This window comes from Xenopus laevis, chromosome 4S (assembly GCF_017654675.1).
Source record: "Xenopus laevis strain J_2021 chromosome 4S, Xenopus_laevis_v10.1, whole genome shotgun sequence".
Lineage (NCBI taxonomy): Eukaryota > Metazoa > Chordata > Amphibia > Anura > Pipidae > Xenopus > Xenopus laevis.
The window spans coordinates 132,635,254-132,707,342 of NC_054378.1; the positions used below are offsets into that span (position 1 = coordinate 132,635,254).

The following is a 72,089-nucleotide window of genomic DNA, read 5'->3' on the forward strand; positions in this document are numbered from 1 at the left end:
ATGTGACTTGCCCCACTCCCATCATGCATCTGAGCTAGGAACATGCGCTGCAGCCCAAGATGGCGGTTGAGGTGCCAATATGCGCTGCTCACGGATCAGCAAGTTGGGTGATGGGAAGAGAAGGTGCACAGGGGGTGGCACCAACACTGCTGGGCGGATGCTGTGGGGGGTCAGTCACATATTGGGGGGGGCAAGGGAAAGTATAACATTTATTTAAATAAACTCAAAATGCCGATATTGCCTCATTCATTAGTGGAAACCAGCAAAATAATGGCGGGTAATTCAGTGTCTTTCCAAAGTGATTCAATTGAAGGAAATTCCCAGGGGAAATGGGAAGAACGAGGGCATTAAGGGCAGTTACACACGGCGGTTTCTCCTGTATTTGACTCACGTTAAACGCCAGTTTGAGCACGAAAAATAAAACGCATTTGCGAATTAATTCCATTATCTTGTGCCAGGCTGCGCCCGTGAGCAATTTCACTTGCCTTTTACTCCGCTTGTTTGGACGCAGCCGGCTGCATTTTCTTGCGCTTGACGCACATTCAGCTTCGATAGGAGGTTTCGTTTGGAACAGGAATAAAACGCGCTTGGCTGGTGGGTCACAAAAGTATTAAACACAATATATTCTGGTTTTTGTGCTCAGCGAGTGTTTGAAAAAATCATAAGCAAACGGCCGGAGTAAGAGCCACAAGATCAGGCTCATTTGGTGACAACGTGAAACCCTTTCTGAGCAGATGAATTTGGGGAGATTTGTTTCCTCTCCATCGTCTGCTTTCTATTGTTTCTCCCCAGATGAAGAGAAAGCTCTAGATTTGGCTCTAGAGAGAACAATGGTGTTGTACAGAGCAGACTCAGCTTTTACTTTGGGCTCAGAATCAAATCAAGAACAAAGTCCCAGGCCTCTGGCAGCGAGAAATAGAAGTGGAATTCGAGGAACAGAGGAACGTGCGGGGGAGGAACGTGTCGCTTTGTCGTGTTTGTGCCACATTGTGCGTCTGCGCTAATACTTGTGTCTTGTAAAGGGCAAATAAATGAGACTGTGAAGCTTTTGGTGCTAGTGTATTCGGCCGTGGTGATGAGTGGGGATTATATAGTGAATAAAGTAGCCCCTCTTGTAAATTATAAGGATATTATAAGTTACCGAGGAGTTTCATGACCATATAAAACACAAGGCCGAGTGTATTTATACAGGTCATGGAACGCCGAGGTAACTTCTAATATCCTCATATTTTACAACTGGGGGTACTTTATTTATTATAATACTCAAGTTTCAGTGAGTCATGTGACAGAAATGACATCAGAACTCACCGTTTATAACTGATGACATCAGAACTCACCGTTTATAAGGATATAATTTACAGGATATTCATGGCTTTTGTGTATTATATTTATATTACACTAATATTATAGACAAATAAAAGAGATCCTCTGCACTCACCCCATTGGGGCAAATTTACTTACCTTCACCGCACTTCGCCAGTCGTAGATTCGCCAGGAAAATTCGCGAAGATGTTACGATCAGCGGTTCGAAGTTACGCTAGTGATCAGAAATTAGCATACGGCGAGCAGTTACAGTACAACGGGCGTATACACAGCAGAAAACACATTACACTACACAGGCCAGGGAACCCTAATAAATATATTCTCATGCCCTAATCATGTGCCCTCAGTATAGTTCAGAAACGTAGGGGGGAAGGAGGGTACCCTAAAAATGTTTCCCTCTTTTTCAGCCTATCACCCTTAAAAAAGTAAAAGACGCCAGCATTTTTTTTAGCTTTCTTTGGAGCAATCCGTATCTATTGCACTTTGCCTGAGGTGGTGAAGTAAAGTTTGGCGCAAGAGGTAACGTTCAGTAAAATCCGCATCTTACTGAATTAGCGTAGTTACGTCCCTTCGCCATAGAGCAACTTCGCCTGGCGTAAGGGTGCGACGTAGCGCTAGAGTCGGTCCAAATGATGTCACACTGGTGAAATTTCGCTAGCGTTAACCACTTCGCCCTTTAGTAAATTTGCCCCATTATCATTGAGACATTTTGTGCCTTAAACTACTAAATATGCCTTCCCCTTTAAACAACACAGGGATTGTTTGTCCATATATTACAATATATTTAATAATAAAGTCATCCCATATCTGGCCAGTCCTACACTCAATTTCATCTGATTCATTAAGAATTCTATTGCTTCATTATACATTTTACAAAGGGACTAAGTTTTACCTGCAACTTACTTGCTGCTTTCAAAGTAAAACTCCCAAACTTGGCTGCCCTTTTATTAGACACCAGTGGGATCACCTGACTATAGCTGGGAGGGGTGGAGCTACAACATGGAGCTGGTCACTGCTCTTGTAGAACTATAACAAACAAGGGAAAGTTGTGCTCACCACTAATTATAAAACCATTAGGCGGGGGTGCAATGAGGGTGTGACCACAAAATACATATAGACAAATACAAGATTCCTCTGCACTCAACCCATTATCAATATATTTAGGCCACTAAACAAATGAAATTGTTATAGTTATACAGGAGCAGTGGCTCCATGTTGCACCTCCCACCCTCTCCAGATACAGTCAGGTGATTGGAGGAAGTTCTATTTGTGGATATAAACCTGCAGCCAATCACAACGCTGGAATAAATACAGATCTGTATATAATGGGCTGAGTGCAGGGGATCTTCTATTTATCTATTAGTATTTCCATTCAGGAGCCTGGGGGCTCCTTGTGCACTGAATAAACACAATTTGTATCAGGTCTGACACTTTATTTCCTCTGTTTTATTTCTGAGCTCAGAGTGTGACAGTCGCACAAATGGATCATCATTCAGGGAACTCTCAGCAGCCACAGGAGGGTCGGTGACCCCGAGTGACTTACAGACGGTTCCATCAGTGTTAAAGCCACGCCTTTTCTCCGCCCAAATATCCAACACAGCCCAGCGATTGGCCGAGCGAGTGACCGAAGAAATGAGGGCGGAAGGCGCAGGGAACATGGCGGAAGTTCCTGGTGGAATATGACGTCACACGGTGTGTGGGCGGGGAGAATGTGGCTTTTAGGACGTTTTTGGGAGGAGTCGCAGGTTGGGGGCGTGGCGTAGAAGGAAAATACCCTGGAAGGGAGGTTGGGAAAGGGGCGGTCCGGAGATTTTGAGGGCGTTTGTCTTCCTCGTGACAGGAGGCGGGGCCTGGCCTGGAGTTGACTGGACTCATGTTGGGCCGGAGCAGCGGGGCCCGTGGGATGGAGGAGAGAGAGGGACCCCGGGACATCCGGGTTGTGGGCTCCGAACTGGTGGAAACCTACACGGTCTGTCACCTCTCCCTCCTCCCCCTATTGTCTGTCCTTTATTGTCTGTGTCTCATTGTCTGTCCGACTGTGTCTGTTACACTCGCCTCATCCTCATCCCTGTGTCACTGACACTGCAGTAAAGCAACTCCTTTCTTTTGGGCATTGCACTTCCTGTCTCCCCGTCTCCCTGACACCCAGTCACCCAATCTCCCTGTCTCACTGGCACCCAATCACCCTGTTTTACTGGCACCCAATCACCCTGTTTTACTGGCACCCAATCACCCTGTTTTACTGGCACCCAATCACCCTGTTTTACTGGCACCCAATCACCCTGTTTTACTGGCACCCAATCTCCCTGTTTTACTGGCACCCAATCACCCTGTTTTACTGGCACCCAATCTCTCCGTCTCACTGGCACCCAATCTCCCTGTTTTACTGGCACCTAATCACCCTGTTTTACTGGCACCCAATCACCCTGTTTTACTGGCACCCAATCACCCTGTTTTACTGGCACCCAATCTCCCTGTTTTACTGGCACCCAATCACCCTGTTTTACTGGCACCCAATCTCTCCGTCTCACTGGCACCCAATCTCCCTGTTTTACTGGCACCTAATCACCCTGTTTTACTGGCACCCAATCACCCTGTTTTACTGGCACCCAATCACCCTGTTTTACTGGCACCCAATCACCCTGTTTTACTGGCACCCAATCACCCTGTTTTACTGGCACCCAATCTCCCTGTTTTACTGGCACCCAATCACCCTGTTTTACTGGCACCCAATCACCCTGTTTTACTGGCACCCAATCACCCTGTTTTACTGGCACCCAATCACCCTGTTTTACTGGCACCTAATCACCCTGTTTTACTGGCACCCAATCACCCTGTTTTACTGGCACCTAATCACCCTGTTTTACTGGCACCCAATCTCCCTGTTTTACTGGCACCCAATCACCCTGTTTTACTGGCACCCAATCTCCCCGTCTCACTGGCACCCAATCACCCTGTTTTACTGGCACCTAATCACCCTGTTTTACTGGCACCCAATCACCCTGTTTTACTGGCACCCAATCACCCTGTTTTACTGGCACCCAATCACCCTGTTTTACTGGCACCCAATCTCCCCGTCTCGCTGGCACCCAATCTCCCTGTTTTACTGGCACCCAATCACCCTGTTTTACTGGCACCCAATCTTCCCGTCTCACTGGCACCCAAACACCCTGTTTTATTGGCACCCAATCACCCTGTTTTACTGGCACCCAATCTCCCCGTCTCGCTGGCACCCAATCTCCCTGTTTTACTGGCACCCAATCTCCCTGTTTTACTGGCACCCAATCTCCCCGTCTCGCTGGCACCCAATCTCCCTGTTTTACTGGCACCCAATCTCCCTGTTTTACTGGCTCCCAATCACCCTGTTTTACTGGCACCCAATCACCCTGTTTTACTGGCACCCAATCTCCCCGTCTCACTGGCACCAAATCACCTTGTTTTACTGCCACCCAATCTTCCCGTCTCACTGGCACCCAAACACCCTGTTTTATTGGCACCCAATCACCCTGTTTTACTGGCACCCAATCTCCCCGTCTCGCTGGCACCCAATCTCCCCGTCTCGCTGGCACCCAATCTCCCTGTTTTACTGGCACCCAATCTCCCTGTTTTACTGGCACCCAATCTCCCTGTTTTACTGGCACCCAATCTCCCTGTTTTACTGGCACCCAATCTCCCTGTTTTACTGGCACCCAATCACCCTGTTTTACTGGCACCCAATCTCCCCGTCTCGCTGGCACCCAATCTCCCTGTTTTACTGGCACCCAATCTCCCTGTTTTACTGGCACCCAATCTCCCTGTTTTACTGGCACCCAATCTCCCCATCTCGCTGGCACCCAATCTTCCCGTCTCACTGGCACCCAATCACCCTGTTTTACTGGCACCCAATCACCTTGTTTTACTGGCACCCAATCTCTCCGTCTCACTGACACCCAATCACCCTGTTTTACTGGCACCCAATCACCTTGTTTTACTGGCACCCAATCTCCCCATCTCGCTGGCACCCAATCTTCCCGTCTCACTGGCACCCAATCACCCTGTTTTACTGGCACCCAATCACCTTGTTTTATTGGCACCCAATCTCTCCGTCTCACTGACACCCAATCACCCTGTTTTACTGGCACCCAATCACCTTGTTTTACTGGCACCCAATCTCTCCGTCTCACTGGCACCCAATCACCCTGTTTTACTGGCACCCAATCTCCTGTCTTACTGGCACCCAATCTCCCTGTCTTACTGGCACCCAATCTCCCTGTTTTACTGGCACCCAATCTCCCTGTTTTACTGGCACCCAATCTCCCCATCTCGCTGGCACCCAATCTCCCCGTCTCACTGGCACCCAATCTCTCCGTCTCGCTGGCACCCAATCTCCCCATCTCGCTGGCACCCAATCTCCCCGTCTCGCTGGCACCCAATCTCCCCGTCTCACTGGCACCCAGTCTCGCTGGCACCCAATCTTCCCGTCTCACTGGCACCCAATCTCCCCGTCTCCCTGACACCCAGTCTCGCTGGCACCCACTCTCCCCGTCTCGCTGGCCCCCAATCGCCCCGTCTCACTGTCACCCAATCTCCTTGTCTCACTGACACCCTATTTTTTTTGCTTTGCAGGTTTATATCATTGAGGTTTATGTCGGCAGTTTCCAGTGGAAAGTGAAACATCGTTACAGCGATTTCTTTGATCTTCATGAGAAGGTGAGTTTAAGTGGCACCCGGGGGTCAAGATGACACTTTGGGGCAAATTCACTAACATTCGTAGTTTCGCCAGGCGCAACTTCGACGTGCTTTGCCGCACTTCGCCAGGCGTAGTTTCGCCAGCGCTCCACAAATTCACTAAAATCCGAAGTTGCGCTCAGGGGTAGCGTAAGGTTGCGAAGTTGCGCTAGCGTTGATTCGCTATGTAAAGCGAAGTTACGCTAGCGAAGGCTAATTTGCATACGGCGCCAAATTCAAATTTCAATGGAGGAATACGTATCTGCACTACAAATGGCTAGAAAACCTTCAAATCATCAAATAAAATGTTTATTTTGCCCTACACATGTGCCCACTGTATAGGTAAGTTGCCATGACATGTAGGGGGGAAGGAGGGGAGCCCCAAAAATTTTTTCGATCTTTTTCAGCCTATCACCCATAATGTAGAAAACACGCCAGCGTTTTTTGGGACTTAGAAAAAATTTTGACTTTTTTTCAAACAATCCCTATCTACTCTATTGCGCTTCGCCAGGTCTGAGGTGGCGAAGGAAGTCTAGCGTAAAAGGTAGCGTTCAGTACACTGCGCAAGTTAGTGAATTTGCGCAGTAAAGAAAATGCCAAACACTAGCGAATTAACGCTAGCGTTCGGCGCTTAGTGAATTTGCCCCTTTGGCTCCTGTTACCTACAGCCCCTCCCATAGCAACACAGGGATCTGCAACAGTGATTGTCTTCAATCTGATTGTATGGAATGTGGGGACTGGGGAGATCTGGGAGAGCAGTGTTATAGTTGCACAATGTTATAGTAATAATAAGTAATATAATAATAAGTAATAATGTTATAGTAATAATGTTCTAGTTGCACAATGTTCTTGCTGCTTTCCTTCTTACAAAGGGGCTGCTCGAGTACACCATTGGCTATTAGCAGCTTTCCATTTGGTCTTTTCTTTTTTCTTTTTTGATAGTTTTCATTTTCATAATTTTTTCCCATTTTTAGCAATAGATAAGGTATTAGAGCAGAGAAAAGCACAGGGACTTTACATGAGATTCTGAACAATATTCCCTGTGTGGCACTTTATTTGGTCGTCAGGCTCACTGACCCCGGCAACCAAACAGATGTTGCTATTTCTCTTCAGTCTGTCTTCTTTTCATCTTCCGCTCTATTGTTTGAACTGTTTCCTGGTTGCCAGGCTATAAAGGACCTTAGCAACCACATAGCTGCCACAATAGCAAACGAGAAAGCTGCTAAACTAAAAGATGAGAAGTTAAAAAGAAATGAACACAAGGAAAGTGACAATATACACTTAGGTCCATAAATCTTTGGACAGAGATAACTTTTTTGGATAAGTTAAAAAACTAAAAACTAAATGTTCATGTCTAATAGTTGGTAGAAAAGCCTTTGCTGCAATGACAGACTGAAGTGTTGAACTCATGGACATCAGCAGATTGTGGGTTTGCTCCTGTTTAATACTCAGGCCTTTACTGCAGCCGCTTCTTTCACTTGCTCTTTGTTTGTGGCCTTTCTGTCCCAAGTTTAGTCTTCAACAAGTGAAATGCAGCTCAATTGGCTTCACATCAGCTCAATATTCCACTTCTTTGCTTTAATAAACTCCTGGGTTGCTTTGGCTCTATGTTTTGGCTCATTATGAGACGCCTCCCAATCAATGTGAGTGCATTTAGCTGGATTTGAGCAGACAGTGTCTCTGAAGAGCTCACAATTCATTCTTGTGCTTCTGTGTCACATGATGGATAAACACTAGTGTCCCACTGGCAGCCATGCACCCCAAGCCATCACACTGCCCCCCAAATGTTTTATACACAACTGTGCTATGCTTTGGATCATCAGCTCTTCCCAAGCCTTCTCCACACTTTTTTACTCTTGTCATCATTCTGCTAGAGCTTCATCTTGGTTTCATCTGTCCAAACAATGGTTTTCCACAACTGTGCGGCTTTTTTAGATGTTTTTTATCAAAGTCCAATGTAGCCTTTGTATTGTTGATGCTTATGAGTGGCTTGTACCTTGCAGTGCCCCCTCTGTATTTACTTCATACAGTCTTCTCTTTATGGTAGACTTGGATATGGAGACTCTACCTCCTGGAGACTGTTCTTCACTTGTTTGGCTCTTGTGAAGGGCTTTCTCTTCCCCATGGAAATGATTCTGAGATCATCCACCACTGTTGTCTTCCGTGGACGTCCAGGTCTTTTTGTGTTGCTGAGTTCACCAGTGATTTCTTTCTTTCTCACCATGTACCAAACTGGAGATTTTGCCTCTCCTTATATTGTAGCAAATTCTCAGATGGGCTTTTTCTATTGTTGCAGCTTAAGGAGGACTTGTTTCACCTGCATGGAGATCTCCTTTGTCCTCATGTTGTCTGTTCCACATACCCCCCCCCCCCCCCTCAAATCAACTCCAGGGTTTTATCTGCTTCATTGATAATGACATAACCAAGGAATTGCCCCACCTGCCCATGAAATAGACTTTGACTCAATTGTACAATTACTTGTGAGCCCCTGAAATGAAGAGATTGTGTTAATAAAAGGCTTTAGTTCCTCACATTTTTATACAATCTTTTTGTTCAACCCACTGAATTAAAGCTGAAAGTCTGCAGTTCAACTGCATCTGAGTTGTTTCATTTAAACTTCATTGTGGTCATGTACAGAACCAAAATTAGACAAAACTTCTCTGTCCAAAGATTTATGGACCTAACTGTAAAAGTCTGTATAATACTAAAGGCTAATTGTAAGGTGACCCACCCCTTTAACCCTTTGCCAGCCAAGCACTTGTATTGTACTATGTACCTTCCCAGGCACATGAGTCTTTCCGCATAGAGAGAGGAGCAGTGACAGCCCCATGGGCAAAGAAGCTGGGTGGCTGTCAGTCCTGCAACACAAATAAAAACTGTTTATTTTGGCAGTGTGTCAGATCATATATTTTGGCCACTGATTACACTGTTGGACCAGTTATTTTTTTATTTCATTGATTTGCACAATTTTTGTTGTTTTATTGCAATTTTATGTGCATTATTGTTCCTTATGTATTTTTAACATAACTTTGCAGTTTCGTGTTGACTTCGTTAGTATGCGTGCTTTCCGAAAATATGTGGTTTTCTGGGGGTCTTTGTAGAGTTATGGCACAGAATATGCAGTCAGGGGGCTTTGTTTGCAGCAGCTGAGTTGGCAGGAGACAATACATTTTCATTTTCAGTTGGGGTCACATACTTTGCTATGTCTATGCTTATTGGGCATCAAACTGTTCAGGAGACCTCTGGACTTATTTGGGGTGATTTGCCTTTTTATGTGAAATGTTGTGTGAGATAAATGTGGCAAATTGCAACATTTTGAGTTGATTTTTAGAAATGTCATAAAAATTGAATTGAAAGCATTGCAGTTTATAGTAGAAATATGTATTTACCCATTTTGGATTCATCAGAATGTGTTTTTTTCAAAAATATATGGCTTTCAGAGGTCGCTGTACTTTTTTGGAGCTTTAACCCCATGTAAATCTACCAGTGTGTTTATGAAGTAGTGGAGATATGATCCATCAAATTCTTATGCACAAAGTACATTTTGGGGTCTCTTAATGTCACATACTTGGGTAAGCCCAGGGGTTCATATTTAGGCTGATTTATCTTGGTATGTAATGATATGTATGATCATATGTGGGACATTCAAACATGTAAAAATGTTTTATAAAACCCAGTAACTTTAGGAAAGTGTTGTGATTGGGTAGTTTGGAATAGAAAGACAAATTTACTTATTTAGGATTGGTCAGAATCTGTTCTTTGAGAAAATGTGCAGTTTGTTAGGGGTAAACCTCCTATTAGTGGAATGTTTGGCCTTGAAATTCTAAGTAGGCCGTTTTGTGGAGTGGAAAATTTGGAAATTTGGTAGTGAACTGCTGGGAGTATTTGAGCAATGCAAGTTAGAAGTCTCCATACAACTATATATATATATATATTTGGTATTGGTGCTTTCAGTTGAGACATGGGTCTCATGCATAAAATAAATTCTCTTTCTACTATATATGTTCATATTAAGGAACGTGTGGCTTTGTTACATTTAGAAGCCTATATCTCATTATAGAAGTAGAATTCTATTATCATTTGAAACCTTACCCTATCCTGAAACAAAACAATATAAGTCCCCCCAGGAAAAGCCCAAAACTGAAAAAGCACAAAATGTTCCAAAACTGTCTGGCAATAAAAGTTCACACGTGACCCAATCAGTTGGCAGTGAAAGGGTTAATCGTCACACTGTACACTGCCTTGCAAATGTTTTCACCCTGAAAATTGGCATGTGCATATGTATTCACCCCCTTTGCCATGAAGCTCCCAAAAATCCTGGTTCAACTAATTAACTTCAAAAGTCACATAATTTAGTGAAATGAAATCCACCTGTGTGCAATGTAAAGCTGCCATAGATGCAAAGATCCGATCATTCAAATCATCGTACAATCGGACTTTCCCATCTCCAGACCTGCCACTAAACATTCAGATCAAATAAAGTAGTAAAAGACTTTCATCACTTTCTCCACAACTCTCCCTGTAGCCAATTGTCAGTAAGTGCGTCCGAGAGGGGAGTGTTTATAGATCACAATCAATGACAGGGGGTTTCGGAATTCTTCCTATTATTCCACATGACACGTTCCAGAGCAAATAATAAACAATATTGTGTCTGTGCCGGTGTAAAAGCAGTTTGAAGGCAGAAGATGCAGCTGTACATTGGGAATGTGCTCCATGCTCAGTGTCCTGGGGATCTCGTTCATCTTGAGCCTAAAGCTGCTCATAGTCCCAAAGAGAAAGTCGGATGAATTGTTCACTGTGTGATGATTGTCCCGACCGTTGGGATCAGTCGTTTAGTAGTCGATGGGACAGGTTAGTCGGTTTCTGTCAGCTGATGATTGTCTCATGAGACTGTCACTTCTTTCTGTCACATAGAACTTTCCTACCGTCGCTGTCACGGGCTGAACATCACCTGATTTGTTATTCTGCCTCCAATTACTGAGATAATGACCTCCCTTCTGGGTCTGAGGACAATCATTGCAGATAGTCACAAAGCTGCTTTACTTCAGCTGGATGGACACATGTAACAGTGGATGTACAACTGCTGCAGGTCATAAAGAATATTCCATTCCTAAACTCTGAGCTGTAGCTCCTCCCTCATGGAAGGCAGGAACACAAGAGGATGATGGGAGGAAGTGACATCACACATGAAGGAAGAGGAGGAGGGTTTACAAACAAGGAAATACAGAGCTTGCCGTATAGCTTTGGTCACTAGGTGGCAGCATAATAATGGTTAAAGGGATCCTGTCATGGGAAAACATGTTTTTTTCAAAACACATCAGTTAATAGTGCTGCTCCAGCAGAATTCTGCACTGAAATCCATTTCTCAAAAGAGCAAACAGATTTTTTTATATTTAATTTTGAAATCTGACATGGGGCTAGACATATTGTCAGTTTCCCAGCTGCCCTCAGTTATGAAAGCAACACATATAGTGGAACATATGGCGGCACTCATTATTTTTTAAGTGACAAATAATTGTTCTTGATTTACAACACTTTGTTTATTTTCCTATTTCTACAAGGGGAAGTTGTGCTCATCACTAAAACCATTAGGTGGGTGGAAAGAGACTGTGACCGCATTGAGAATGTGGCAGGAGGTCTCATTCAGAGACTGCTCAGTGCCGCCATGCTGCTGCTGTTCTTAGCTGAGCGATGGAATCTTATGGTGATACAGTGCGGTTACAACAGGTCCTTGTGCCGTTGCTGCTGAAGTCCTGTTAGATGGCTTTGACGTAGTTGTTTAAATATATTGCAATTTATGGACAAACAATCCCTGTTTTGTTTTAAGGGGAAGGCAATTTCAGTAGCTTAAGGCACAAAATGTCCTAAATATATTGATAATGGGTTGAGTGCAGAGGATCTTGTATTTGTCTATGTGAATGTCGTGGTCACAGCTTCATTTATAAATTAGTGGTGAGCACAAGTTTCCCTTGTTTCAAGTCCTGTTGGAGACTGACTTGCCCTTTAAGACTCATTAACTAACAATCATTTTGTTGCAGAGGTTCCATCATTTGAGCATTTTGTTGCAGAGTCCTTTACCTAACCCTAGTTTATAAATGAAAGCGTAAGAAAACTCCGAAATTGGCATCACATTGAGCACAGAGCAGCTGCTTTCAGTTGTCCAGTGTAGAGACTTTGAGCAGTAAGAATTAGTGTGTATCCCAAATGTGCTCTTGGCTTTGTGCATCACAACTTCTTGTTTCTCTTGCTCAATGCCGGGTGTGAGGCTCATCCGCTTGTGTATTTCAGTTGACGTTGGAGAATAAAGTCGATAAGAATCTCTTGCCACCAAAGAAGATGATTGGGAAGAATTCTAAGAGTTTGGTGGAGAAGCGGCAAAAGGAGCTGGAGATGTATCTGCAGACTCTACTGGGCCTTTTCCCACTCGCTGTTCCCCGAGCAATGTCCTCCTTCCTACACTTCCACCTCTATGTAAGTTCTCATTTACACCATGGCAGCTGCCAACTGGCACAATCCTGGCAAAGGACACGCTGAATGTGCCCAGTAGCACCCAATGCCTTTGTTGCCACCTGGGTTACACAGTGGGGGGGGGGGGCAGAGAGCTAAAGGTTACCTGCCACAGGTAAATATAAAGAATCACAGATTCCTTCCAAATAAACCTCATTGTGAGTGGGATTCTAGTGGACCACTAAACCTGTTGCTTATTTGCTCCTCAATTACTGATTTCTAGGGACCAGAAGTGATGCTAAAATGTCTGCTTTTGTCCTGCAGGAAATTCATGGAATTGCCGCAGTCCTGGCCGAGGAGCTTTTCCATAAAGGTAATTTCTCTTCTCCTAATATTGTTGCCGCGGCCGCCACCCCGTGCCAATAAGGGAGACCGACACTGGGGGTTGGCACTAGAGAGCTGCCCATTGGCTGATATAACATAGAGGATTGGGCCCCGCCTGGATTAACTCTAACCTGACTGTATGAAAGTTCCAAGTCTTTGAGTGCTTCCTGGGATTTATATTCTATTCCCTTTGCTTCTTTGGAACAGGAGAACAATTACTGTTGGCCGGAGAAGTATTTAACATGAACCCTCTACAGCTTTATGCCGTCACACAGTTACTCCGACATGCCAAGCCCACTTGTATTACCGGCGATGCCAGGAACGATTTGGGCCACATCATGGATTTTGCCTGTAGACTCAAATATCTCAAGGTACTGGCTTTCCCCACTGTTCATCTTCACATGAGAGCTTTGTACTATCAGCATCCCAGCAACCCCCATTTGCCAATGGCACTGGGATCCCCTATCACTGGGACCCCCTATCACTGGGACCCCCTATCACTGGGACCCCCTATGACTGGGATCCCCTATCCACACTGGCACATCTCCCCAGAAGTCCTATGGCTATATTGTTGGCATGCAGGTTCCACGTGCCCTAGGGGTACAGAGTAAGTTGTTGGCTATGTAAGGGATTATTTTGGCTACAGGTAAGGATCACATTCCCTGGGCTGTTTCGCTGTCTCCCTTGTACTGGCGCTGATATTTGACAACATTTTTCATTGTCAGTATTTGTATTTCAGATCAGTGGTACAAACGGCCCCATTGGGACAAGTAATATCCATGAACAATCCCTTCCGTGTGACCTGTCCATCTTTAAATCTCTCCGGCAGATTGAGGTAAGAAGAGCCCACTGTGTGTCCAGTCTCCTGGGTGCCATTGGGTGCCAGACATGAGCCCGGTTGTATCTTGCCCTTCATCAGGAGTTAATATCTAATAACATGCAGTGTCTGTGTAGAATGAGATTTTGAAGGTTTTCTTTTCACATATGAAATCATTGTACCTACGTTCCATTACTGGAATATCTATATAATTTCTATATAATATCTCTATATCTACATAATATAATATCTATATAATATCTATATAATTTCTATATAATTTCTATATAATATCTATATAATTTCTATATAATTTCTATATAATATCTCTATATCTATATAATATCTATATAATATCTATAATTTCTATATAATATCTATTTAATATCTATTTAATATCTATATAATATCTATATAATATCTATATAATATCTATATAATTTCTATATAATTTCTATATAATTTCTATATAATATCTATATAATTTCTATATAATTTCTATATAATATCTCTATATCTATATAATATCTATATAATATCTCCTCATGGTTTCCTAGTCTGCTCTCAGGATAAGCTGTGTACTTAGTGATATTTGTTGCTGCTCAGTAATAAGAATTATGTGTACGCTTTCCACTTTAAAGGAGTCATGCACATTTAGGGGCATATTTATCAAGGGTCGAATTTCGAATAGAAAAAACTTCGAAATTCAAATTCAAAAAGACCAACCAAAATTAATTTGAAGTTTTTTTTTTTTGGTCGAATAAGTCCGTATATGGCTGAATTAGAATCCTTCAAATCAAGGAATTCGACTCCAAATTGACTCCAAATAGGTTCTAGCAGTTCTCCCATAGGCCAAAATGGCAATTCAGCAAGTTTTAGAAGGAGAATCAGCAAAGTCAAATTTTTAAAGAGACAGTATATGATAAATTTCGAAATTTTTAATTTTTTTTCAAATTCGAGTGGAGTTTGGACTAGTCCCCAGTCGAAGTACACAAAAATAGCTTGAAATTCAAATTTTTTTCATTTGAAAATTCACCTCGACCTTTGATAAATGTGCCCCTCAGTATTGCTATAGAGTGTCCAACTATTGGCAACGTTTCATTTGGTCTTCATTTTTCTATAATTTGATGCCTTCATTTGACTCTTTCAAATGACCCCAGAAACAATTTCTCTGTGTGGCTACAATTTTATTGTTACTTTTTATTACTTATCTTTGTATTGAGACCCTTGTGTTCAGATCTCTGTGGCTGCCGGATATGGGCCCCACTTTACATTGTGCACTTACCTCTGACCCCCACACAAAGGGTCCCCTCAGTCCTTATTGGCTCCGTATTGACAATCTATGTTGCTAAGTGTCTCCATGAACAGGAACCTTGTGATGAGCATGTGAATAGCACTGACTCTAGTTCTCAGGCAAATATCACGTGTAGCCTCTTTGGTCCGGCAGGGAAAACATTGGGCGACAGAATCAGACGGGTGCTGAGTAGGTGAAATTTATATTGGAAAGTTGCTTCCAAGTTCTTTCATTATGTGAAAACCATTTTTAATTCAAAGCTGTCGGGGGGGGGGGGCACAACTGCTCCAGGAATGAGCAACAACAGTGTCATTGTGGTCACACAATCATTTACATTTGCTCCTCACACAACAATTAGTTTCATGATGTCACTGCTGTGTACAATGTGTATGCGACAGTCTGATTCTCTTCCAGCCATTGATGCATCTCCTTTTCATATAATCACTGGCAGCTTAATCCCCCAGCATTCCCTTGTGTCAGCGGGGGGACTTTAGTCATCAGAAGAGGTAGAAGGGGAGAACTTGCGCCAGATTCACCAGAAGAGGTAGAAGGGGAGCACTGGCAGTGGCTGCTGGTTGCACAGGAGAATATTAGGACTATTATTTATATATTTTTGGTGTTTTCTTACCAGATCAGCCATTGCAACGCCAAACTCTTCAGCGGTCTGACCTGCTGCAAAAACACGTTGGCGACTATGAGCATCAAGTTTTCTGCACCCACAATGCAGGTGAGAAACTTTATGGACAATACATTTACTTCCTTATAAGCTGCAAAATGATGTGTCCCAGCTCTCCCTGTAACAACCCTTTCCCTCCTCTAATCTCATTGGCTCCCTCCTGTCTGCTGGGAGGAGCTACTGGTGAATAAAGCATCCGACCCTTCCTTGTACCTATCTAATGTATCAGCCTGTACCCCTGATTCACTTCCCAGCTCTCCCTGTAACACCCCTTTCCCTCCTCTAATCTCATTGGCTCCCTCCTGTCTGCTGGGAGGAGCTACTGCTGAATAAAGCATCCGACCCTTCCTTGTACCTATCTAATGTATCAGCCTGTACCCCTGATTCACTTCCCAGCTCTCCCTGTAACACCCCTTTCCCTCCTCTAATCTCATTGGCTCCCTCCTGTCTGCTGGGAGGAGCTACTGGTGAATAAAGCATCCGACCCTTCCTTGTACCTATCTAATGTATCAGCCTGTACCCCTGATTCAGTTAGACAATTCCACATCTTCACAGCTCTCCCTGTAACAAACCCCTTCCCAATATTTAGCTGGAACCTCTTTTCTTCTAATCGGAATGGGTGACCTTGTCAGCTGGAAAGACCTACTGATAAATAAATCATTAGAGAGATTATTATATGATCCCCTTATATATTTATACATAGTTATCATATCACCCCTTAAGCGCCTCTTCTCCAGCGTGAACATCCCCAATTTGGCCAGTCTTTCCTCATAGCTAAGATTTCCCCTTTACCAGCTTAGTTGCCCTTCTCTGTCCCCTCTCTAATACAATAATGTCCTGTTTGAGTGATGGAGACAAAACTGTAGGGCATATTCTAGATGGGGCCTTACCAGTGCTCTATACAGTGGGACCCCCTCCTCCCGTGACTCTCTGCCCCATTTAATACAAGTCAAGACCTTATTTGCCCTTGATGATGCTGACTGGCATTGCTTGCTACAGACAAGTTTATTATCTACAAGGACTCCAAGCTCCGTCTCCATTATGGATTTGCCTAGTGCAGTCCCATTAAGGGTATAAGTGGATATTGTTACATCCCAGGTGCAGGACTTTACATTTATCAACATTGAATCTCATTTGCCACTTAGCTGCCCAGATTGCCAGTTAGTCAAGATCCTGTTGCAAGTGCCACATCCTGGATGGAATTAATTGGGCTGATAGTTTTGTCTCATCTGCAAACACTGATACATTACTTACAACACCCTCCCCTAAGTCATTAATGAACAAGTTAAATAAAAGTGGCCCCAATACTGAGCCCTGGGGGACCCCACTAAGAACCTTACTCCAAGTAGAGAATGTCCCATTAACAACCACCCTCTGTACCCGATCCTGTAGCCAGTTTCCTATCCATGTGCAAACGACTTCATTAAGCCCAACAGACCTTAGTTTAGAAAGCAGTCGTTTGTGGGGCACAGTATCAAACACTTTGGCAAAATCCAAATAGATCTACTGCCCCCCCCCCCACTGTCCAGCATCTTACTTACCTCATCATACAAAGCAATCAAATACGTCTGACATGACCTATCCTTCATAAAGCCATGCTGATTGCTGCTCATAATGACATTCACTAGGACAACATTTTGAATGTGATCCCTTAACAAGCCTTCAAATAATTTGCCCACCACAGATGTCAGACTTACTGGCCTATAATTGCCAGGCTGAGATCGTAATCCCTTTTTAAATATTGGAATAACATCAGCTTTTCTCCAATCCGTAGGCACCATACCAGATGACAGTGAATCCGAAATCAGAAATAGGGGCTGGTCTAAAACTGAACTAAGCTCTCTTAGAACCCGGGGGTGTATGCCATCAGGCCCTGGAGCCTTGTTTACATTCATTTTTATTAAAGCTTTATGAATCATATCCTGAGTCAGATTTGTAGTTATTAAATGCTTTTCTCTTCTTTCCTATTAACTTCTTTACTCCTGTATTAATCCCCATTTGTTATAAACGAAGGTACTGTGTAACTTGTAGACGCTATATAAAGAAATGATGATGATGATGATGATGATGATGATGATGATGAATACACAGAGAAGCTGATTTTGCATTAGCAGCTACTGTATATTGCTGTATTAAAAATGACACAATAGAAATAGTGAACCCTATGGGGGAAATGATTGCTCTGTTGTTTCCTTTGCAGGATATTCTGGTGCCTGAGGCCTATGAGTTTGAGCAGTGGGAGCCCGAGGGAGGAGCCTCTGAGAGCCCAATTACTGCTGTTGTCCCCAAGTGGAGAAAACTCACAACACTCGACCTGAGCCACAATCATATCTCCAGTATTGATGATTCTGTTGTAAGTCACTCTCCTCACTCTATGTCCTCTGTATCACACTCACTGCTGTTAAAGGGACAGTGCACCCCCCATTCAATGTCATTTGAATTATTTGAGCTGATGCTGAACATACTTTTTGCCAGCTGTAATTAAGAAACATCAATTGTTTGTAAATGTTTCCACTTATCAGGGCAAAAAGCTTAAAGTGGACCTGTCACCCAGACATAAACATCTGTATCAAAAAAGTCCTTTTCCGATTAAACATGAAATCCAAATTTTTTTTAAATTAAATTATTCATAGCTGTTGTAAGCTCATTTAAACATCTCAGCTGTCAATCAAATATTACCTGCCCCTCCTCTATGCCTTAGGCAATTACTTTCACTTTCCATTCAGCACTTCCTACATGTCACTTCCTACAAGTCACCTCCTACATGTCACTGCTCTCTCCACATTCCCCCCAATCTCTTCACCATTTAATTGTGTAACCAGGACATGGGGATGGACATCAGCTCCCCCATTCCGAGATTATACAAAACTTGCCTTAATAACAGTGTCCCACAATATGGCTCCTGCCTGCTTGTTATAATTATGAATTTCCCAGACTGAAGGAAACAAGATTCAAATCATTTATGTAGTGTAATTATAGTTAATTTTGCTTGACTAATGTGATAAAATAGGATTTCAAATAATTTTTTTGGTGACGGGTCCCCTTTAAATTACAAGTAAAGGTGGCTGTCGCCAAATGAGCGGATCTTTCCCCGATATGCCAATTAACGAGCATGGCTATTTCGGGGGTAATCTGAATGTTCGGCCGTATGACTGAAAGATCAAATTACGATGCGCAATGGCCTCCGGCGGGATCGGTCGGGATCCAAATCAAACCTGTCAGATCGACTAAACGACCGATCTCCGCGGGACGAAAGATGTCGGCACTCTTCACATATGCTATGTGATCTGGGCCTCACCATGTGGAGCAGTAGAAAGGTGGGAAGTCCATGTACTGGTCCTGTTGCTCTTTACTGTATGGGACTGATGTCACTTCCTTCAGTTACTGTATCTCCTTCCTGCCCTTTTCTCTGCCCCCCCATTATCTGTTACTGGCATCATGTAGTGGGATATGTGGGGGGCATTGGGCATAGCCATTGGGACTCTGTGTTTTGCCCCTTCTATAGGAACTGCTTCCATTGCTCTGTGCCGCCTTTATAAAAGACTTTGCTGCCAATATAAACCTGATGCCCATAACGACTGCATGAGTTTAAAATAAAACCAGTTCTCTCTTTCTTTGCAGAAACTAATTCCTGAGATTGAATACTTGGACTTTAGCCACAATGACATCTCTGCAATAGACAATTTGCAGGTAAATCTAAACGTTACATGAACCATAGCAAGTGCCCCAACACTATGCCAAGCATGACACTAAATGGTACAACCATAACACACACAATACATCCTATATATATATATATATACAGTATATATATATAAAAGAATATATTTACATACAATGGGAGTCGTGTTTCACAAATACTTTTATCCAGACGTGTGAAAACATGAAGACAAACTGTGTGTCTGCAGCTCAACAGGGGCCTTGAGTCCAGCATTGCCCCATTTTATATTGTAGACTTCACAACCAAACACACAAAGATGTTAAAGGCCTTATAAATTGTATACAGGTACGAGATCCATTATCCAGAAAGCTCAAAATGACAGGAAGGCATCTCCCATAGACTCTATTTGAAGCAAATAAGTCTAATTGTTAAAAAGCCATTTCCTATTTCTGTGTAATAACAAAACAGAACCTTGAACTTGATCCCAACTGAGCTGCATGAATCCATATTGGGGGCAAACAGTCTCATTGACTTTTTTTTAATATTTAAATAGATTTAGCAGACTTTAGACATGAAGCCAAATTACAGAAAGACCCCTTATCCAAAAGCATTCCTTATCCCAAGCATTCCAGATAATGGACATAGCCAGGTACCTTGGGGCCAAGAGATGTATTCAGTGCTATTAGAACTGGTGGGACGGAGATTTTATAGAAAGTTCTGTGCTGATGAGGGAAGCCCCTGACAGAGAACTTTCTGCACCAAGAGAACCCGTGCAGTTGGGCTGCACTGGGGCAGACAATAACCCCCATCTTGCTTTTTCCAACAGCACTTGTACAACTTAATTCACTTGGATCTGTCCTACAACAAACTGGCGGACCTCAATGGCATCCACACAAAAGTTGGGAATATCAAGACTCTCAGTCTGGCTGGGAATGTTCTGGAAAGTCTCTGCGGTCTCAATAAATTGTATTCACTTGTTAACCTGGATCTAAGTCATAACAGAATTGAGCAGGTGAGTAGTAACAGCCTCGTACATATTGCTATTAAAGGGGAAGTTCAGTAGTATTCCAAGTTCTAATTAGTCCTCATTTGTGGTTAAATATGTACATTTGTGTTCAGCAGCTTTAAGGCTTGGAATGCCAAGTACCGTGTGGTTGCTACGGATTCTTTGCACTAAAATAAGTGTTTTTAAGCAGATATACATGATGTAAATGCCCCTTCCACCCTCCCATGAATGGTAATCTGCACCTTTTATTGAATGTGGTGGAATATGATTGTGTGAGGAACGGGGTAGAAATGTTATTACTGGGTATTTCTTTAGGCATTTCTTCTGTATAAACTGTAGCAAAAGGAAACATTGTGCTTTTACATTATAAGGTGGGGTGCAGTGTGAGTTTGATACACAGGGGGGCTTAATGGTGGAGCAGAGGCTGCAGAAGCGGTTACAAGTTGCTAAGGAGTTAATATGGCAGACTTGCCACCAGGACTGATAGCAGTGAAATAGACGCACCAGTAGTAATATGCACATTAATATACGCCCCCTAGTCATTAACAGAAAGACCCCCTGTCTTACACTGATACACCTTTGCAGCCACCCCAGTGATACATCTTTACTGTAGGCACCCCCAGAGTGATCCATTGATTCAGCACAACAAATAGACACCAAGAGGTGACCCATTAATGCATCTGATAAGCACCCACAGAGTGATGCACCAATAAAGGCAAGTAGGGTGCCACACTTATGCCAACACATTAGGCCAACAGATGAATTCATTATGCCACATTGTCATGTTTATATTTCTCAATTGAGAATTTATGTGAATAATATTTAATGTATTGGGATTGTATGGAAGACTTTGTTTGTTTGGATTTGTTTTTTAGCTGGAAGAAATAAAAAATATTGGAAGTCTCCCGTGTTTGGAAAATGTTCTCCTTGCTGGGAATCCATTGACCATCATTCCAGATTTTCGGACCAAAGTTCTTGCGCTGTTTGGAGACAGAGCGTCTGAGGTGAGGCCTGCTCCACTGTTACACTGACCATAGGCTTTGGCCAAGGGAGTAATAGCCTGACATGTACCCAATAATCCCTGGCACTGAACTAATGCCACATATTCCTGCTGCAAGCGGGCAAACTGTGCCAGTATACTGGCATTCTGTAACATTTTTACTGAGAAAAGATTTTCACAGGGTTAAACACAGAACAGAAATGGGACATCTTTATAATAAATCTACATGTTGGTATACTATAGTCCTCTTGTAAGCAAGGAACGTCTTTGCAAAGCAAAACCTTTTTGGTTCAATAGAAGCGTTGGTGTTGAGGTGGGTAAGAAAAGACCTGCTTTTAAGGCTTTCAAGTTATCTGGTACAGCCGAATCATTTATAAGCTACAAGGAGGCCAATAAATCAGACAAGCTAAAATAGATATGATGGTAGAGTGACCAAAACAATGTGGGAAAAGGTGTGTTTTCCCTTTAAGTTCTCCTTAGTGGGAGAGGTAGGCACCAGAAAGGGTGTTCATAAAGAGAGAATAGGTTCTTTGTTTAAAAGCTTTGGTGGCCAGTTCCTGGAAGCTGGAGTATTCTGGAAAGAACAGGCAAGCCAGGTACTCCGATCCAGTAGTCCAGCTCATGGATTAGCGCACACCTTCCATAGGAAGACTGTCCTGTGGAAAGGTATTTAGTTCTAGTGAGGCTGTTAGGAAGCAGGAAGGACACCTGCCTGTGTGAGGAACTCCCAGAGGGGCTGGGGGTGCCATTTGCCACTGCAGGGTGCAGAGAGAGGAGACCAAGTGACAGAGGGTCTGTCTGTCTGAGCAATCCCCCAGAAGATTTGTGAGTACAGGGGTGACCCCTACTTATGTGTTTGCTTACTGATAGTCCACAAGGGGCCCAGTTTAGTAAGGGAACTCTTCATTTGTGAAGGTAGCGCCCAGTTGGCAGGATTTATTTTTATTTGTTTTGTATCCTGAAATGGTCACCCCTGTGTGTAAATAAACTGCCTTAAAGAGAAGAGAAGTGTCTGTTGTGGATCCCGCAGCTTACAATATGTATAAGGGTATTGCTGCAAGCAATAAAAATAATCCAAAAATATGTTTTAATTATGTGCATAGTAAAAAAAAAAAAGAAGCAGGAATGGGTGGGACCCTTGATATCAGAAGAGGGTCAGCTGATTGATGAGAACAGAGAAAAAGCAGATATTCCGAACTGTTATTTTTCATCTATCTACACAAATGTGGAACCAGTTAATAAAGGGTTCCTTCTTAATAGTCCCAATTCTAGTAATACAATTAATGATGCATGGTTCACACATTAGGAAACATGTTACATGTTAAGATAAACAAAGGTCTGTGACCTGGTGGGATTCATTCCAGGGTACTTAGAGAGCCAAATCATTTAACTTAATTTTTCAAGATTTTTGAAGAGATCTGGCATGGTGCAGAGAGGCTGGTGAATTGCTAATGTGACGCCGCTATTCAAAAAGGGATCCTGTTCTCAGCCTCAAAACTATAGGCCATTTAGTCTGACATCAGTGGTAGGAAAGCTTTTTGAAGGGGTATTAAGGGATAAGATACTGGACTTCATAGCAAATCATAATACTATGAATGTGTGCCAGCATGGTTTTATGTGTAATAGATCTTGCCAGACTAACTTAATTTCTTTTTATGAGAAGGTGAGCAGGGACCTGGATTCTGGGATGGCAGTGGATGTGATTTACTTAGACTTTGCTAAAGCATTTGATACAGTGTCACACAGAAGGTTACTGGTTAAATGAAGGAATGTTGGCCTGGAACATAGTATTTGTACCTGGATAGAGAACTGGCTAAAAGATAGACTACAAAGAGTGGTGGTAAATGGAACATTTTCTAATTGGACCAGTGTTGTTAGTGGAGTACCGCAGGGCTCTGTACTAGGTCCCTTGCTTTTCAACTTGTTTATTAATGACCTGGAGGTGCCATTGAAAGTACTGTTTCTATTTGTGCAGATGATACTAAATTGTGCAGAACTATAGGTTCCATGCAGGGTGCTGCCACTTTGCACAGTGATTTGTCTAAACTGGAAAACTGGGCAGCAAACTGGAAAATGAGGTTCAATGTTGATAAATGCAGGTTATGCACTTTGGCAAAAATAATATAAATGCAAGTTCTACACTAAATGGCAGTGTGTTGGGAGTTTCCTTAAATGAGAAGGATCTTGGGGTCTTTGTAGATAACAAGTTGTCTAATTCTGGGCAGTGTCATTCTGTGGCTACTAAAGCAAATAAAGTTCTTGTATAAAAAAGGGCATTAACTCAAGGGATGAAACATAATTGTGTCTCTTTATAGGTCCCTGGTGAGGCCTCATCTGGAGTATGGGGGCAGTTTTGGACTCCAGTCCTTAAGAGGGATATAAATGAGCTGGAGAGAGTGCAGAGACTAAGTGCAACTAAACTGGTTAGAGGGAGGGAAGAGTTATATTATGGGGGGAGACTTTACAAGTACATTAGAGGACATTATAGACAAATAGACATTATAGCAGGGGGCCTTTTTACCCATAAAGATGATCATCAGACCAGAGCCCCCCTTCAGACTAGAGAAACAGAAGTTTCATTTAAAGAAACAGAGTAGGGGGTTTATCATAGAGAGGTTGGGGGGTGCACTGCCAGATGATGACGTGATGCTTCCTTTAAGAGAGAGGCTGGATGATTTATTGACAAGCAGAATATACAATTACAAAATACAATTAATATAGATTTTGGTTAATATAGTTCAGACTGTGTAGGTATAGATGCTTCATTTGGAGGGGTGAACTTTTTCAACCAAACATAACTATGAACTAACAATGTAATTATGCTGCTTCCATATTCCCCTTCCTTATTCTGATGTCTGTACAGAGTAATGAAAAGATTTTGCTTCATCTTCCTCCAAAAGCCCTTCATAGAAAAGGAAACTTGGGGTGAGGTTGTGATTGGGCTGAGATGATGTGGGGTACAGTATTTGTAGAACAAGATAATCCAGTAATGGCAGAACAGGCCTAGGAAATCTGGGCTAAATCCCAATTGCAAATTTCTACCCCTTGAATAAAACATTGTTTGACTCCTGTGGGTGCTCAGCCAAATAAGTTTTTCCCTTACAGTAACAGCCTACTGGGATGACATTGAGTGGAGTCTGGGGGTCCGGCCGTCATTGCTACGAACTCTTATGCTGCTCTTGGCTCCACAGGGGATTCCAATGTCATGGATTTGTATTGAATTGTGTTTGTCTCCATTAGTGAAACCAGATCCAATCTACTCATATTTATCTTTAAAGGTTTGTTTGGACAGTACCACTACCACAGAAAAAGAGCTGGACACAGTCGAGGTGCTAAAAGCAATTCAGAAATCAAAGGATGCAAGGAATAAGCTGGCGACTGGGGATAAGAAGGTACGATTTCTAGCACTGAAGAAATCTCCATTCTCTTGAGAGTGTTGCAACTTAAGTATACCTACACCCATACCTACTCCCATGCCTACTCCCATGCCTACTCCCATACCTACTTCCAAACCTACTTCCATACCTACACCCATGTTTATACCCATGCCTACTCCCATGCCTACTTCCATACCTACATTTTCCGAAAAATCTCTTGTGTCCCTAATATATGACCTATGTTGGGGAACATACATGTTGATGTCACGGTCCACAAAAATAGACAAAGAAGTACTGAATCCGTACAAGACATAAAAAGTCGACCAGGAGGAGACTCCAGTCTCTTATGTATTTTAACTTGGATTATTGTTGTAATTGGATTATTGTTCTGCAAAAACCATGCTAATTGTGTGTCAATTATTTTTAATTCGAGTGCCTCAGACACCAATTTTTGTATTTTAGCCTGGATATCAAATAGCGGATCATTAGTTTGGGGTAGATAGGTCGTGGCATCCGACAATTATTTCTTTAATATAGGACACCTAGGACACCTTGTCCATTATAACAACTGCTCCACCTTTATCTGCTGATTTGATAACCAAAGTGTCATTTTGTCTTAATTCCTGTAGGGCTTTGTATTCATTGGAATTCAAATTATAGGGAATCAAATGAAAATCACCTTTCCTTTACTTAGTTTCTAATGTTGCAACATCCTGTGTTACATTCTTCACAAACGCATCAATGAAAACATTATCAACAGTGGCAATAAATTGGCTAGGTTGTTTTAACCCCAAACTGCCTCCAGAAAAAGTATTAACTGGGCTTAATGGAGTATCCCTACTTTCATCACAGAATTGAAGCTTTAACTTAATATTTCTAAAAAATCGGCAAAGTTCTAAGTCCAATTCAAAGAAGTCAGGGCGAGCAACCAACCCAAAAGATAACCCTTTCAAAAGTACCTTCTCCTGATCACTTGTTAATTTGGTGCTGGATGTATTCACCACCATTTGGGTCTGCCTATTCCCATAATTACACCCATGCCTATTCCCATAATTACACCCATGCCTATTCCCATAATTACACCCATGCCTATTCCCATAATTACACCCATGCCTATTCCCATTCTTACTCCCATGCCTACACTCATGCCTATTCCCATACTTACACCCATGCCTACTCCCATGCCTACTCATTGCCAGACCCCACAACTCATTTATTATGCATTGGGCAAAATGCAAACTGTGGGTGCAATGTGACCTGCATGCTTCTGTGCTGTTTCTCCTTAAGGTCAGTCCTTTTATAAAGTGCAGGATAGGGGACTATGGGGGGCATAAGGTGTAGGGAAACTGTATTTGCTCCCCCCCACACACCTATTGTAAGCACTAAGGACAGGGTTTTCCTCTGCCTGCCACTTCTCTGTCTCTTGCCCCACTACCCTCCACTCCAGGTTTCTGGCAACCACTTTTCAAAACATCCATCTCTGTGTTTTATTTAACAGTTGCTTTATTCTCCTCGGTTTAAGTCCTGTGACTTGGACCTGTGCCCTCTCTGCTTCTCTTGCCACCCAGCTTGTACCTTCTGCCCATACTTCCAGTCCATTCCCTGTGTCTGTTCTCCTGCATGTGCCTCTCGCTCACTTTGGCCTTTTGTCTCATCTCTTTCTTCCTAATACTCCTTTATACTAATAGAAGCCATTGTCCCTGTCTCTAGAGGCTTCCACAACATCCATGTTCTGTGCCATTGACTGCTCTTGTTAGGAAACAGGGACTCTGAACTATGGCCGTCATGGCTCATGGAACCTATGTAACCCTTGCCAGCACGTTTTACACAACAGAAACAACAGATCCCTTTACTTTTGTGGGAGGTGGTACTGACATAGTGTCAACATGGTAGATTGGGTTCCCTACCCATGCTATAGAATGGAACATACCAAGCAAGAACTGTGCCATTTTGTAGAGCAGGGAAGAATGTAGTGAGGTAGAACTGTATCTCATGAGGAAGACTGTGATGGTGTGGAACCACATCTCATGAGGATGACCGCACAAAATGACTTCAAGTACATCTATTATATTATTGGAAAGAGAGACATTTCTGTAGAATTGGGTCTCACAAGAAAGAGTTCAGCTTTGTAGGACTGGGTGTTAAAACAAAGAATGGCATTCTGTTGGTATTGTCTCATAAGGAAGAACTCAGTTGGGAAGAACTGGACCTAACATATAGTTCTCTGTCTGGTAAGGAAGAGTCTCATTGAGTCAAGTTGTATCTGCTATGGAAGACTGCCATTTCACCTCTTCTGTTCATAATTCAGAAACTTGTTCTCTAAGGAATTCTGTGTATGTTAGATGTTCCATAGAGGACAAAGATGTCACACGTTGGTATGTGTTTTGTCCACAGAGATGACGTTTCTGTGAAGGCTTCTGATTCGTGCGCTGGGAGTGGAGCGGGCAGGACAGCATAGCTAGAAGAATGGAACTTAAATGGGCATAGAACCCAAGATAAGGCCTCCACCTCTGTAGTCCTAGGCAAAGGGCCTATGGATCTCTATCCCAGCTTGATGGACAACTGTTACTTTCTGTGTTTTTAGTTAATTTATAGGCCTCTGTGGCCCTATGGAAACAGTATTATGATGTACAGAATTAAACTAACACTGAGAGATGAGCAGTGAATTGCCTTTGTTCTGTGTGACTGATGCCTGATGTGAGGTTTCTCTCTATAGGGTATTTGTGCCTCTGTCACTTTTTGGCTTCTCATGCTGTGATCTCTCCCTTTATTTATCAGATCAATGAGGAATTCCGACCCTCTGCTGCTGGCTCTTCCTCTCCCGCCCATGCTTCCTCTTCCTCTCTGTCTCGGCCTATAAGCTGCAGCCAAGGTAATTGTGCATCTTCCTTCCTTGTCCTGCTGTGTGAGTGTGCAAACTGCTCAGTCTCCATTGTGTTAGTGAGCTTCCTCCTTAAGCTGATGAGTGTGCAAATGTGCCCGGAGCCAAGGCATCTGTGAGCTATAGCCATACCACCATATGTGCATCTGTGTCCCACGACCCTGGCCTGTTATTGGCCCAAATGAAAACCTTTGCTTGTGGCACCTGCTTGTCCAACACTGTCTGTGGCTGGCCCAGCATTAAACTAGCCCAAGTCTTCTCCCCTATTTGCTTGTCTTAGCCTAGAAATGAAACTCCTGTTATGGTTGGCAAGGGCAGTTGCATTGGTTATCCCTGCGCTAAACTTCATGCAATTGGGGTAAAACAGGGTTATTCCCATTATACTGGCTAAGTGCTTGGGGCAGCTCAGAATAAACACCCCATCAGTAAACTCCTTAAAGGGATACTGTCATGGGAAAAAACATTTTTTCCAAAACGAATCAGTTAATAGTGCTGCTCCAGCAGAATTCTGCACTGAAATCCATTTCTCAAAAGAGCAAACAGATTTTTTTATATTCAATTTTGAAATCCGACATGTGGCTAGACATATTGTCAATTTCCCAGCTGCCCCAAGATAAACTTCAGTCACTCTTTACTGCTGTAAGTTGGACTGATATCACCCCCTCCCTTTTCCCCCCCAGCAGCCTAACAACAGAACAATGGGAAGGTAACCAGATAGCAGCTCCCTAACACAAGATAACAGCTGCCTGGTAGATCTAAGAACAACACTCAATAGTAAAATCCATGTCTCACTGTCTCACTGAGACACATTCAGTTACATTGAGAAGGAAAAACAGCAGCCTGCCAGAAAGCATTTCTCTCCTAAAGTGCAGGCACAAGTCACATGACCAGGGGCAGCTGGGAAACTGACAAAATGTCTAGCCCCATGTCAGATTTCAGAATTGAATATAAAAGAATCAGTTTGCTCTTTTGAGAAATGGATTTCAGTGCAGAATTCTGCTGGAGCAGCACTATTAACTGATGTGTTTTGAAAAAAACATGTTTTCCGATGACAGAATCCCTTTAAATAAAGTTCTTTCAGGTGACATCTTAGCCCAGACTTACTTCTCCTTCAGACCCAACAGAACTTTCCAGAGAAGCCTCCCCTGCGTGCAGTTCTGGGTGCAAGATCTCATCCCTGGATGCGTTTCTTACAGACGTCACGTAAACCTCCCTTGGTTTCACTGCCCGTCTCCTGCCAGAGAGTGAGGGGGCAAATTCTTATAATAAACTGTAAGAGCTGATGATATGAGTCGGAGGGGAGATGGGGTAGACTAGCACATGTGGACTGCTCTCAGGTGTTCTATGGAATAAACAGGGAAAGCCATGCAGCGCTTACACGGAACTTCACAAACCAAAAAATGGATCAGCGCCTAGGGCACCGGAGAGACCAGAAATGGTATAAAGTGTAATACTAATTAGATTTGGATGACACCCTGTGTCTATGTATTTGCTCAGATGAACCTTCCGCTCCCCTGAGTGATACACCAGTGGTTAATTCAGCCTTCCTCAGTCTGCCACAAATACCTACTTCCAAGACCTTGAATAGGGATATGACCTGTAGCATCTCACAGCATCCTCGCAATGTACCTTTAAGCTCCAATAAGGGAATACATAAATCCCATAGCTATTTTAAAAAGGATTTTTAGTAGTCACATTTGCTCTATGAAGTCAGTCACATAAAACCACAAGTCCTTAGCAGGTTGCCGATGGAATGCACGGAGGGGGTTTTGCCGGCAAATGTTTTTTCTCTCCCTCTCCTCCTGGCGTTCCCCGCAGCTTGCCATGACGTTGATTCTGCCTGACGCGTTTCGACTAAACTATCGGCTTCCTCAGAGGCATACAGACTTTTCTGCGTTTTTCCCTTAAAAAGACAATCGCATCCAGTTGCCATGCCAACCCCCCCTCCCCAAACACGGCTTGCATTCCACCGGCTCAGTGCCTCCCTTCCTTTAGACTTCCGGGTTGGTGTAGTTCCGGTTTCTCGGGTTGTCATGGCAACCGAGCAATCCCTTCTGTAAAACCTGATTCTAAAACATTATTTAAAATCATAAAAAACTGGTATAGAGTCTTTTACTGGAATCCATTTTTGATTTAACGCTATTTCTTGTTCTCCACCTGTTTATCTCCAAAACCCTACTTTGTACTACACATTACTACAGAAGTACCATCACAATTGTATATGCTCATTATCTTCATTTTATCTGATCTCTTTCCCATGACAGATTTTTTAGCATTTCTGCTTATATATGAAATTAGTCCCGTGTTTTTTATAGTATCAATTCATTACGTACATATTAATAATTCCTTATTTTCTATGATCCATTGCTTTAAGGTGCTAGTGTATGCATAAATTAATTTTCTTTTTAACAAATCAATTCTGTATTTATCTATTTACGTTACCAACTATCAATTCATTATCCGAAATATGATTATACACTCTTTAGTAATTCATCAATTGTTCTATTAAAGTGCTAGTGCTTCACAAATTACATTTATTTACAGTCATATGCAAAAGTTTGGGAACCCCCCCTCAGTCTGCATATTAATCTACTCCACTTTCAACAAAAAAGATAACAGTGATATGTCTTTAATTTCCCAGGAACATCTGAGCACTGGGGGGTTTTCTGAACAAAGATTTTTAGTGAAGCAGTATTCAGATGTATGGAATTAAATCAAATGTGAAAAACTGGCTGTGCAAAGATTTGGATACCCTTGTAATTTTGCTAATTTGAATACATGTAACTGCTCAATACTGATTACTGGCAACACCACATTGGTTGGATTAGCTGGTTAAGCCTTGAACTTCATAGGCAGGTGTGTCCAATTATGAGAAAAGGTATTTAAGGTGACCAATTGCAAGTTGTGCTTCTGTTTGACTCTCCTCTGAAGAGTGACAGCATGGGATCCTCAAAGCAACTCTCAAAAGATCTGAAAACAAAGATTGTTCAGTATCAGGGTTTAGGGGAAGGCTACAAAAAGCATCTCAGAGGTTTATTAAACTGTCAGTTCCAACTGTAAGGAATGGAATGAGGAAATGGAAGGCCACAGGCACAGTTGCTGTAAAACCCAGGTCTGACAGGCCAAGAAAAATCCAGGAGCGACATATGCGGAGGATTGTGAGAATGTTACAGACAAGCCAAAGATCATCTCCAAAGACCTGCAAGAAGATCTTGCTGCAGATGCAGGTGTATCTGTACATCGTTCTACAATTCAGCACAATTTGCACAAAGAACATGTGTATGGCAGGGGGATGAGAAGCCCTTTCTGCACTCACACAAACACACTCGCTTGTTGTATGGAAAAGATCATTTACACAAGACACAGGCATTTGGGAACAAAGAGATTTGGACTGATGAGACTGAAGAAGAACACGGCATTCCAAGAAAAACACCTACTACCTACTGTCACATTTGGTGGAGGTCCCATCATGCTGTGGGGCTGTGTGGCTAGTTCAGGGGCTGTGTGGCTAGTTCAGGGACTATTAAGGCCCTTGTTAAAGTCCAGGGTCGGATGAATTCAACCCAATATCAACAAATTGTTAAGGATAATGTTGAAGCATCAGTCACAAAGTTGAAGTTCTGCTGCAGGGGTCGGATATTCCAACAAGACAATGACCCTAAACTCACTTGGAAATCTACAAAGACATTTATGCAGAGGGACAAGTACAATATTCTGGAGTCCCCCCACTTGAATATCATGGAAAATCTATGGGGTGATTTGAAGCAGACTGTCCATGCTCGGCAGCCATCACATTTAACTGAACTGGAGAGATTTTGTATGGACCAATGGTCAGAAATAGCCACATCCAGAATCCAAACACTCATCAAAGGCTATAGGAGGCGTCTAGAGGCTGTTACATTTGTAACTAAGTATTGATGTCATATCTCTGTTGGGGTGCCCACATTTATGCACCCGTCTAATTTTGTTATGCTGCATATTGTATATTTTCTGTTAATCCAATAAACTTGATGTCACTGCTGAAATACTACTGTTTCCATAAGGCAAGTTATATATTAAAAGGAAGTTGCTACTTTGAAAGCTCAGCCAATGAGAAACAAAACTCCAAAGAATTAAGAGGGGTTCCCATGACTGTACAAATAAGCATGCGTATTTTCCTTTTTTTGTGTTTTTTTTATGTGATTTATTCAGCTTTTTCTTCTTTTGTGATTTTTTTTTTATATATGTACCTTTTTTTCGTGTTTTAACTATAAAAAAAACTCTGAAGTTCATATCTATATTTAACCCTTCTGGGGTAAGAGTCTGCATATTGTAAATCCATCTGCTTTCCTCTTGTAAAGTTCTTCTCACCATACATCCACCTCTCCACCATTGTTATTCACTACAATTTTAGACCAATGGCGTTTTTATTATGATTGTACTTGAAATGATTGGATACACTATGGTTTTCCACCTCTTTTTCTATGTTTCTAGCATGTTCATTTCTGCTTTCTCTTAGTACTCTATTAGTTTCCCTACATATTGCAAGCCACAAGGGCATTCTAAGCAGTATATTACATGTTTAGTAGTGAATTTGATGCAATGTTCAATATTATATGATTTGTTAGTGACATTCGATGTAAAAGTCGTCTTCTTTTCTGCATGTCCGCAGGCTTTGCATAATTCAAAACAGTTCATAAGAAAACTAGGACTGAATTTTAAAATCTTGCAAGTGGATGTGTGCAATTAGTATAAGTATATGTCATTAGTACAAGTAATCATAACCCACTTTGGATAAAGAATATTCCATATGGGCAATTTCATAGGCTCAAGAAATCAGATCCAATGGAAGTAGAAAAACAATTGGTTTATATATCTGATAGATTCAGACAAAGGGGATATAGTAAAAAAGTAATCCAGCAATGGTGTGAAATATTATTAGAAGTAGATATAAATGAATTATTAAACAATAAGGAAATAAAACAGAAAAAAGAAAAATTGAGAAGTTTGTATGTTCATCACCACATATGGCCCAGGGAGCAACGCTGTATTATCACTAAATACTGGAATGTACTAGAGGGAGATATGTAATTAAAAGGCATTTTGTCAAAAAAAAAACAAGTAATCTACAAGGTCAAGAAATTTGGGGCAAATGTTAACAATTATATCCCTACATAAAGAACAAAAACAAAAAAGCAAAGGGAAGAGTGGAAGGGATTCTACCCATGTGTATTATACAAAGCCTGCGGATATGCAGAAAAGAAGACAACTTTTACATTGAATGTCACTAACAAATCATATAATATTGAACATTGCATCAAATTCACTACTAAACATGTAATATACTGCTTGTGGCTTGCGATATGAAGAGAAAACTAATAGAGCACTAAGAGAAAGCAGAAATGATCAAGAGGTGAAAAACCATAGTTTATCCAATCATTCCAAGTACAATCATAATAAAAACGCCAAGGGTCTAACATTTTTGGGAATAACAGTGTTGGAGAGAATTGGAGAGGTGTTTATATGATGTGGGAGCACCGGCCATCTAGAGAAGCAGTGCTGGTGAGCAACGTCCAATTAGTGTAATAATCAAAACAAAAGAACAAAGAAGAGCGACCATTGATAACTGCACGACCCACCCCTTATGTCATATAATTCCACTGTATAAAGAGAATAAAACGTAACTTTTATTGGTCTTTTTATTAAAAAAACACCCGTAGTGTGATGGAAAAAAGATAAACAGGCAAAGGCATGTTAGGGAATAGCTGATGTGGGAACAACAAATATCACGGGGTGAATCTATACTGGCTTGCTATAGCTCATAGAGTACACAACATCGAAGTCCTTATACAACGTCTTTTTGCTACTAAAATGGGGCTAATATATCGACCAGCACTCCACATTTAACCCCAAGTTGCCTTACTTATACATATCTTTAATTGGGCAGAACCCGATATTATTATAACATCATATAAAGCAGTCCTTGGTGCTGTATTGATATTTGTTGTTCCCACATCAGCTATTCCCTAACATGCCTTTGCCTGTTTATCTTTTTTCCATCACACTACGGGTGTTTTTTTAATAAAAAGACCAATAAAAGTTACATTTTATTCTCTTTATACAGTGGAATTATATGACATAAGGGGTGGGTCGTGCAGTTATCAAAGGTCGCTCTTCTTTGTTCTTTTGTTTTGATTCAGTGTATATATATATATATATATCTATATGATGAGAAGAACTTTACAAGAGAAAAGCAGATGGATTTACAATATGCAGACTCTTACCCCAGAAGGGTTAAATATACAGTCATGAAAAAGTTTGGGATCCCCTCTTAATTCTTTGGAGTTTTTTTTATCATTGGCTGAGCTTTCAAAGTAGCAACTTCATTTAATATATAACTTGCCTTATGGAAACAGTAGTATTTCAGCAGAACATTATCTGAAGAATTTGTTGATATTGGGTTGAATTCATCTGACCCTGGACTTTAACAAGGGCCTTAGTAGTCCCTGAACTAGCCACACAGCCCCTGAACTAGCCACACAGCCCCTGAACTAGCCACACAGCCCCACAGCATGATGGGACCTCCACCAAATGTGACAGTAGGTAGTAGGTGTTTTTCTTGGAATGCCGTGTTCTTCTTCAGTCTCCTCAGTCCAAAGCTCTTTGTTCCCAAATGCCTGTGTGTTGTGTAAATGATCTTTTCCATAGAACAAGCGAGTGTGTTTGTGTGAGTGCAGAAAGGGCTTCTCATCCCCCTGCCATACACATGTTCTTTGTGCAAATTGTGCTGAATTGTAGAACGATGTACAGATACACCTGCATCTGCAGCAAGATCTTCTTGCAGGTCTTTGGAGATGATCTTTGGCTTGTCTGGAACATTCTCACAATCCTCCGCATATGTCGCTCCTGGATTTTTCTTGGCCTGTCAGACCTGGGTTTTACAGCAACTGTGCCTGTGGCCTTCCATTTCCTCATTCCATTCCTTACAGTTGGAACTGACAGTTTAATAAACCTCTGAGATGCTTTTTGTAGCCTTCCCCTAAACCCTGATACTGAACAATCTTTGTTTTCAGATCTTTTGAGAGTTGCTTTGAGGATCCCATGCTGTCACTCTTCAGAGGAGAGTCAAACAGAAGCACAACTTGCAATTGGTCACCTTAAATACCTTTTCTCATGATTGGAAAGACCTGCCTATGAAGTTCAAGGCTTAACCAGCTAATCCAACCAATTTGGTGTTGCCAGTAATCAGTATTGAGCAGTTAAACATGCATTCAAATTAGCAAAATTACAAGGGTACCCACATTTTTGCACAGCCAGTTTTTCACATTTGATTTAATTTCATCCAACTGAATACTGCTTCACTAAAAATCTTTGCTCAGAAAATACCCCAGTACTCCTGCAAATTAGGATTTGGTTTGTTATTTGGCCAAATCTTTCACAAATCATTCGGGGGTTTGGCCGAACCCAAAGTAGTGGATTTGGTGCATCCCTAGTTGGGAGGGTAAATTGAACCCTAGCAACCGACAGCTGCTGTGATTCCAAAAAGCTAAATAATACAAAGGCCACAGAAGTTGCCTCAGAAAATCCTTGTCTACGTTGAACTAAAATTTAGTTTAATAGACCATTGAGATGTTTCAGTGGTAACTGCCACCTGCTTTGCCACCTCAATAACATTTTGTGGAAACCAGGTACCCCATTAAAGGCAATTGTCACAGCCAGAGCGCTGCCATTTGAAACAACTTAATAATATTTGTGAGTAACACTGACTACCACCTTAACTTGACCTTCACACCAACACCCAGAGCAGTAGGTAGGTAGCCCTCTGCCTCAAACTCAAAGATAACGGGGAACTACCAGAAAAAAACACTTTTCATTTACGCTCCTGATCAAGGAAAGAAGAACATCAAGCAATCATGTCCTCCAATTCTAAACCTGCACAGAAAGGGACAGAAGCATATAGTGAGGAGTCATTTGATCATTTCAGAAAACTGCTTGAGGCCTACTTCCCTGAGCTCTACTATTGGCTTCCCTCCTGCCAGTCCATTGTCCTGTGCGGCAGACTAAAGGAATACACTGACTGGCAGCAGAAAATACTTCAGGCACCACATTTGAAGACGCTTGAAGGCTCATTTAGCACCACGAGTGCTGAGAGCAATCCCATTTCCCCCACAATTCCTGCAGTGCTGCAAATTGGACAATATTTTTGAAGTGCAGTTGTGGTTGGAGGGTGTGTGTGAGGGTAGGCACGGGGGCAGGTGCCAGAGAGGGTTCATTGGAACGGTCCCCATAGTTGGTCATGTGATGGCAGGGAGTGATGCATGCTAGTGAGTGGCTAGTGAGTGGCTAGTGAGTGGCTAGTACATGCAGCACGGTGGCGCACACACATGTATGAGTGAAAGTTATCCCCATGGGCACAGCCAGTTGTTGTGGGTTTCCAGTGCTACAGTACAATGATGTGCCACGTTCCTTTTCCCTACAGATGGCCTCCTGGAAGAAGCACCTGGCACAAGCCCATATTGAATTAAATAAATGACTTGTGTTGATATTAATGGAAGGTATTTTTCTTGCCCTTACAGTTTCCCTAGACCTTTCATTAGCTAAAAGCTTATCCCCTTGTGGAGGCCAAACCAGCTGCTGTGCTGAGCCGCCAGTGCAAGAGACTCCGAGAGGAAAGGTAATTTCAGCACAATGACTATGTGCTACTTTACTCCTGACTGGGACTTCATTGCACATTTCCCACCCTCCCACTCCAGCACCGACCCAATGGCACCCCAACATGGGCAGCCCCCACAGCAGGAGGAATCACGTAGGCACCAACCCTACAGGTCACTTCACTACGACACAAGCCAACGAGCAGGAACTCTGATTAGAAAAGAGAATGGCACCTTTATTCTGTGTTCAAACAGAGGAATAATCAACATTTTAGCACATCATGTTGTTTTCTTCTATCCATTATCCTCATTGTCCATTGCTGGAGCCAACCGCTTCCTCTGCCAGATAATCACTGGAGTAGAACCACTTTCTCTGGGTTAATTAGCACTGAGGGGCAGATTTATCAACCGTCGAATTTCGAGTTTGTGGGAGTTATTTAAAACTCCCATAAACTTCCATGAACTTGAAATTTGACCAATCGAAATTTATTTTAAAAAAAATAGAAATTTTTAAAATTCGGGTGAATAGGATCGACCCGAAAATTCGAATAAAATTCAATTCAAGTTTTTTCAGTGACAAAAACTCAAATGTCAGGAAGACTGCAAACAACTCCAAATTGATCCCAATTCGGCAGGTTTAAGCTGGCGAATAGTCGAATTCGAGTTCTTAAAGGGCCAGTGTATGATAAATTTCAAAAATCGAATTAGAATTTTTTTTAAAAAAAACTCGATCGAATTTTAACAATTTGACAGTTGTGGCCATAAAAAACTCGAAAATTCGACTCTTGATAAATAAGTGTGGAACAGGCTCAAGTATCCAGAAATAACCAGATTCTTGTCATTGGGCCCAAATTTAGTGGGAGATAAAAGGGTCATTGATCACTTCAGTAAGAAAGTCACCCGGGTTGCCACGCTGGCCAGTTAACTTAGATACAACTGTCCATCAAGTGAATCCTAACAATGATCTGGAGGAAGGAGAAATGCCCATGTGATGCTCTAAGAAATAAAACACATACATATGTCTCTAGTTTGAATACAGATATGTGGAGGTTTGGAAGAAACACAATAATCTAATTATCCCAATACTATACCAATTCCCAAAATATCCACATAATTCCTGCACAAGTGGCTGGTCATTTCCATATAGAAACCCCTTCATTATCCTTCTTCTTGTGCTCCATGTGCCATAATGACACCCAATAAGAACCCACTCACCTCTTCCCACTGGGCCACAAAACTGAATTGTTAACCTCTTCTTTGCCTGTGTCCCTACTATGGGGGTCTCACATTGGGTTTCATACAGTTGCCATGCCTTGGGGTGTAAGTGAATGGCTTAAGAGTTAATATAAGTGTTTCACATACGTCACCTTGCGTTGGATTCCTGTATATATGTATATTTTTATTTGTATAGCGCTCCTTGAGTTCAAGGCTTTGTACAGCAAAACAATAAATTAGTAGTAATAAATACGGGATCACTGCATTGATAAGTAACAATAAGTGCATTAGAAATACATAAATATGGGGGGGTTGTGGATGCACACCTGAGGCCAATTTCAAAAAGTATAAAGCCCTGTCTAAGTAATTCAAGTAAATATACAAGTGCATGTAATTTTGAAACAGGGTTTTTTTTGTTACAAAGTTATGATCATAATATTGATAAACCACCATACCACGTCAAGGTAAAACCCCACATGGTGGTCCCTAACTTATTAACCTCTAATCATAGTAAAAAAGGTATATTACCTCTCTGTAGTAACAATTCTTTATGTAACATCTCCTGTGCTTTGGTTTCAAACTGTGGGCTAAATCCTCCCCCGCCAACTGCTGAGCGGCTTTTAAGAGGGAGGGACTGCCTTAACCAACGGCCATTTTAGAAAAGTAGAAGTCAGGTGTTGTAATTAAAGACAAAGTAGAGTGATATGTGCAGTTGCACAATAGTGTGTATACATGTGTAAGTGAAATGTGAAGGTGTGTATGGTAGTGGTAAGGGAAAGTGTATGTGTATTTGGGAGTATGTATGTAAGTAAGCATAGAATGAAAGAGTGTAAAGAAGAACTAAATGAATGACACAATAAGTGTGTGTGTACATAGAGAAGTGTCTAATGGGACGTTGGTTTTTTCACGGCTAGATCCTCCCATGCCGCCAGCATTTATGGCTTTTAAGAGAGAGCGATTGCACAAACCAAAGCACAAGTGAGGGGGACCACCAAAAATATAAAGGGGTGGGTATGAGGGTGCAATAACCACATGAGCTTAGAAATACAATTCACATAAATATAAAATATAATTACACTACAGTTCCTATCTGATCCCCATTGTAAGCAGCAGTCCTGTCCTGCTTTATGGCAGCTGAGATTCTAGCTATCTGTATAACAGAACATTCTGTCCCAGTGGCTGCACAGATCCTATCTGATCCCCATTGTAAGCAGCAGTCCTGTCCTGCTTTATGGCAGCTGAGATTCTAGCTATCTGTATAACAGAACATTCTGTCCCAGTGGCTGCACAGATCCTATCTGATCCCCCTTGTAAGCAGCAGTCCTGTCCTGCTTTATGGCAGCTGAGATTCTAGCTATCTGTATAACAGAACATTCTGTCCCAGTGGCTGCACAGATCCTGTCTGATCCCCATTGTAAGCAGCAGTCCTGTCCTGCTTTATGGCAGCTGAGATTCTAGCTATCTGTATAACAGAACATTCTGTCCCAGTGGCTGCACAGATCCTGTCTGATCCCCATTGTAAGCAGCAGTCCTGTCCTGCTTTATGGCAGCTGAGATTCTATCTGTATAACAGAACATTCTGTCCCAGTGGCTGCACAGATCCTATCTGATCCCCATTGTAAGCAACAGTCCTGTCCTGCTTTATGGCAGCTGAGATTCTATCTGTATAACAGAACATTCTGTCCCAGTGGCTGCACAGATCCTGTCTGATCCCCATTGTAAGCAGCAGTCCTGTCCTGCTTTATGGCAGCTGAGATTCTATCTGTATAACAGAACATTCTGTCCCAGTGGCTGCACAGATCCTATCTGATCCCCATTGTAAGCAGCAGTCCTGTCCTGCTTTATGGCAGCTGAGATTCTAGCTATCTGTATAACAGAACATTCTGTCCCAGTGGCTGCACAGATCCTATCTGATCCCCATTGTAAGCAGCAGTCCTGTCCTGCTTTATGGCAGCTGAGATTCTAGCTATCTGTATAACAGAACATTCTGTCCCAGTGGCTGCACAGATCCTATCTGATCCCCATTGTAAGCAGCAGTCCTGTCCTGCTTTATGGCAGCTGAGATTCTAGCTATCTGTATAACAGAACATTCTGTCCCAGTGGCTGCACAGATCCTATCTGATCCCCATTGTAAGCAGCAGTCCTGTCCTGCTTTATGGCAGCTGAGATTCTAGCTATCTGTATAACAGAACATTCTGTCCCAGTGGCTGCACAGATCCTATCTGATCCCCATTGTAAGCAGCAGTCCTGTCCTGCTTTATGGCAGCTGAGATTCTAGCTATCTGTATAACAGAGCATTCTGTCCCAGTGGCTGCACAGATCCTATCTGATCCCCATTGTAAGCAGCAGTCCTGTCCTGCTTTATGGCAGCTGAGATTCTAGCTATCTGTATAACAGAACATTCTGTCCCAGTGGCTGCACAGATCCTATCTGATCCCCATTGTAAGCAGCAGTTCTGTCCTGCTTTATGGCAGCTGAGATTCTAGCTATCTGTATAAAACAGGAATGGGTCAGAGTAGATTGGGAACTTATATAAATCCTATTGTTTGTACCATTACAAGATTAGTTACTATATTGCTCCCCACTGTTAGAAATGAGGTACGTTACATTTTTACAGAGCTGTGCAGGACTAATTAGCAATGTTCAAAATGATATTTTGGCAGGACAGAATCTCCTGGCAAAAAAACTGTTATTTATTTTCTGACATTTGAAATAAGAAAAATGTGCCTAAATATTATGTAGACGATAAGAACCAAATCTCATTTATATTTTTAGCAAAGTCCGTGTGAGGGGGGATTACAGAGGGACAAGCAGAATCCAATGGCAGACAGGTAGGAGCTTGTTTATTTGATGTTTAATATAAGACATAACATTTTACATAAATAACTAACTCACTAAACGAAGAAGAAGATTGTGCGGATAGGATTTGAGATGTCATAGAGGGAAACAATGCAGCCACAGTTTTAGCTGGAGGAACGATAGGGTCATTATTTTTATAGCAAGGATCCACAGGAACGAAACTCCTAGATAACATGGGACGGCAGAAGAATGGTGCCCAAGAGCTTGAATGTACTTTAGGTTTTTGTGATCTGTAAAGATTGTTACTGGTATTGTAGAGCCTTCCAGTAGATGCCTCCATTCCTCCAGTGCCAACTTGACTGCCAGGAGTTGCCAACATCATAGTTTTGTTCTGGCTGGGAGAATTGTTTAGAAAAGAAGTTTCCCATCACTGAGTTGTGTTTAGGATAGGACTGCACCAGCACCCATATCGGAGGCGTCAACTTCAATAAAGAAGGGGAGAAGAGGATCCGGATGTTTGAGAACAGAAGCAGAAGAGATTTTTTCAATGACTCAAATACTTCCAGGGCTTGTGAGGTCTAGCAGTTAGGCTTCCCTCCTTTGCGGATGGGTAACACACTGGGGAGACATGGGGTCGGTGGGTAACACACTGGGGAGACATGGGGTCGGTGGGTAACACACTGGAGAGACGGGGGTCGGTGGGTAACACACTGGGGAGACGGGGGTCGGTAGGTAACACACTGGAGAGACGGGGGTCGGTGGGTAACACACTGGGGAGACGGGGGTCGGTGGGTAACACACTGGGGAGACGGGCGTCGGTGGGTAACACACTGGGGAGACGGGGGTCGGTAGGTAACACACTGGAGAGACGGGGGTCGGTGGGTAACACACTGGGGAGACGGGGGTCGGTGGGTAACACACGGGAGACGGGCGTCGGTGGGTAACACACTGGGGGAGACAGGGGTCGGTGGGTAACACACTGGGGGAGACAGGGGTCGTGGGTAACACACTGGGGGAGACGGGTCGGTGCGTAACACACTGGGAGAGGTTGAAGTGACACAAAGTATATATTACTCATACAGAAGCAGTTTCTTTTTTCCCTGAAATAATTTGTATCTTGTCCTGGATCGTAACTGAGCTGCATTTATTCATATTGGGTTTATTTCATGTTTAAACATTATTTGTTATTTATCCCACACTGTGAGCAGTAAGTTATTAGTGTATCATTGTGTCACACAGTGGGAGCAGTGAGTTATAATTGTGTATCATTTTGTCACACAGTGGGAGCAGTGAGTTATAATTGTGTATCATTTTGTGTCACACAGTGGGAGCAGTGAGTTATAATTGTGTATCATTGTGTCACACAGTGGGAGCAGTGAGTTATTATTGTGTATCATTTTGTCACACAGTGGGAGCAGTGAGTTATTATTGTGTATCATTTTGTCACACAGTGGGAGCAGTGAGTTATTATTGTGTATCATTTTGTCACACAGTGGGAGCAGTGAGTTATAATTGTGTATCATTGTGTCACACAGTGGGAGCAGTGAGTTATAATTGTGTATCATTGTGTCACACAGTGGGAGCAGTGAGTTATAATTGTGTATCATTGTGTCACACAGTGGGAGCAGTGAGTTATAATTGTGTATCATTGTGTCACACAGTGGGAGCAGTGAGTTATAATTGTGTATCATTTTGTCACACAGTGGGAGCAGTGAGTTATAATTGTGTATCATTTTGTCACACAGTGGGAGCAGTGAGTTATTATTGTGTATCATTTTGTCACACAGTGGGAGCAGTGAGTTATAATTGTGTATCATTGTGTCACACAGTGGGAGCAGTGAGTTATAATTCTGTATCATTTTGTCACACAGTGGGAGCAGTGAGTTATTATTGTGTATCATTGTGTCACACAGTGGGAGCAGTGAGTTATTATTGTGTATCATTGTGTCACACAGTGGGAGCAGTGAGTTATTATTGTGTATCATTTTGTGTCACACAGTGGGAGCAGTGAGTTATTATTGTGTATCATTGTGTCACACAGTGGGAGCAGTGAGTTATTATTAGTGTATCATTGTGTCACACAGTGGGAGCAGTGAGTTATTATTGTGTATCATTTTGTGTCACACAGTGGGAGCAGTGAGTTATAATTGTGTATCATTGTGTCACACAGTGGGAGCAGTGAGTTATTATTGTGTATCATTTTGTCACACAGTGGGAGCAGTGAGTTATTATTGTGTATCATTTTGTCACACAGTGGGAGCAGTGAGTTATTATTGTGTATCATTTTGTCACACAGTGGGAGCAGTGAGTTATAATTGTGTATCATTGTGTCACACAGTGGGAGCAGTGAGTTATAATTGTGTATCATTGTGTCACACAGTGGGAGCAGTGAGTTATAATTGTGTATCATTGTGTCACACAGTGGGAGCAGTGAGTTATAATTGTGTATCATTGTGTCACACAGTGGGAGCAGTGAGTTATAATTGTGTATCATTTTGTCACACAGTGGGAGCAGTGAGTTATAATTGTGTATCATTGTGTCACACAGTGGGAGCAGTGAGTTATAATTGTGTATCATTGTGTCACACAGTGGGAGCAGTGAGTTATAATTGTGTATCATTGTGTCACACAGTGGGAGCAGTGAGTTATAATTGTGTATCATTGTGTCACACAGTGGGAGCAGTGAGTTATAATTGTGTATCATTTTGTCACACAGTGGGAGCAGTGAGTTATAATTGTGTATCATTTTGTCACACAGTGGGAGCAGTGAGTTATTATTGTGTATCATTTTGTCACACAGTGGGAGCAGTGAGTTATAATTGTGTATCATTGTGTCACACAGTGGGAGCAGTGAGTTATAATTCTGTATCATTTTGTCACACAGTGGGAGCAGTGAGTTATTATTGTGTATCATTGTGTCACACAGTGGGAGCAGTGAGTTATTATTGTGTATCATTGTGTCACACAGTGGGAGCAGTGAGTTATTATTGTGTATCATTTTGTGTCACACAGTGGGAGCAGTGAGTTATTATTGTGTATCATTGTGTCACACAGTGGGAGCAGTGAGTTATTATTAGTGTATCATTGTGTCACACAGTGGGAGCAGTGAGTTATTATTGTGTATCATTTTGTGTCACACAGTGGGAGCAGTGAGTTATAATTGTGTATCATTGTGTCACACAGTGGGAGCAGTGAGTTATTATTGTGTATCATTTTGTCACACAGTGGGAGCAGTGAGTTATTATTGTGTATCATTTTGTCACACAGTGGGAGCAGTGAGTTATTATTGTGTATCATTTTGTCACACAGTGGGAGCAGTGAGTTATAATTGTGTATCATTGTGTCACACAGTGGGAGCAGTGAGTTATAATTGTGTATCATTGTGTCACACAGTGGGAGCAGTGAGTTATAATTGTGTATCATTGTGTCACACAGTGGGAGCAGTGAGTTATAATTGTGTATCATTTTGTCACACAGTGGGAGCAGTGAGTTATAATTGTGTATCATTTTGTCACACAGTGGGAGCAGTGAGTTATTATTGTGTATCATTTTGTCACACAGTGGGAGCAGTGAGTTATAATTGTGTATCATTGTGTCACACAGTGGGAGCAGTGAGTTATAATTGTGTATCATTTTGTCACACAGTGGGAGCAGTGAGTTATAATTGTGTATCATTTTGTCACACAGTGGGAGCAGTGAGTTATTATTGTGTATCATTGTGTCACACAGTGGGACCACTGATGAACGGGAAGACTCCATTGCGTTGGCTGAGAGTGAGACCTGTCCCTGTTTGTCTCTATATGATCTAGACAAGGATTTAATTCCACATCTCTCGGTGCTGATCCAACAGGCAGTGAATCAGCCCAAAGGTCTTGTTGGGGAGGCCAAGAACAAGTGGGAACCCCGACATTCACAATTGTGTAGCACAGAAGACGGTTATTTTGAAATGGGAGCGGATACAGAAAATGAAACCTCCGATGGAAATTGTGTGGATTCAGCAAGTTGCCGCATCATTGAGGTTGTGTGGGGCGTCTGCTTTCACAGTCGGGGTGCAGTTCTACTGCGACATTTTGCTTCTTGCCTTGTGCTCACAGACACCTCCATGGCCTGCTTTGAAATTGCTCATAACACCATGACCCCCATTCCCCCCGCACACAATTTATTGAAGTTGCTTCTATATTTTTCTTACAGTGACATTACACAATTTCATTTCCCACTTCCAGACATTTGTTTAAATCTGACTTTGGGAGACGGGGAAGACCGTGTTCTGGTTCTGTCGGACTTGCAGAACTTACAGCAGCTCCACGCTTGTCTGAGAGCCCAGTGCCCCCCAATGGAAACCTCTCCCAAGCTCATTCTCCATTCTGAGCACAAGAGCTTGCAGGATTTCCTTCTCTCTCATTCCCACGTTCAGCAAAGTCTATTGAAAGACAGTGAAGTGAGGGGATGTTTCCCAGCGTTTATGTTTCACAGCGAGGAGCAACCTGCCAATGAATTCACCCAACTAGAGCTACCGCTTGTCTCGTGGCCTCCAGCCTCCTCATGTTCTGCTCTTCTCTCCTCCTCCGTATCTACAGCAGGAGGGCTAGAGATGCTTCCCAGTTGGCTACTCCTTACTGACCAATGCTTGATCCTCATTACAACTGACATTGGTGGAATAACAGGTCAACAACTGGAAGAATCCACAAGGAACGCTGTGAGGATGGAGGCCATTCCTCTGGCTTCTGTTGTTCTAGAGTTGGACACTTGCCCTGCTGAGAAGAAACCATCACTGCCTGATGGGCACACCGTCCCTTTAATAGTGGGCTACAGGGCAGTCCAAGCTTTTTTTGTTTTACCTCAAAATAAATTCCAGTTCTTAATGTTGTTCAACCAGTTGAGAAAATCACTGCAGGATGGAAAGAACTTGGTTTTGTGCAAATCCTTAAAAAGTCTGGACAATCCAGAGAGCTCCCTGCTTGGTGCCAGCACAATGCCAAAGCACACACTAAGGTAAGCATTTCACTAGCCAATAGACTTATTTTGATAGCCAATAGACCTCTATCACTAGCCAATAGACCTCTATCACTAGCCAATAGACCTCTATCGCTAGCCAATAGATCTCTATCACTAGCCAATAGACCTCTATCACTAGCCAATAGACCTCTATCACTAGCCAATAGACCCATTTCACTAGACAGTAGACCCATTTCACTAGACAGTAGACTTATTTCACTAGACAGTAGACTTATTTCACTAGCCAATAGACTTATTTCACTAGCCAATAGATGGGAAGTGATGGGTGAATAATCCAGGAGTAGCTCAGTGAGACACAGGGGCTTAGTCGCACACACTGGGGCAATCATTTCAAGGCTAAAATATTTAACCTTTGGCCAGCACTGAGATCAGCTGACAGGGTGGGAGCTACAATGTGGGGCTGGTCATTGCTCCGCTATAAACTGTAGCAAAATAGTTGTGCTCACCACTAACCCTAACCAATTATAATCCATTAGGCGGGGGTGCAATGAGGCGGAGACCACACAATTCATATACAGAAATACAAGATTATCTTGTAAAGTGTTAAGCTAAGTGTTTTAAAGGAAAGACAATATAACGTAGTGTTGTGCTGCGCTGGTACAACTGGTGTCTTTGTTTCAGAAAAACTACTATAGTTTATATAAACAAGCTGCTATGTAGCCACGGGGGTAGCCATTCAAGCACAGGATACACAGTAGATAACAGATAAGTACTACTATAGTTTATATAAACAAGCTGCTGTGTAGCCATGGGGGCAGCCATTCAAGCACAGGATACACAGTAGATAACAGATAAGTACTACTATAGTTTATATAAACAAGCTGCTGTGTAGGCATGGGGGCAGCCATTCAAGCACAGGATACACAGTAGATAACAGATAAGTACTACTATAGTTTATATAAACAAGCTGCTGTGTAGCCATGGGGCAGCCATTCAAGCACAGGATACACAGTAGATAACAGATAAGTACTACTATAGTTTATATAAAGAGGCTGCTGTGTAGCACTGGGGGCAGCCATTCAAGCACAGGATACACAGTAGATAACAGATAAGTACTACTATAGTTTATATAAACAAGCTGCTGTGTAGCCATGGGGGCAGCCATTCAAGCACAGGATACACAGTAGATAACAGAGAAGTACTACTATAGTTTATATAAACAAGCTGCTGTGTAGCCATGGGGGCAGCCATTCAAGCACAGGATACACAGTAGATAACAGATAAGTACTACTATAGTTTATATAAACAATCTGCTGTGTAGCCATGGGGGCAGCCATTCAAGCACAGGATACACAGTAGATAACAGAGAAGTACTACTATAGTTTATATAAACAAGCTGCTGTGTAGCCATGGGGGCAGCCATTCAAGCACAGGATACACAGTAGATAACAGATAAGTACTACTATAGTTTATATAAACAAGCTGCTGTGTAGCCATGGGGGCAGCCATTCAAGCACAGGATACACAGTAGATAACAGATAAGTACTAGTATAGTTTATATAAACAAGCTGCTGTGTAGCCATGGGGGCAGCCATTCAAGCACAGGATACACAGTAGATAACAGATAAGTACTACTATAGTTTATATAAACAAGCTGCTGTGTAGCCATGGGGGCAGCCATTCAAGCACAGGATACACAGTAGATAACAGATAAGTACTAGTATAGTTTATATAAACAAGCTGCTGTGTAGCCATGGGGCAGCCATTCAAGCGCAGGATACACAGTAGATAACAGATTGGGCCCCAATATTCTTTACAACTGATCTCATTTGCATTTTTGCAGCCCCGTCAGACCTCACAGGGCGGCGCCATCTTTGTACCCGTCGGAAAGTCTCATTCACAGTTTATCTGAGGAAAACCACATTCCCTTCTACCTGCCGGCATTGGACTCGCTGCACTTCATTGCTGAACTGAAGGGAGCGGCGCTGGTGGAACTGTTCCGCAGCTCTATTGCCCAGGTAACTGACACCATAAACTGTCAGCTGCGCTCATTCAACTGCCATTCAACTGCTTCCAACTAATCCAAGGCATGTGCCCTTCATATTGTGTTGCTTGTTAATGGTTTTTGGTGCCTCCTGTGTATGTGTCCCAATTTGCTACACTTAAACAACTCAATCCCTTAAAGGGAAAGGATACTCATTTGTTCTTCTGCAAGAAAACCTTGAAGATCATTTCCAGCTTTATGTTGCTCTTCATGTTCTAACTCTGGGTTTATAAAATAAGTCTTCAGTTGGCGGTTGTGTTAAAACTCTGTCATATAGCTCCTCCCACACCAGTAACTGTCCATTCACTGATAAACAAGTCACCATCCATATTGCTTACATCATCCCCCTTATTACTGGTGTCTAAGAAATGAGTTCTTCCCTAAGCCAAGAACCGCCCAAGCTGAGTGCCTGCTCAAATTCCCACACTGCTTGTCTATGGGCACAGGCTGTACTCACTACTGACCCTTAAAGGAAAAGTAAAGCCTAACTAAAGAAGTACCGTATATACTCGAGTATAAGCCGAGTTTTTCAGCATCCAAAATGTGCTGAAAAAGTCTACCTCGGCTTATACTCGGGTCAGCGGGCAGTAGCCGAGATTGCAGTCACTTTTAATCATTCCTATACCAACAGTTCACTTGGGGAGAGACTGCAATATCCCACAATGCCCTCTGTTGGTTTTATGAAAGAATAACAGTGCGCCCTCTGTTGGTTATATCAAAGAATAACAGTGACTGCAATATCACACAGCGCCATCTGTTGGTTGTATCAAAGAATAACAGTGACTGCAATATCACACAGCGCCATCTGTTGGTTGTATCAAAGAATAACAGTGACTGCAATATCACACAGCGCCATCTGTTGGTTGTATCAAAGAATAACAGTGACTGCAATATCACACAGCGCCATCTGTTGGTTATATCAAAGAATAACAGTGACTGCAATATCACACAGCGCCATCTGTTGGTTATATCAAAGAATAACAGTAACTGCAATATCACACAGCGCCCTCTGTTGGTTATATGAAAGAATAACAGTAACTGCAATATCACACAGCGCCATCTGTTGGTTGAATAAAGGATTAACAGTGATGGCAATATCACATAGCACCATCTGTTGGTTATACGAAAGATCAGTGATGGTTTTATGACACACAGCACTCTCTGCACAATTCTCTGTCACCATCAACTTTGCAAAGAAGTCCGGTCGATCGCTGGGAGAGTCTCTTTGGCGGAAGGTGCGCTGCTGGGAGACAGGGCTGTAGTTGTGTCTAGGCTTATACTAGAGTCAATACGTTTTTCCAGTTTTCGTAGGTAAAATTAGGTACCTCGGCTTATACTCGGATCGGCTTATACTCGAGTATATACGGTAGGTAGAAATGTTGTACATGATGTTTTGTGCTTCTGTACCAGCCCAAGGCAACCACAGCCCTTTAGCAGTAAAGATCTGTGTCTCCAAAGATGCCCCAGTAGCTCCCCATCTTCTTTTCTGCTGATTCACTGATTCACATGCTCTGTGCTGCTGTCACTTACGGAGCTTAGGGAGCCACTCACAATATACAGTACACATAGAATAGAAATGTCCCAATATAAGGCTGATTAGTAATTAATACACATAATTACTACATGGCAGCACAGAAACCAGTGCAATTAGCATCAGAATTGAATAATCAGCAAACCTGTAGCATCAGCTTATATTACAGCCAGGGAAGCTCATTTTCAGCTGGATAATTAGTGACGAGCCCTAAGCTTAGCTTCTCAACAGCCAATCAGAGCCCACTGAGCATGTGAGTGTCACAGACACTTTCCAAGATGGTGACCCCCTGTGACAAGTTTGAAGTCCTGGATCATTGCTGCTATTGACAAGCTCAAACTTTAGCCTCGTGCAATAAGTTCACTATAGAAAATAGGACATTTTTAGCCACATTCATTTTTAGGGTTTAGTTCTCCTTTAAGGGAACCGTACAGTGTAAAAAAAACGGAGTAAATAAAACATGTCATGTTTAAAGGCTGGTGTGAGTCAATATCTAATTTAAGAACTACTTCCCCTTTACAGCTATCTGATTGGTTACCATGTGCAGCCAGCATTGTGTCACCCTAAAAACTACATCCCCTGTTAATTCCTCATATCTTCTTAGTTCATTTCTGTCCTTGGCTGCCAAACTGGTTTATCCCTAAAAAGTAAGAAACCCCTTTGCAGCTCTCTGATTGGTTTACAGTCAGTAACCAATCAGTGACTTGAAGGAGGGTCACATGGGACAGAACCATTCATTTAATTCGCACAGGTCCCATTCAAAAGCAAATGAACTGAACAGTTTTATCCCATGTGACTCCCCTTTAAGTCACTGATTATTGTTAGAAAAAATGCAGATTTGATTTAGTTTAACCCTAATTTAGATTTTATATTTCATATATATATATATATATATATATATATATATATATATATATATATATATATATATATATAATGCCAACATATTCTGCAGCACTTTACACAAGAAAACTTACAAAACCAACCACCCAAAGAGCTTGCAATCTAAAGAAGCATGTGTACATCTTTGCTTTGTGGCTCTTGCAGCATTAATGAACAATTGTTGGCCAGACTGTTGGGTTTGTGTATGTTCAGGTCAGTGGCTCATTGTTGCAGAGAGGGGTCTCTTAGCCCCCCCCTTCATTGCTAAGCACATGGGGTGTTTCCTATAAGCCCCACCCACTTTATACCTGTATTAAATATTTGTTTCCTTAAGGCTTCAGCTGGCAGTGTATTGTGGTGGGAATAAGGGCAGTGTGAGTCATGTGACTTGTGCTTACATCACAGGCTGAGGGGGAGGAGCTGAGACATCTCTCGTGGGCCTCGCTACTCTTCTATGGAAGCCCAGATGTAGAGTTGACGTCCTGCATTTTCCTTTCTACACAAGCTGTTTACTTTCTCTTGGATGATTCCCAGAAGCCCAGGAAAGAAGGTGAGTATGAAGCCCCCTCCCAGTTTAAATGACAGTTTTCTAAATGTTATAGTTCTGCTGCTCCGTGTTGATATGCTCCCTTTGCCAACAGGGCATGCTGGGAAATTTAGCAGCAGCTCCATGCTGAGATAGGATAAAGATTGAGTCGTTCTTGTGATTGTCAGCTCCCTAGTCCAGTGGCTGTATGGGTATCTGACCCCAGAGACACATGGGCAGCCTGATAATAAGACGTAGTGATAAAATAGTTGATGATAAAGGTTTAATGGAAGAGACTTCATTTGCCCCAGGGCAGCCTGGATCTTGCCCAGTGTGGGGCAACACAGGGGGCATCACGTTTCTGCTTTCACATTGTTGCTCTGGTTCTCTGGGGTTTCTGGCAGTTTTTGCCATTTTAAAACATGTTAATAATATTGGAAATGTGGCCAAATACACAGAAAGTAGGAAAAGAGGGGTTCACCTTGTGGCACTGAGAGAAAGGGGGGGCCACTAATAATGTTTGTTCAGAGGGCGATACATCAACTTCCCCGCTCTCTTCTCTGGACAAAACTTGACCAATAAGCAGAGGAATAGTCTGACTCGCATAGCGATGGGGAATCTGGACGCAGATTGATGGCTACGCCAGGCCTGTGCCTTCACAGTGGAGTCTTTCCAAGATGGTGACCCAAACCAGGCCAGTGAACCAGAGGAGCTGAACCCTGCTGTACCACCAGACTTTAACCCGGCAGCACAAGATACACAGCTTTTACTACAGGCAATTGCCGACTCCAAAGAAGCCCTGGCGGCCAATCTTGCGACTACCAGCGCAACCCTCACCTCAAAGATAGAGGAGGTGCCCATTGATCTCCCCCTACTAATGGAGGACCTGCAGAGAGTTATTGAGCGCACTATAGAGGTAGAGCGCAGGACAGGGCAATTGGAGGATGAAGTGCGCCCACTTGTGCAACAGGTTCAGCAAATACAGAGAGAACAGTTAGCTATGAAGTCCAGGCTGGATGATCTTGAAGACCAGAACCGGAGATCAAATATAAGAATCATTGGGCTGCCAGAAGGGTGTGAGGGGGCCGAAACTGAAGCCTTTATAGAAAAATGGCTACTGGAAGCACTAGGTCACTTCACCTTCTTTCAACATTTTGTAGTGGAAAGAGCATCGTATTCCCGCAAGACGTCTACCACCAGCGGCGCCTCTGCAGCCCATGATCCTGAAGCTGCTCAACTACAGGGACAGGGACACCGCGCTCCGGGCAGCCAGGGAAAAAGGAGACATTACCTTCCAAAATGCAAGAATCTCCCTTTACCCACATTTTTCACTTACAACCCAAAAGAAAAGAGGCACAATTACAGAGGCAAGACGCAGACTGAGGGGGTTGAAATACGCCGTGTTATAGCCGGCCAAGATGCGAATACTGGATGGGGAGAAAGCACTCTTCTTCGATAACCCAAAGAAATAATCCAATGGCTGGAAAACCGATCTTCCTCGACTAGAAGGCCTACTGCATAGCCTGGGTATATGGTTTGACAAACAAACTCTTCACCTTAATATATTACCCTGCTTTGAGTAAAAGGCTGAATTATGAGACTCTCTGAATTTTTGGGGAATCGCCTCCTTAGAATGATGGAACAGGTCATCCAACCTTTCAGTGACTAGAAGAGCCCCCCCCTTTCTGAGGTTGAATAATTAGGATTAAGCGCCCACAGCACCGAGGCAAAAATGGAGCTTTTGTGCAGCACTCGAAATCATTGACAAGGAACAGTAATAGTGGGTGTTGTCTGACTGAACAAATCCTCCAGGAATAGTTTCATTCAGTTGTGGGATTGATGTATCCCCTGGTTGGGTGGGAATACCGCATGAGAGACAATTTTTTGGTTGGGGATTGTAAAGTCTTTATGTTTTTTTACTGCATTATCTTACAAATGTAATGAGAGTAAGTTGCACTGCGCAAGGAGGGCCTACACCATTCAAGCCCTCCCATAGGAGACCCTCTGGCAAATTTGATGGTAGATAGAAATGACGGTAACGCAGAAAAAGATACAAACCTTATTAAAAGGTCTATTATTCTAGATCACCTAAGAAAGACGGGGACTGATATATGTATGCTCCAAGAAACGCACCTCACGGGACAAAGAATAAGAGCGCTGGGGCGGGCCTGGGTGGGCAGTCTCTACCATGCTGAATACTCACCCAACTCCAGAGGAAGGGATTGGGCCTGGGAGTGGAAGGCTTGTGAGCAGACACTAAGGGGAGATATGTCATTCTTAAATGCCAGCTATTTAACCAATGCTTGATAATTATTAATGTATATGTGCCACCCCCTTTTGACATAACCCTTCTAGATGAGATACTGCTTATTGTCGCTGACATGGGGAATCACACAACTTTCTGCCTGGGCAATTTCAATGCAACAACAGATTTGGCCATAGATAGGCTCCGGCCCCAGACCCATGACTCCTCAGTCTTCCTTGATTGGATCGTAGGGGCAGGACTCCATGACACATGGAGATGCAAACATCCCACTAACAGGCAATACTCCTGCTATACAACAGCAACATCTGCCCTAGTAAACCAGGAGGTTCTCCGCCTCATCAGCCATTTATCTGCCATGGGTGTGCTCTGACCATGCACCCCTACATTTGTCCCTAGCCTTCCCTGGCCCAAAACAAGCAAACCGTTGGTGCTTAGCCCCCAAGTGGGTTCATAATCCTAGCATTCATGAGAGCTTTCACCCCCAGCTAGTAGAATTCTGGGAGATAAACACAGGCACTGCTGTGGAAGCAATAGTGTGGGACACGTGTAAAGCAGAGGTACCTACATTTCATTAATCAAGAGGGAGCAGATAAAGACAGAGGAGAGTCTGGACTGGGCCAGACATGACCTACAGCAGCGGAGAACTGCTTGGCCCAAAGCGACTGCCAACTGTATAAGCAGAGATCCATTGACCTTCCTTCTAACGGACCAACATTTTTTTTTTTTTTTAAATCTCTTTTATTTTTCAAAAACAGATGCATAGACAGAGAATAATGCAAACATCATTTTCAGTACAAAATATTTCAACTGGTTTACATTAGTACAACTTCATCTAGTATAACATATATCAAGGTACAGTTTCAATCAAGATTGTAGAAACACATTCCATGGGGCCCAAATTTGTGTGTGTTTCTCCACCCTGTCTGCTAATAAAGCCGTTAAATACAACACATTCTGCGTCTGGGTAATTCTTGCAAGTACAGCATGAACATCTATAGTATTCTGCAGCCAATGTCTCGCTAAATTGGTTCGTGCGGCAGCTAAGATTTGCGCCATCAAGGTATTCTGGAGCTTCGTGAGGACTTTGGATGGGCAGTCTAAAAGAGTCGTAGTGGCCTCAGGGACTATAGGTGTATGAAATACTCGCTCAAGTAAGTTATAAACCTCTGCCCAATATTGCTTAGCCACAGGACATGTCCACCAGATATGTAGGTAATCCCCAACTGCTGTACAGCCCCTGAAGCAAGAATTGGGAGGGGAAGGGTCAAAGCGATGTTTCCTTGCTGGTGTGAGGTGCCAACGCATCAGCACTTTATATGTAGATTCTCTAATGGCAGTATTAGGGGATATTTTGGAAATAGAGTTCCAGATGAGTGACCAGTTCCAGATGAGTGACCATTCTTGCTGAGATATAGAACGCCCCAAATCTTTCTCCCAATCTAGCATATATTTAAGGGGCTTTTCCACATCAGCGGAGACTAAATATTTATATAGCAAAGAAACAGTACCTTTCTGTTTCCCAGCCCGTTGAGAACAGGTTTCCAACAGAGTTGGAGGTCTAGACTCGAAGGATGGGTCAATAGAATGAAGGAAGTGCAGTAGCTGCGAATATCTATAGGTTTCGCCCTCTGGCAAAGATTTTACAAATTGTAAATACTGAAATGATTTAATACCTATAGTCAATAACATATCTTGTATTCTATTGATGCCATTTACTTTCCACCATTGAAACGCCGGAGTAGCGTAGCTAGGGAGAAAAAGCGGGTTATTATGTAATGGAGTGAGAATACTATGAGATCCGGCCGGTTGGAATTTCCCTTGACTGTCATGCCATATCTTAATGGTATGTTTCAGCACTGAGCTTATTACGGGGACAGACTTAAGTTGTGTCTTATCTGCCCATAAATAGAATGACAGGTCCGTGGGATGTGCTAAAAGTGTCTCCAACTGGACCCATCTGTTCTCATGAGGTGGTAGATGCCATTGTGTGGTCTGGGAGATCCTCGCAGCCTTATAATAGAGCAACAAATTAGGTAAGCCCAGGCCGCCTTGTAGTGGAGGCCTGTACATAGTCCTCTTGTTTATACGTGGTGGTTTGTGGGCCCAAATGAATTTGTTAATTTTAGTTTGAAGGTAATTAATATCCTTTATCTTAATCGCCACTGGCAATGCGCGAAACCGATACAAAATTCTGGGTACTAAAGTCATTTTCACTGAGTGGATTCTCCCAAACCACGATATAGCGTATCGAGACCACTCTTCAAGGTCTTTAGTTAATTTCTTAATTAGGTTGGGATAATTACATTTGTAGAGTGACGTATATACCGGCGTAATATTAACCCCTAAGTACTCAATGAAGGAATGTCTCCAGATAAATGGGAAGTTGAGTTCCAACAGTTTAATTACATGTTTAGGGGTATTTAAAGGTAACGCCTGGGATTTAGAAATGTTCACTTGCAAACCTGATACACAAGAGAATTTGTCCAGTAATAGAAATAAATTGGGTAGAGAAGTTTGGGGTTTGGTAATCGTAAGACATATATCATCCGCATAGAGGCTAACTTTAAATTCTGTATTTTTAATTCTAATACCCCCAATATTTTGGTCCTGCCTAATAAACTGGGCTAGCGGCTCTACTGCTAGAGCAAATATCAATGGGGAAAGGGGACAACCCTGGCCTGTACCTCGCAGGATTGGAAAAGTGGAAGAAAGGAGTCCCATACACTTAATTTTAGCTGTGGGAGTGGAATAGAGAACCCTGATCAAGTTAATAAAGTTACCTTTAATGCTGAATAGTTGAAAGACATGAAAGATGTGTGACCAATGTACCGAATTAAAAGCTTTTTTCAGATCCAGTAGTAAGATTATGCTTTGTAAAGCTTGGGAGTTAGCATAATCTATTGTGCTAATGAGTCTCCTAATGTTGTCTGGGGTCTGTCTCTGCAAAATAAAACCAGACTGATCCGGGTGAACCAGTTTTGGCATGTAATTCTTCAGACGATTAGCCATCACCTTAGCCAATAATCGCATATCGACATTGATTATGGAAATGGGCCTATAATTTTGCGGATCTGTATGGTCTTTATTAGGTTTGGGCAATAAACAAATCGTAGCTTCTAACATATCGGATGGAATAGAGTGGCCTTCCAGTATTTCATTGAAGACTGCAGTCAGGTGGGGTACAAGTAACGAAGCAAATTGTTTATAATACATTAGAGGAAACCCATCAGGTCCTGGGCTTGATTTAGATTTCATGTGTTTGATAGCCCACTCCACCTCATCTGACGTAATCTCTGCATTCAAAGCGTCTAAGTCCTGTTGATTCAATGTAGGGAGATCCAACTTGCCCAAAAATGTTTCCGAGTCAATTTTATGCTGTCCACAACCCTGTGCTTCACCATATAAGTTACTATAAAAGTCACGGAATTTTTGCAAAATCTCCTGAGGGATAGAAGATAGTCGACCCTGACTATTACGCAATGCTGTAATTCTCGGCAGTTGCGAATAATTATTCAATTTTCTAGCCAGCAATGTGTCGGGTTTATCCCTATAAATAAAAATTCTTTGTTTAGTCCATCTAATAGATTTGTCAGCCTCCTCCATCAGATGTTTAGTAAGGACCGATTGGGTAGCTTGTAACTTTTTAGTGACATACGGGGTAGGGTTCCGTTTATTCAGACCTTCTAATCGATGTAACTCGGCCGTAAGCTCAGTGACAGTTTCCAGTTTGTTATTAACAGAAGGGCAGCCTGGTGTTATAGGGGAGACAAGAGTGGCAAACTAGTGGCCAAAGATCTACAGCACATACCAATTATACCCTGATTGGTCCTGCACTCCGGGGAGGAAATACAAAACCCACAGGAAATAGCAAATGCATTTGGGGACTACTATAGTTGTGTTTGATGGGCCACACTGAACCTCTTAAGCTGGCCATAGACTCAATGATCCGCTCGTTTGGCGACATTGCCAAACGAGCGGATCTTTCCCTGATATGCCACTAACTGCATGGCTATATCGGGAGTAATTCGAACGTTCGAATTACGATGCGCCAAGGGGCTCCGACGGGTCGGTCGGTTAAAAATCAAACCTTCCCAATCGATATCGTGGCCGGATATTGATCGGGAAGACCCGTCGGAAGCCCCCATACACGGGCAGATAAGCTGTCAAATTGGTCCAAATGACTGATATCTGCAGCTTTATCTGCCCGTGTATGGCCACCATTACTCTTCCCCCGTGCCAGAGATTGTTCTACCGTCTAATGCTACAGTAGATTATGCTAAAAAAGGAATATTACTGACATGGAAAGACTCTGGGCCCCCCACACTGAACCAGTGGAAACAGTAAATGAAATACTCCCCTTGCAGAAAGTGATATATTAGGCAAATTCCAGGCAATATGGGGTCTGTGGCTTGAGACGCAACTGAGTCACAATAACATCGATGTCTATTTATATTGGTTGGTCGTAAGGAAATTCCCTGTCAGTAGTTCATTGTAAGTACAAGAAAATGCAGCGAGTTGTAAGACAATTCTTTATTTATTTATTTAATTTATTTAAAAAGAATTCTTTTTCATGTTAATTGTTTTGTATTCTCACAAAATAGTCAATAAAAACAAGTTATAAAAAAAAAAAATAATGTTTGTTGTAGGCCCGTCTATAATGGGGGATCATCCCAAGTCTGTGGGGGGGGAGGCAATTCTGTGTCTGTATTGAGGAAGTGATAACACAAGGGGCATTACAGACAGTTATATGTTTGGAGGGGTTTGGGCTACACTGGGCTCAATTAGTAATTAGTAATGGGCTCAATTAGTAACTCATGTCTGTTGTATCTGCTTTTATTTTCATAGATTTTTGGAGCAAAAGGCCTGAGTGCGGCTCATTTCTTATTTCCTTCTGTTTGGCCATTCCACTCAGCCACTTCCACTCTGTCAATATTGGACTGTTTGATCAGTATTTCAGGATCACAGGTACTGACGTTACACCTGTGTCTGTGTGTCTGTGTGTGTGAGTGCTGTTCTAATGAATCCTATGTGAATCCAGACTATGTAGTATCATTATCATAATTTTTTTTTGTAGCGTCAGCCAATCACATTTATTTATAACAGAGACAATCATTAAACAGACAAGAGTTCAGAATAAGAACAGGAACAAAGGACTCTGTGCACAAGAGCTTACAATTAAAATGAATATTTATACTTAATTACAATACTTGTTCTCCCTGTGGGCACATGGTAACATTGTACATCATTGTGTGTTTAATAATTATACACTGATACATCAGCAGCTTTTATTTTGTCTTCTGCAGGTTCTTGTCCCAGCCAAGTTGTGACGTGTCTCACTAGAGACAGTTATTGTACCCACTCGTTCATCCAGCAGCTCATGTCTGTCCTCTCCCAACTCACTCGCACTCCCTCCCCCGAACCAACGGAGAAGGATTTCTATTCAGAGTTTGGCAAAAAGAACACAGGTAACATCATCTGCCATTGATTAATAGCCCCTGCCTCCTTGTACTTACAGTGTGGCAACTACTATAGTATCTGCCATTACTCCTCCTGGTAACAACCTCGCACACCACAAGCTTCAAGAGTAACACCAAAAGATGCAAGTGATATAAAGTAAAGACAATATAATGTAGAGTTGTGCTGCACTGGTACAACTATGTGTTTGCTTCAGAAACTCTACTATAGTTTATATAAACAAGCTGCTGTGTAGCCATGGGGGCAGCCATTCAAGCACAGAATACACAGTAGATAACAGATAAGTACTACTATAGTTTATATAAACAAGCTGCTGTGTAGCCATGGGGGCAGCCATTCAAGCACAGGATACACAGTAGATAACAGATAAGTACTACTATAGTTTATATAAACAAGCTGCTGTGTAGCCATGGGGGCAGCCATTCAAGCACAGGATACACAGTAGATAACAGATAAGTACTACTATAGTTTATAGAAACAAGTTGCTGTGTAGCCATGGGGGCGGCCATTTTTGACCAGTTGAGGGTGTCTGACAGGGAAATGGATCCATGACTTGCCCTTCATTTGTTCTCTATTTTCTTACAGGGAAGATGGAAAACTATGAATTGGTTCATTCCAGCAGAGTAAAGTTTGTTTACCCAAATGATGAAGAAATTGGAGACCTGACTTTCATTGTCTCGGAAAAAATGGATCCTTCAAGCTCAATTCAGTCTCTAAACATTTTATTGTATGTATTGGGCTTTCAAGTCTCGTCTGTGGCTGAGAACAGCCGGGCGCCTTCACTGCAGCCAAAGAGCCTGATTCTTACAAGCTCAGACTTGTTTTTGTTCAATGAAGATTATATCAGTTACCCGCTGCCAGATTTTGCCAAAGAACCCCCCAAACAGGACAAATACCAGTTAGTTGATGGGAGGAGAATAAGAGATCTGGACCGGGTGTTGCTAGGATACCAGACTTACCCTCAGAACCTCACCTTTGTGTTTGATGATGTCAAGAACCAAGATTTCATGCACAGCGTCTCTCTGGATCACTTTGGGGAAACGCTCCAACGGCAGAATTCTCCAACGTCCAGTGGAGCAACTCAAGAGATTCAGTGGAATATTTTTATTCCAAGTGCTGACTCCAGGGAGAAGTTGATCTCTCTGCTTGCGCGCCAATGGGAGATCTTGTGCGGCCGAGAACTTCCCATCGAACTTACCGGCTGATGTCAAAACCTATGAGATATAATGCAGCCTGGGACCTCAACAGAACCTCCTCTCACAGACCACAGAACTGACGCTCAGCAGCAAATATAGTGTCCCAGTTGTGTAACGTGTGGCCTCCTGGAATCTTCTTCTACAATTTGCACACAGGTTGCACGAGCGGCACAAACTGCTTGAGACCGGAGAATACAATGTGTATAGTAGCGCACATGCCTGGCCACACGATCATTTTACTTGAGACCGGAGAATACAATGTGTATAGTAGCGCACATGCCCGGGCACACAACCATTTTACTTGAGACCGGAGAATACAATGTGTATAGTAGCGCCCACGCCCTGGCACCCAACCATTTTACTTGAGACTGGAGAATACAATAATTTCACCATCAGCTCAGACTGACATAGAGATTTTACTCTTCTTACAAAGTTCTATTTCTGCAAAAAATACAAAATGTAGAGTCTTTTGGGGTGTAATTTATTATTATGATATGATGCATTTATGAGCCAGAAATATTTTACTATTGAGTGCTATTTGGATCCAACAGAAAAGTATTTGCTTCCAATGAAACCCCAGCGCTTTATTCCACACAGAGTTGCAAGATTCTATTTTATTACAAGTATTTTCCTTTGTTGGATTTCTGCTGTTCAGATATTGCCTTGGGCAGGTTTCCCACAATGCCATGCTTCGGGCAGTGCTAAAGACACATCAATGTTTGGGTTAATCTTTCCTTTCACTATGGAGAATAAACTGTCATTGCAGAATCAGTTTTGCACTCGAAATAACGCCAATGCCTTGGTGCTGGTTAGAATAAGATAAATATCAGAAATCACAGAAAAACCCCACTCACAGGACTTTACTTTCTGATGACTTCAGTTAGGAGCCGAAATGTCAAAATAAACTACACCTTTTTCTAAAGTCTGGTGAGCGTGGTTTTTCTGTGATTTTTTGATAAGTGTGTGTGTGTGTGTGTGTGTGTGTATATAGATATATATATTTATATATTAGTCCATGGAGGAGTCGGCACTCTCTATACTAAGTTCAAACATGCCTGGGTGCAGTGTCCGATATAATAGAATATAGATCCCACAAACAAGGTCGCACTCTCAGGTCTTAAACAATAAATGTAAAAAATGTTTTATTTACATGGAAGACTAACGTTTTGGCCTCTTTGAGGCCGTTCTCAAAGTAGAGGTTGGCACTAAAGGAAGCATTAAATACATAGGACACACAGGGCTCATATAGTTTGCATTTCCAAGGAATTGTATTAAAACATTTGAGATTTTCAGGCTCAGTTCAATTGAATGGCACAATGTGATTCTTGCTGATGTGAAACCTCTTTTTCTCTAATGTCCCTCGGCAGGACAGGTACCAAAGGGTTAATGTCCGCTTCCCTTTAGAAGTCAGGATGATAAGTAAAAACTGCCGAGCTGCTCCTCCTCTTCCTGACATTAGCCCCTCCCATATCAGTTTTTTGTCATCCTACTTCCAAGGAGGTAAGTCATCTTTGTTTCTTCTCCCTTCTATGTAACTAAACTGACTGGAGGGAAATAGATTTACAATTTCAGCTTTGCTCCTGCGCTGCACCCACTGCACAGTTAGTAGGGATCAGTAGTACAAGATCTCGGGGGTAAACCGTGCCATTATATATGTAAAGACATAAGGTCATGCCATGAGCACTGCCATAAAGGGGACACGTAGAGCACAACTCTTTATCCCAGCTCAGTACTGCGCAGAGAACAAAGCAGATATGCTGCCGCGTTAGCACAAAGCCAGACACTCGGGTTAGAGGAAACCAGTTGGAAAGTTATGCTTTTGCTCTGCCTCCAACATTCAAACTGTGCACCTAAAACTTTTTTCGTGCCAGAACGATACAGAGAGGACGTGTGAGCACACAGCGTGGTGACATCACAGATGCGCTGAACTGTTTTGCGCCTTAAAGAGCCACAGTGAGCACAATTCAGAGCAGCTAACAGAACAATCTGGCTCAGCTCCTCCTCAGCCCGATGGCTCACTCAACTGCTAATAGGGGCCTGTCAAGTTCCATGCTGTCAAGTGAAGCATTTCCAACCCCCTGTACAGGAATTTGCCTTGAGACAACAGATCCTTGACCTGCGGGAGAACCCAAAATTCTCCATGACTCATTTGCATGAGTTGGGCAAACCATAGTTTCTTGGGCCCAAAAGGAATCACTGCAATTACTCTTGCTCGATCCTCCCTTACTTTCTTCAGTACCCTGCCTATCATCGGAAATGGCGGGAATACGTACGCAAGCCTGTAATTCCATTTCACTGACATTGCATCCAGGACTTCTGGAGCAGGGCCGGCCTTAGGCCAATTGGACCAATTGGGCCCCGCACCTCTGGGGGCCCCGCACTGCCCCTTTCCTTTCTATTTTGTGCCTGTATGCCCTTATTTTCCTAAATACTTGCTGTGTCAGTAGCCAGCAACACTTTGTCTAGGGGCCCCGCCAACATGGTCCCAATTGGGCCCCACATTTGATAGGACCAGCCCTGTTCTGGAGCATCCTGTACAAACAGCGAGTGAAACCTGGGCAGTTTGGCATTTCCTCTCTATGCCATCAGATCTATCTGCGGAACACCACATCTTTCAGAATGATTTGCCAGAATATCTGTACCTTCAGGGACCATTCTCCAGGAAGTAAAATGTTTTGGCTTAGACCAGACATTGTCCACTCCTCTTATGTGGACTGCTACTATTTGAAACAGATTGGTTTCTGCCCAATCCAAGATTCTCATGGCCTCTTTCAGCACTATTGGGGACCTGGTGCCCTCTTGGCGGTTTGTATAGGAGATGACCGTAGCATTGTCCGTCTGGACCTTTACAGATTTCCCCACAACAAGGTCCTGAAAACTCTGTAATGCAACTCCTACCACCCTTAACTCCTTGAAATTCGATGAGAAAGTTCTCTCCATCATTGTTCGTAATCCTTCCTGTACCACCTGGAGTACCCAAGGATCTCGAATTACCTCTGCCCGCTGCTGCGAAAAATGACTTAACCTTCCCCCTACCCCCAATCTGACATCATGCTTTTGAAGGTTTAAACGGGTAGGAAGCTTTGCCCCTAGAGCTCCCCTCTGAGCCCCTCCTATGGTTTCTGAATTTTCCTGCCTCACTCTGGTTCCTATTTCCACTTTGTTGACCATATCTATAGGATGATCTTCTCCTTCTACGAAAAAAAGACTTCTTCCACTTATCTCTAGGCTTTTGCTGCAGCAAATTTTTTCCCTTATCATCTGACGGTTTCTCCATAAGGTCATCCAACTGTTTCCCAAACAGTTGCCCTGGCTGAAACTCCATATTACACAAGTTATTTTTGGAAGCAACATCTGCCTCCCAAGGTTTTAACCAAATGGCTGTCGTGGAAAGCCCCATGATCTTTGCCGCCAGTCTAAGATTTTGAACTGAGGCATCACACAAAAAATCCGACGCCAGCTTTATATTTTGAAGGGATTTCAAAATGTTTTCCCTTGGAATTTTCCCCTCCACATCTTCTTCCAATTGCAGAATCCAGGTCCTAAGAGCCCTGGAAACTGACGTGGATGCCACTGAATGATTGCATTGTGCTGATGCTGCCGAATAAATCCTTCTCAAAGACGTTTCAGCCTTCCGGTCCATCGCCTTCTTGAAGCTTGAACCATCCTCCACCCGAATTACTGTTCGATTGGAAAATCAAGCAACTGCAACATCCACCTTTGGTGGCATCTCCCACTCATCCACCGATAGTTCTATCGTGTACAGGAGTTTAAACCTTTTGTTCAATACTGGAGCTTTCTCCAGATTTTTCCATTCCATCTGCATCAATTCCTTCATTAATGGGTGTAAAGGAAAAATCTTAGTTTTAATACACCCTTTGAAATCTCCCTTAGGATCCTTAGACTGAGCTTCCCCTTCTGAAGCTTCAATTTCAGATCTCACTTCTTATATCAGTTTAGGCACCTTCTCCGTCTGAAAAAGAGCTATATCCAGCTCCTCTTCTGAAGATGATGAACCAACTTCACCCAGGACTACCAGGTCACCCTCTGGCCCTGTATCTGAGTCCTGCTGGGAAGGCCCTTTTTTGGGAACACCACTTTGGTGCCCGATCTCCAACAGTGATTCCCTAATAAGGTCTTTGATTCGACCGATGGTAGCTGTTGAGAGTTGGTCTCCCCTCTGGGAAAAGCATTTTTCACATCGTCGTCTCTGGTAATTGTCTGGCAAGGGTGCCTCGGACTCTCTACAGACTATATGCTTGCTCTGTCACAACCTCTTCTTAGTCCCTTGGCTTTCCATTGGACTTGACATCTATGTATATTTAAGGAAAACAACATTATATAAAAAAAAACACACCATTTTTTTTTATTAAACTAATTGTGGTCCAGGAAATATCTTAATCAGGCTCCCAGACAATCTTAGGCAGAAAATTTTCGTTTCAAGACTCCTTCATTGAAGAATACACCAGGAGCAACGATACCTATGGCTTTAAATTGGAGATTTGAATTCTTTGGCGTGAAAATCCAGCACTGCACACCATTAAGCCACGCAAATGCTAAAAATACCTATTGCGCACACGCATAGATGTCTTCCGCATCACTGCATAATTATGCCTACGTCAATTCGACACCTCGCTCGGTACTAAAATTTTGCGCACAAACAAATAAGTAGGAACTTCTCTACCTGAATAGAAAAAAATCTCCTCCCTGCCTCACCACAGGTGAGGTCCCTATTCGAATCCTCTGATCCACAAGACCCACGAGGTGCTCAGCTCTGCATCATCAGGCTCCCTGAGCCTGGAGGTATCTCTCCTCCTAACCATCCCATCAGTCCTTTAGGACAGAAAAAAACAATAGTGTGGGTGGAGCAAAAGGGGGTTTTATAGGCCACTTAATGGTTGGGGGTGTCTAACTGTCCTATCTTTGAAGGAGAGGATTCTATCTCATAAGGTGCTGCTGCGATGGATGCAAAGGAAATTAAACTGAAAACTTTGAAAAAAATAAAAACTTTGAAAAAATAAAACATTGAAAACTTTGAAAAAATGACACTTTAAAAACTTTGAAAAAATGGCACTTTGCATCTTCTTGATTCGTCCACACTCTGGAAAAAAAGAATGAAAACTTCAAAATGAAACTTTGAAAATTTTGAAAACATGAAACTTTGAAAACTTTGAAAAAAATTTAACTTGGAAAACTTTGAAAAAAGGTCACTTTGCGTCTTCTTAATCTGTCCGTGCTGTCGAAAAAAAGGACTGAAAACTTTGAAAAAATTGCAAAAGTTGAAAAGCCTACAACACCTGGTATCCCCAGGCGGTCTCCAATTCAGTTATTAACCAGGTCCTGCCCTCTATTGCTTCCGAAATCAGACACTTTCAGGGTGGTGTAACCGTAGGCGACGAAGTTCGGCACTTTGTGGCTTCTTGACTTGTCGGCGGTGCTGTGAAAAAATAGTTGAAAACTTTGAAAAAATTAAACTTTGCATTTTCTTGATTCATCCGCACTCTGAAAAAAAACAGAATGAAAACTTCAAAATGAAACTTTGAAAAAATGTAACTTTGAAAAAAATTAAACTTGGAAAACTTTGAAAAAATGTAACTTTGAAAACGTTGAAAAAATTGCACTTTGCGTCTTCTTGATTCATCCTCACTGTGAAAAAATAAAGACTGAAAACTTTGATAAAAAATGGCAAAAGTTAAATAGCCTAATACACCTGGTATCCCCAGGCAGTCTCCCATTCAGGTCATGACCCTGTATCGCTTCTGAGATCAGACGAGATCGGGCACTTTCAGGGTGGTGTGGTGGTAGGTGATGAAAGTTGGCACTTTGTGGCTTATTGACTTGTCGGCGGTGCTGTGGAAAAATAAAGTTGAAAAAATAAAACTTTAAAAAAAATGAAACTGAAAACTTTGAAAAAATGAAACTTTGAAAAAATGAAACTTTGAAAACAGAAAAAATAAAGCACATTGCGTCTTCTTTATTCGTCCGCGCTGTGGGAAAAAAAGAATGAAAACTTCAAAATGAAACTGAAAACTTGGAAAAAATGAAACTGAAAACTTGGAAAAAAATGAAACGTTGAAAACTTTGAAAAAATGAAACTTGAAAAACTCTGAAAAAATAGAATTTTGAAAAAATGTAACTTTGAAAACTTTGAAAAAATAGCAATTTGCATCTTTTTGATTCGTCTGCGCTGTGGAAAAAAAAGACTGAAAACGTTGAAAAAATGTCAAAAGCTGAAAAGCCTATAACACCTGGTATCCCCAGGCGGTCTCCAATCCAGGTACTAACCATGTCCTGCCCTGTATCACTTCCAAGATCAGACTAGATCAGGCACTTTCAGGGTGGTGTAGCCATAGGCGATGAACTTCGGCACTTTGCGGCTTCTTGACTTGTCGGCGGTGCTGTGAAAAAATAAAGTTGAAAACTGAAAAAATGAAACTTTGAAAAAATAGCAATTTGCATCTTCTTGATTTGTCCGTGCTGTCGAAAAAAAGGACTGAAAACTTTGAAAAAATGGCAAAAGTTGAAAAGCCTATGACATCTGGCATTCCCAGGTGGTCTTCCATCGAGGTATTAATCAGGCCAGGCCCTGTATCACTTCCAAGATCAGACGAGATCGGGCACTTTCAGGGTGGTGTGGCCGTAGGCAATGAAGGTTGACACTTTTCTGCTTCTTGACTTGTCGGCGGTGCTGTGGAAAAATAAAGTTTTATTTTTTCAAAGTTTCATTTTGAATGAAACTTTGAAAACTTTGAAAAAATTTACTTTGAAAACTTTGATAAAATGTAACTTTGAAAACTTTGAAAAAATGGCACTTTGCGTCTTCTTGATTCATCCGCGCTGTGGAAAAAAAAGACTGAAAACGTTGCAAAAGTTGAGAAGCCTACGCCACCTGGTATTCCCAGGTTGTCTCCAATCCACGTACTAACCAGGTTCTGCCCTTCATCGCTTCCGAGATCAGGCACATTCAGGGTGGTGTAGCCGTAGGCGATGAACTTCGGCACTTAGCGGCCTCTTGACTTGTCGGCAGTGCTGTGGAAAAATAACATTTTAAAATTTAACTGAAAACTTTGAAAAAATTAAACTTTGAAAAAATTTAACTTTGAAAAAATAAAATTTTAAAACTTTGAAAAAACAAACTTTGAAAAGTTTGAAAAAATGTAACTTTGAAAACTTTGAAAAAATGGCTCTTTGTGTCTTCTTGATTCGTCCACGCTGTGGAAAAAAAGACTGAAAACTTGGTAAAAAATGGCAAAAGTTGCAAAGCCTACGACACCTGGTATCTCCATGCTGTCTCCCATCCAGGTACTAACCAGGTCCTGCCCTGTATAACTTCTGAGATCAGATGAGATCGGGCACCTCAGGGTGGTGTGGCCGTAGGCAATGAACGTTGGCACTTTGCAGCATCATGACTTGTCGGCGGTGCTGTGGAAAAATAAAGTTGAAAACTTTAAAAAAATGAAACTGAAAACTGCAAAATTGAAACTTTGAAAATTTTAAAAAAATGAAACTGAAAACTTTGAAAAAATGAAACTTTGAAAAAATGAAACTGTAAACTTTGAAAAAATATAACTTTAAAAACTTTGAAAAAATTTCACTTTGCGTCTTACTGATTTGTCCACGCTGTGGAAAAAAAGAATGAAAACTTAAAAATGAAACTTTGAAAAGTTTGAAAAAATGAAACTGAAAACTTTGAAAAGTTTGAAAAAATGTAACTTTGAAAACTTTGAAAAAAGGGCACTTTGTGTCTTCTTGATTCGTCCACGCTGTGGAAAAAAAGACTGAAAACTTGGTAAAAAATGGCAAAAGTTGGAAAGCCTACGACACCTGGTATTCCCATGCGGTCTCCCATCCAGGTACTACCCTGTATAACTTCTGAGATCAGATGAGATCGGGCACTTTCAGGGTGGTGTGGCCGTAGGCAATGAACGTCGGCACTTTGCAGCATCATGACTTGTCGGCGGTGCTGTGGAAAAATAAATAATTGAATTGAAATTTTTTAAAAAACTGAAACTGAAAACTTTGAAAAAATATAACTTTGAAAACTTTGAAAAAATGTCACTTTGCGTCTTACTGATTTGTCCACGCTGTGGAAAAAAAGAATGAAAACTTAAAAATGAAACTTTGAAAACTTTGAAAAAATGGCACTTTGCACCTTCTTGATTCGTCCTCGCTGTGGAAAAAAATAATGAAAACTTCAAAATGAAACTTGGAACACTTTGAAAAAATGAAACTTTGAAAACTTTGAAAAAACTTAAACTTTGAAAAAAATGTATCTTTAAAAACTTTGAAAAAATGGCACTTTGCCACTTCTTGATTCGTCCGTGCTGTGGAAAAAAAAAGACTGAAAACTTTGCAAAAGTTGAGAAGCCTATGCCACCTGGTATTCCCAGGTTGTCTCCAATCCACGTACTAACCAGGTTCTGCCCTTCATCGCTTCCGAGATTAGGCACATTCAGGGTGGTGTAGCCGTAGGCGATGAACTTGGGCACTTAGCGGCCTCTTGACTTGTCGGCAGTGCTGTGGAAAAATAACGTTTTATTTTTTCAAAGTTTTCAAAGTTACATTTTGAATGAAACTTTGAAAACTTTGAAAAAATAAAAATGAAAACTTTGAAAAAATTTACTTTGAAAACTTTGATAAAATTTAACTTTGAAAACTTTGAAAAAATTAAACTTTGAAAAGTTTGAAAAAATTAAACTGAAAACTTTGAAAAAATTAAACTTTGAAAACATGAAATTTTAAAACTTTGAAAAAACTAAAACTTTGAAAACTTTGAAAAAATGGCACTTTGTGTCTTTTTGATTCGTCCACGCTGTGGAAAAAAAAGACTGAAAACTTGGTAAAAAATGGCAAAAGTTGAAAAGCCTGTGACACCTGGTATTCCCATGCGGTCTCCCATCCAGGTATTAACCAGGCCCGGTATCGCTTCCAAGACCAGATGAGGTCGGGCACTTTCAGGGTGGTGTGGCCATAGGAGATGAACATCAGCACTTTGCGGCCTCTTGACTTGTCGGCGGTGCTGTGAAAAAATGAAACAGTGAAAACTTTGAAAAAAGTAAACTGTAAACTTTGAAACAATATAACTTTGAAAACTTTGGAAAAAATGAAACTTTGAAAACTTTGAAAAAATTAAACTGAAAACTGAAAAAATTAAACTGAAAAAATTAAATTTGAAAACTATGAAAAAACGAAAACTGAAAAGTTTGAAAAAATGTAACTTTGAAAACTTTGAAAAAATGGCACTTTGTGTCTTCTTGATTCATCCACGCTGTGGAAAAAAAAGACTGAAAACTTGGTAAAAAATGGCAAAAGTTAAAAAGCCTGTGACACCTGGTATTCCCATGCGGTCTCCCATCCAGGTACTAACCAGGCCCGGTATCGCTTCCAACACCAGATGAGGTCAAGCATTTTCAGGGTGGTGTGGCCATAGGAGATGAACATCGGCACTTTGCGGCCTCTTGACTTCTCGGCGGTGCTGTGAAAAAATGAAACAGTGAAAACTTTGAAAAAATTAAACTTTGAAAAAATGAAACTGTAAACTTTGAAAAAATATAACTGAAAACTTTGAAAAAATGAAACTGAAAACTTTGAAAACTTTAAAAAAATTTAACTTTGAAAACTTTGAAAAAATGAAATTTTAAAACTTTGAAAAAACGAAAACTTTGAAAACTTTGAAAAAATGTAACTTTGAAAACTTTGAAAAAATGGCAAAAGTTGAAAAGCCTGTGACACCTGGTATTCCCATGCTGCCCCCATCCAGGTATTAACCAGGCCCGGTATCACTTCAAAGACCAGATGAGGTCAAGCACTTTCAGGGTGGTGTGGCCATAGGAGATGAACATCGGCACTTTGCGGCCTCTTGACTTGTCGGCGGTGCTGTGAAAAAATGAAACTTTGAAATTAAACTTTGAAAAATTAAACTTTGAAAAAATTAAACTGTAAACTTTGAAAAAATATAACTTTGAAAACTTTGAAAAAATGTCACTTTGCGCCTTCTTGATTCGTCCTCGCTGTGGAAAAAAATAATGAAAACTTCAAAATGAAACTTGGAACACTGAAAAAATGAAACATTGAAAACTTTGAAAAAATGGCACTTTGCGTCTTCTTGATTTGTCCGCGCTGTGGAAAAAAAAGATTGAAAACTTTGCAAAAGTTGAGAATCCTATGCCACCTGGTATTCCCAGGTTGTCCCCAATCCACATACTAACCAGGTTCTGCCCTTCATCGCTTCCGAGATTAGGCACATTCAGGGTGGTGTAGCCGTAAGCGATGAACTTCAGCACTTAGCGGCCTCTTGACTTGTCGGCAATGCTGTGGAAAAATAACATTTTATTTTTTCAAAGTTTTCAAAGTTACATTTTGAATGAAACTTTGAAAACTTTGAAAAAATAAAACTGAAAACTTTGAAAAAATTAACTTTGAAAACTTTGATAAAATTTAACTTTGAAAACTTTGAAAAAATGAAACTGAAAACTTTGAAAAAATGAAATTTTGAAAACTTTGAAATCTTTGCAAAGTTTGAAAAAATGTAACTTTGAAAACTTTGAAAAAAGGGCACTTTGTGTCTTCTTGATTCGTCCATGCTGTGGAAAAAAAAGACTGAAAACTTGGTAAAAAATGGCAAAAGTTGGAAAGCCTATGACACCTGGTATTCCCAGGCGGTCTCCCATCCAGGCCCTGTATAACTTCTGAGATCAGACGAGATCAGGCACTTTCAGGGTGGTGTGGCCATAGGCGATGAACGTCGGCACTTTGCAGCATCATGACTTGTCGGCGGTGCTGTGGAAAAATAAAGTTGAAAACTTTAAAAAAATGAAACTTTGAAAAAATGAAACTTTGAAATCTCAGTTTACTGTTTTCCCTCTTCTGCTTGCCTGCTCACCACCCAATAGCCCTTGTTAGGACAAACTGTCTTTTTCTATATTTGTGTGTTTGTATCCCTTGTTGGTACACACTTGTGCTAAGGGATTTGTAGTGTAGGGTTTTATTTTTTTCTCCTTGCCTTCCCGGGATCTTTTTGATTCTGATGGAATGGGAGGTGTATTCATGTATGAGGAGGAGGAGGAGGTCATGTCACATATTGGGCAGGTCCCCTAATGGCAGGGCATCAGGCTGCTGGTGTGGGCTCAGACACTAACCTGCTGGATGTGGCTATTGATGTATGAGGCAAGGTCTGGTCTGGGGGAGGATGATGACAGGGACAGACCCTGGGAGCTGGTTGAGGAGGATAACAGCAGCTGTTCAGGGGGAACTGTGTGTTGTTGATGAGGATGATGATGATGAAGAGCCGGCTCCACAGATGCAGAAAACCCCACCAACCTCTGCTAGGGGGGGGGGCAGGCAACAGGGCAGCACTGCACCAGGATCCAGAGCCTCTGGGTGTACAGGTGGGGACCCTCCATAGCAGGCAAGGCAGTGGCACTTCAGCCGTGTGGCCATTTGTCTCCTGCCAGACTGAGGACCAGTCGGTTACTGTGTAAAACACAAAGAGTTAAAAAAAAGTTAATCCTTCAGGTTTGTTTTTTGCCGATCGCTCCACAGTCTCTCAGCTGCACAAAAATCTCCAAAAATAAAAAATGGGATCAGCGCCTGTGGCATCAGAAACCAGAAACCTGTATGGTGTAGTATGTTGGATCATTTAGGGTGTCACCCAGTGTTTATAATGAATTTTTAACCAGTGTTTTCCCTTTTTCTTATATATACACCTTTCACTCTTAATAAAAGCAGTTATAGGGGGAGGGGAGGTTTTCAATTGAATATTATAATTCGCTCTGTCTTCAATCCAAAACACCTCAACAAAAACGGCTGATGGCTGCACTGCACCGAACTGGCAGATCCCCAGCCGCCATTATTTTGCCAGGAAGGCCGTCCCTGCCCTCCACCAGCAGGTCGTGGAGAATGTGTCACTGGATCCTACTGTCAGTGGCACATGGACCATCAGTCATGTACATGTACATAAGGGCTGAGATTGGCCGTTTGGTAGCCCCTATCTGGCTTGTTGAGGCTCTGTTTGGCAGTACACCTGGTTTGTATACAACCAAAACTTGCCTCCAAATATGAAATTCAAAAATAATCACCTGCTTTGAGGCCACTGGGAGCAACATCCAAGCGGTTGGGGAGCAACATGTTACTCACAAGCTACTGGTTAGGGATCACTGCACTAGAGAATAGTCCAAATTCAATTTGAATTTTAAAGATTTTTTAAATTTGAATTTTGAAATTTATCATGTACTGTCCCTTTAAAGGAACAGTAACACTTTTTAACTTTATTGACAATCACAATGTTACGAGACAGTATAAAATACAAATATACCATTACGCGTTTAGCATAACACACAAAGTTTGTGTCAAAGGCAAAATGCAATAGAGTCATACAACCATCAGAAAGAAAAAATGTAACAATAAGAAATGTAAGAAAAGCAAAACAATCATGTGGGAGAATGACATAAGGCAAGTAAAAGAAAAAGGACCTAACAAAGACAAAGCATCATTACAGTCCATCAAAGGTCAGTCATCAGAATGTAACAACACCCAGGGAGACCATATTGTTAAGGATTGGGGAACCCGGTTGTGTAATATTGCTATACCCTGTTCAAATATTCTGTTAGTCCGTGTCCTGTCACTGCCGTTTCTCACAGTGCTTTCATGCAGCCGTTCACTCCCCCTGTCTCCGCTCCGTGTCCTGTCACTGCTGTCCCTCTCCCCAGCCTTCTCCATTGATGCTACCGTACACTCCCCCTCCCCTCCTTGTTCCTCTCACTGCCCACATACAAAAGAAAAAAGCCGGCAAGAAGAGGGAGAACTTTATGCGTCGTAGGATGCATGCCCTGTCAGAAGCTCTTCTGACTTCCGGTTTTACTTTCATGACGGAAGTCCTGGCTGAAGGAGCACTGTCGGGAGCGCGCTTGTACGTATTGTTGTATCAGCATTGGTCGCCATATCGCCGTTTTTCAAAATCAGTTCCGACCATGGAGGGGAGTGTTTACTGGGGACTTT

The 72,089-nt window shown here is 42.1% G+C and overlaps 1 protein-coding gene and 2 pseudogenes across 4 annotated transcripts; 1 reads left to right on the plus strand and 2 right to left on the minus strand.

The window, feature by feature from the left end:
- The first annotated feature begins 3,103 nt into the window (after positions 1-3,103).
- On the plus strand, positions 3,104-60,013 carry nisch.S (nischarin S homeolog). Of its 4 annotated transcripts, XM_018240910.2 has the most exons (21): positions 3,104-3,292; positions 5,929-6,012; positions 12,319-12,501; positions 12,802-12,850; positions 13,069-13,232; positions 13,601-13,696; positions 15,604-15,699; positions 17,849-18,001; positions 19,270-19,338; positions 20,136-20,321; positions 21,191-21,319; positions 24,594-24,707; positions 27,471-27,564; positions 36,129-36,226; positions 40,194-40,249; positions 43,947-45,209; positions 47,017-47,191; positions 50,036-50,180; positions 57,268-57,387; positions 57,726-57,887; positions 58,483-60,013. In XM_018240910.2, the coding sequence occupies exons 1-21, from the start codon at positions 3,197-3,199 to the stop codon at positions 59,100-59,102; spliced, it is 4,152 nt and encodes a 1,383-aa protein (XP_018096399.1). In that variant the 5' UTR covers positions 3,104-3,196; the 3' UTR covers positions 59,103-60,013.
- A 5,606-nt stretch (positions 60,014-65,619) lies between these two features.
- LOC121393469 lies at positions 65,620-65,738 on the minus strand (annotated as a pseudogene).
- Positions 65,739-66,354: 616 nt separating this feature from the next.
- LOC121393456 lies at positions 66,355-66,472 on the minus strand (annotated as a pseudogene).
- Between the last annotated feature and the right edge of the window lie 5,617 nt (positions 66,473-72,089).

Excerpts from the sequence above, each read along its gene's own strand:
- nisch.S (XM_018240910.2), top strand. The coding sequence starts at position 3,197 with ATGTTGGGCCGGAGCAGCGGGGCCCGTGGGATGGAGGAGAGAGAGGGA. Across the intron at positions 45,210-47,016 it reads ATGCCAAAGCACACACTAAG|CCCCGTCAGACCTCACAGGG; the intron begins GTAAGCATTTCA and ends GCATTTTTGCAG. Across the intron at positions 57,888-58,482 it reads GTTTGGCAAAAAGAACACAG|GGAAGATGGAAAACTATGAA; the intron begins GTAACATCATCT and ends ATTTTCTTACAG.